Here is a 70,385-nt window from a genome sequence, read left to right as displayed (position 1 = left end):
AATATAACAAACTTATAATAGAGATGAGGCCGCATAACCCCCATCTGAAGATGGCAAATTGATGCATCTAGAGTACTGAAATGCATTGCATTTCAAAACTGGACAACCATGAACTGATACATTAGTTATTCTTTACTCATGGGAAAAGCAATTGGAGTATGTCCAAGTGCAAGTTCATCTGCAGTGAAGGGAGGCACGAGAATAGAATTGAAATGACAGAAAAGCTTGGTTTTGGTGTCTTTACAGGATGGTTCTATCAATAAAGAATCTCATGGAACAGGGCATAATCTTGACCTTTCCATGCAATTAAGTGTCAATAGTAAAAATAGAGTGGAAGAAAGAACTAACAGAATTTCCGAGCACTCAGGTGCATCCACTTGACATAATTTTTCTGGTCCAACCCAGGAATTTTTTTGACCTAAAGGGCTCACAAATCAACAGCTTACCTTATCATCTTCCAAATGAAGTTGTCGCAAATGTTTCTGGTAACAAAATTCATAAGACCACCAACCTTCATGCTGCAAAAGACATGATAATGTAAGATTTTTTTTAAAAAAAAAAAGCTCTATCTAAAGAAATGTCAATTGAGCAGTCTAATGAGCCCTCACTCTGTAGAAGCACTTGTCTTTTATCACATCAATCAGCTCATCTGGTGTCTTCAACTTGATCCTCCGGTCACTTTCTAAAAGGATATTACTTGAATTCTGTGGGGAAATGGACCTCACAGTTTTTGTTTCCTCAACCAAAGGCAAGAAACACATGTAACTTTGCCCCTCTTTATTGGACATCATCACTGACTCCAGGTCATTCTCCTGCAAAACAATCTCATCAATATCACCAATTGTGTTATGCACTAACATAAATATGATTCTAGCGAACTTGGTCTTAACAACACGTCAACGTCCCCCCACAAGAGGAGGAAAAATAGGATCTTATAGATATCAAGAGATAAAATTAGGGCAAAATCACAATATCCCCAAAAAGTATGCAGAGAAAGGGGGAAAAAATATTTTTCTGATCAAACAATTTCATTCCATACTCTACATGTCAATAATAAACATGAAATGGCTATTCTGGGATATTTAAATACCAGCTATTCTCTATCAAAAGAACCAGCAAATATTACATAATAACCAGAAGATCATAATATATACAATATCATATAAGATAAAAACCATCTTCTTTCACCTCAACGTCTTCACCTGGAAATTCAGATTGTAGGGTAACGAATCTCTACTTCTCCCACTTCAAATCATCCAAACTGATAAGTTTCAGTTCATTTTTTATCTGTTAATTACTCTAACTCATCCCAAATGGACAATGGAAACTTGCAGCCAAGTTTCAGGTTTCAAGAATGTCAATTGAATTCTCTTACGTTACTTTAATTCACCATTATATATTTGATTCCTATCTGCTGAACTTCTTGATGCATGTGAAATATGAAACAAATATATGACACATGAAAACAAACAGGATGACTTCTGGTCAGCACACATGCCTAAAGGACCAATTGGTATCAAGCTAGAGTTGAGATATGAACATCTTTTCCAACAACTATAGACAGCCCTTCATCAGTTGTAGATGTTCAAATCATGCAAAACACCAAACAGTGAAAGCTACATAAATATACTCACAGGATGAAAAGGTGACTCTGTTGAATGAAATTCAATCTTGTATTTTGGTTCACGAGAACTCCGTCCAAATGTTACACCTAATAGGCAAGAGATAAAAGAGCAATGAATTAATCTCTAAAACATACAGCAAAAAATCTATATTATGGCAGCTGTCATGATGTCCCGCATAAACATGAATATGGTTGTCATGATATATTCCAACTTCTATCTGAAAGACACTAAAATATGTACACATTGTTTGTGTTTGCTTCTACGCAGACAATCAAGCTGGCATGAGAGAGCAGATTTTTTAAACTAAAATCACAAGAAATGTAAATCTAGAACAATATTTTTCAATCTCAAAATTGAGGAAAAATAAACATTAATGACGTGCTCAAGCAGAAACATGGTAAAATCGGCTATACTTAATGCCAACAATAGACATCATTTGTTAGCTCAAAGACTAGGCTGCTTCCATTTGACACTCCAGATATGTGCTTAGCAATAATATTGCAATGTTGTTAACAGCCTGCCAGGCACCTATTTTTGTTGGATGGTCTAGGCCAAGCTCACCAGAACCCTACTTCTTTAAGAGTTCATTTCCCATTTTCTTTCCCTATTTAAGCCCGGTACAGGACATGTAGAAGGACAGCGAAGGCCACCACCAACCTAGTAGCAGCCTTTGGGCTTGTTAACAGCTACAAACAGGAGATGGTAGTTATGAGTGGTAATGGCGGCTGCATTGTCCAGCATTAGCACCAGGAGCGTGTATATTTTTAACCAATCCACCTTTTCTTATTCTTCTCCTTCATCTGATTTTCCCCCTCTTTTTCTTGTACACCTACCTTTAGCCATTCTTCTACTCCTTTTTCTTCTTTCATTTTTCTTGCTAGCCTCTATTCTGCTTGCCTTGCCCTCCTTTATGATTGTTGTTTGTTGTGGCCCTGCAGCTTACTTGTTCCTGATTCCTATCCTCATCCTCCTCCTTTTTCTTCTTGCTAGGTGTTGGCTGCATGGCTGTCTTGTGACCCGTTGGCTGCTGCAATGGCAGCAGGGCTGTTGCTACTCTCCTTGTGAATTTTAATATTTAGAATTTTCATTTTAAAAAATAGGTTTCATAGCATGATATATGACAAAAAAAGACTGTACATATGATATATGCACATGCTTATTTATGCATATGATTAAAGGTATGCATATTAAAAACTTGGAGGTGTATCCTCCCAAGGTGGCTGTCTAAAAATCTAGGCACCTACCTAGGCCATATAGGCGGTCCATCATTTGGCCTTGCTGAGGCAGTTGAACAACCTTGATATCTTGACAATTCTTTCAATATTATTTTCAAATAATCTGCATAAACTAACTCAGAGTATTTGTTAATATGCATATCTGGACATAAAAGCCACCAGGATGACATGAATGGTCATATATTATATAATTAACATGGAGGCTCAGCTTGTGCTGAGCTTTCCATTCACCTCGTGGACACCTGTATCAATGAGTTAATTAATTATGGTTCTTCACTTTGATAATAAGTAGGAATTTTATATCTATGCTAATTTATTATATATCTAAAATGGAGCCTTAGCTTGTACTGAGCTCTCCATTCGCTATGTGAATGCCTGCATTAATAATATCATTAATAAAATTATAGAGAATAAGTAAGGCTATTACAACCAATACAAGAGGAAGATAGGCCAACCATGATCACTTATTAGCAAATATCTATTAAAGTGAGTATTATATTATCTAATCCTTTAACAATAAGTTAGCATAAATGATAGATAATAGAGCATCTTACTATTATTAATATTAAGTACAATTATATAATTGATACTTGAGAATATTATCTAGATAGATAAGTATTATATTATCTAAATTGATGCTAAGCAGCAAGGGCTATGCTTGGGCAGCCGCCTAAGCACCTAGATTCTAAGCAGCCCCTTAGCCACATGCCTCACACCTTTTATCTTTTAAAACCATGATTCTTTTAAGATCACAACCATCCTTTCAATACCTACTTCATCTAACAAACAACAACCATGCGTCAATGCTGGAATTTTTTTTTTTCCATAGATTCACTTAAACACATCCATTGTGTGATGAGAGAAATGGGTTAACGTAAGGAAAGATGCCAGGTGGTGAGAGGAGATGTTGGATGATGACAAGCTTTGTCCCATCTTTTTGTCTCCCCATCTGCCTTTTTTTCCTTATGAACCTCTTTTTTTTTTTTTGGCTTTTTTATTATTCACCAATCCCTCATGCTCAGTTTTGTCCCCTAAAGTCATTGCACTACATGTAAATAACAATCGACTAGCATGTCAGCAATCACCTCCAATTGTGCACCATCTTCTTCTTTTATTTATTTTTTCGTCATCTCCCTTTGTTCCTTCTCTATGTATCTACATATAAAAACATACTAATTTTCCTTTTAAAAAAAACCTTTTTTGTTGATTTTTATGGATTTTTTTACTCTACTAGCCAGCCTAGTTGCTGAGGTATTGAACCTAGGCCTATAAGGGTGTCAACTCCTCGGACAACCTAGCCAGTTTGACTACTACTTATCTTGAAAGTTGCTGTTTGCTTCCTTCTTTGGCATCAAGTATAGCTTCCATGCCTGCATCCCAGGCAAAATGGCTATTGACTTTCATGTTGTCTGTGATTTTATATAAATCTTAGAACAAATAATAAGTAAGCACTTCTTTATTGTTTCATCTGAAACAAAATTTGCTTGGATGTAAGATATACCTAAAAGGCAACTTAATAAAGTTCTAACTGCATATCTTCTGATCAAGGCCAAGTTTAAAACCTGCAACACCTACAGTTGCAAAAACATTTTAAGGCAGGTGAAGAGAGATGGTATCTTTAGATAAGTTCTGCATAGTTTGGACCATAATTAACAGCACTATTACAACAGAACTCATCTATAATCTGGATTAATATGTTGATCATAATTCCCAAGAGTAAGGTCCTCCATTGTCATAATTTTGAATTTGGCACTGTGTCAGAAGCACCATTGACAGCCTTCCAATTATTCAACACAGCGATGACTTGGAGTTCAACTAGTTTACAACAGTCCTATATATAGTGTTAATCAGTCAACAAAGAAGTTCAGCACATGGCAAAACATTCTCCAACTAGATTTTAGTAGTTAATACAAAAGTGACCCTTCTTCTATTTAAATTAGTAAAGGCTAGATAATCTACTAGCACAGAAATTATATATAAAAATCAGGAGACTTTGTAGAAGATTTTTCAGTAAATTGGTTGACATAATGTTGCCTCAGCCTATTAGGACACAATGTGCCAAGGCCTTATTCGTAGTGATTTAGGTGCGTTTAAGTAGATCCATGGTAACAATATAATTTTATATGCTTATAATATATAACTAATCGTTCAGCTTTTTTGCTCCATGCCATTGATTCAAGCGGCAACCAGGGTAATAAAATGCATTACTTTGAGGTATTTTCAACGAGAGTGAATTCTAGAAATATTAAACCTAGAAATAGGAATCTGATGGAGTTATTGCCCTAAATTCTGCGTTTATTGATTCGTAACCCCTAATCATAAACATGGAGGAATATAATTCCTATGCCAAGAAACATGAGTCCTCAAGATCGTGTAAACCGGCAACTATTTTGATTACAATTTCCAGTTGTGATTAGAATTCCCAACCAAAGAGAGGCTTCCGTTCTAAATCGAACCTTTAAAATCTAAATCAAAGCTACCACTAAATAGACGCCCCCATAGCACATCAAAAGCCAAAGAAAATCCACAATTTTGCAAAAACCAGTTCGGTTCTTCCGCGGCAAAACATTATCTCTTACGAAATGAAATCAGGCTGTCCAAAGTATATATAATTTAGGGGTAAAGGAAGACATGAAAACGGTTGAGCGAATACCGGATGTCGATGTGAAGATCTCATCGGCTGAAACGGCGTTATGGAAGCGATCGTGGGGCAAGAGAAGAAGAAAGAAGAGGAAGCCGGCGCAGAATCTCGCGGTTCCCATCGAAGGGAGAAGAGGATTTCCGGCCTCCGGCTTTTTTGGGATCTCTTGTCGACCGGGCGCCGGGGCCGCGGGTTGGCGTGCAGGCGATGGTGGTGGCGGAAGCAGTGGCGGTGTAGGTAGAGTCGATCAACGGCGGAGGTGGAGGCGGAGCAGAGGCCTCGCGGACAGAGAGAGAACCGTATGGGGTCCGGGCTAAATCTGCACGCCCTGCCGACTTATTTTATGAAGTTTGAGATTTTGGGACTTGAGGATCATACCAGGTTCATTCTTGGACGTATGAATAATTTTCTATGCAGGGGTGACAGTGATATGGATATTATCCGTTTAAATTTATTTTTTTATTTAATTAATTTAAATATAATAAAAATTTAAAAGTTTAATTAATATTTATTTTTATATTTATATTTATAAAAAAATAAATATAATTTTTTTATTTAAATAATATCTGTATTCGTATTTATATTCATTAGATGAAATAAATATAGATACAGATATATTAGTATCCCATCCAATCTTAATCATATTTAATATTTTGAAACTCATATGTGATTGATTTATGAGTAGGGACTACGATTTAATTTTTCTCGGCTACCCTATCTGTTGGTTTCAACTTTCATGTGAAGTCTTTAAGAGTTAAAGCTTTTGGATAAGATCAAGAAAAGTCATACATAACTTAATATCTAACAGTGACCTAAAAGTGGGTTTTTCAAAAAAAAAAAAAAACTATTTTGGTACTAATTTTGCAAGGAAAGGATAGATTTTTATTTTAGGACTGGCCCACATTTTATCATTGCCATACTAAATTGCCTTTGCATAATCAGTGGTTCTCTATTGTATTATAGGGCCGTGTAAACATCGAGGGCAAGCGGGCAAGATTATGGGAGGAGAGGAAGAATGGCATCCAAGATGGTAGCAGAGAAAAATAAAGCCGATCAAATATAGGACCAAGCCAAATTTGGGTCGGGCTCCATGGTATAAATTAGATTCGATGTTTATGCCCATACTCACTCCAAACCAGACATCGGGCCTCCCAATGGGCCCAATATTAATATCTCAATTAATATATAGTATAAGATTTTATTATTATAATATATAATTAGTTAATATAATTAATTTATATTATATATATTATTATCTTAGGCTTAGTCGGGTCAATTTTTATTTTCTCCAAGCCTGAGCTAATTTTTGGATCGGACTTTTTTTTTTTTTTGTGCCCAAGCCCATATTAGAGCCTATTTTTAGTATTCAAGCCCACCAAATTTTTGGCTAGGCTACGTAATATGTCAAACCCATGATTAGCTCTAGAGAAGAAAGAGATAAGGTTGATGACGAGGAATAGAATGCCAACAAAATAGGTAAAGTCATCAAAAATAAGGCAGCCATACTGGTGGGCATAGGGGAGGGTAGAAAGGGCATTGTAGAGGAGGTGATGGTGTACATAAAGGGGCAAAATGGTGAGAGTGTGATGATTGAAGATGAGTTGTTCTTGTAGATTAAAGAAAAGCTGATCTCGAAGAAGAGAAAGGAGAGGAGCAAAAGGTGGATGGCAAGTGCAAGGTCGAGGAGGGGCTGTTGGTGGGCTAGTGATAAAAGTGGAATGGAAGTTGCAACCAATGAAGAGGGCACTAATGCCAATGAGGGGATGCATGGGTAGGGAAAGAAGACATAGGCATTGCAGTGAGTTTTGGAGGATATTCTATTTGTATTGATGCATATATATGGATTGATATGTATATACTATTTTATTGATATACATCTTTTAACAAAAGAGACACAAAACATATAGCAAAGCGCATGTCTTTTTCAAAAATGTATCTTTTTATTTCATTCACTATCCACCTACTACGAGGTCAATATAAACACCCATAGCCTTGTTTCTGGGTGATATACATATTATCTAGTCAAAATATTTGTTGCATATGTTTATTTGTCATATAACATGTAAGTCATTCTGATGCACATATATGTAATATTCAATATATAGTATGCGACTTGATATATACTTATATTTTTGGTTGCTTTGTGTATGATCTCGATGCATGCTTTTACTTGATACACCTATATCCTTTCTTGATACTCATTTATGTTAAATATCTAGTCTCCAATGTATATGACTAGTATGGGATGTGCAGATAATTACAAATATATATTCTTGATAGACATTTATTATATATGGCACTTATATTTTACTATCAATATTATAAATCTTCCTTTGAATTCCTAAGTAATATTTGACAAAGGTCAAACTAGTATCTGTTCTAAAATTCATGTGTAGTTCCTCCATTGAGACAATTAGCACCTCCATATATTCTTCTTTCCCTACTCAAATCATAGCCCCTTATAATATTGTCTCTCTTCATCAGCCATGGTGCTTGTTTTATCTTTTTTTTCACTATCTTCCATTCGATCTCTTTTCCCTTTTCGCTCTCTTTCTCCTTTATCCTCTCTCTCTACTGATCTTTCTCCCCTCTCCTCTCTCTCCCATCTGATCTATCTCTCCTCCATTCAATCTCTTTCCCCTTGTCACTCTCTCTCTTTTATCCTCTCTCTCCCTATTGATCTTTTTTTCCCTCTTCTCTTTTCCATCTGATCTCTCTCTCCACTCTCCATTTTCTCTCCTCTCTTTCCTTTCCCCATCCTGGTCTCTCTCCCCTCTCCTCTCTCTCTCTCCTTCTCGATATCTCTCTTCCCTCTCTTCGATCTCTCTCCTCTCCTATCTCTCCCCTCTCTTGTTTCTCTCTCCATTTGATCTCACATCCTCTCTCCTCTCTCCTACTCTATCTTTCTCCCCTCCTGCTCTTTCTCCTTTTGGACTTGTTTGGGCTAGGATTTTGAAAAAAAAAAAATGGTTCTCATTTCTGTGCTAGGCCTAGCTGTATAGAAACCTAAATAGGTTCTAGCTCTACTTGCCAAATGCTCTCCCTCCTTTGCCTTGGCCTCACCCACCATGATGTTCTCCCTCCTCCTCTATGAGATCAACCCTCTCTTGAAATTACAAGAATACGGCTTCCCTCCCTTGCTTTTGCTCCCACCACTTCGAGTCATCCATAAATACTAGTACCCTCGTCTGCAAACTCCTCACCATCCTCCTTCACATCCATTGCTCCAGTTGCCTCACTTTTGTCTACATTTGCACCTGAACTGCTAACTATGATTACTTCAGTAGTATCTTATGTCTCATTTTCAACTTCTTTGCTGTTCTCTAGGATACTATCCTTATCCATGAACTCTACCAACTCTATTGTAACTTCTCCAATAATAACATCGCTCCTTTCTTTGGTGGCCTCCTATACCACATTAAGCTAATTTTGAATGTTATATCTATTAGTACACAAAGGACCAAATATAAGATAGGATGAAAAATACTCGAGCTTTTATTGCAAAATCAATATGAAGCAATTTTTTTAACAAAATTCATAGCTTAAAAATTAACTTTTTTTATTGCTGACTTTATATGATGTTTGTAATTGAGGGACTTTGAATTGATTTAAAATATTTGATTTGAGACAATTCAATAGTCTTTTCAACGATGAAAAATAGAGCTCTCACTCTACTCTCTACTCATGCTTTTCCTCCATCTTCTTCTTGAATTCATTATAATCATCCTTAATTTCTCCTCTTTTTTCAAATGAATCTATTATTAATGGATACCAACAGTGGTTGCAGTAGACACCCCCATGATGCGTGTCTTGACACCAACTTTAATCGCTTCTGAATCTAAGATAGTTTTCTTCTCATAGAACATCATAGCATGTGCCACACATCTCATTGCTTTTGATTTAACTATATTACGATTCTTATATATAAGTAAGATTCTCTTAAACTTTCAACTTTTTATATCAAAGAAGATTGTAAAGTATCTAAATATGTATTTTATTAATTTAATAATTTTTTAACTAATTTACAATATTGAGGAACTATTTGGTTATATTGAAAATGTTAAGAAAAAATAAAAAAATAAAAATAAATAAATTTTCTAACTATTCCAATGGAAACATGGCATATATAAAAATTTATTTTCAAAATTTTGATTATATTTTTTTATTTTTTTTTAGAACAATGAAATATATCTTTGACTGCAACTGTTAATTTTTTTTTATTTTTTTTAAAATTATTTATATATATATATATATATAATCTCTAATAGAAAAAAAAGCTATATCTAACTACATTATTATTATTTTTGGGAACAATTTAGCTGCGTTGTTTAGCAGTTAGTTTGCTAATTAATGGATATATTGATTTGCCCCTTCCACGCGGCGGTAAGTGTACGGGCAAAGCATGCCAGTATTCTTCCAATTAAAAAACTTCTCCTCCGAGGTCTTCTCCTTCCATTGTCCCCCAAAAAAAATCTACCAACAAAAAGCGGAAAAGTATATTTTTGGATCTTTCTATCATCAAATTGCAGACTTTTCTCTATCTCCCCCCCAAATCTTTGTTCGTCGATCCAAATTTCCCAACAAAAACACCAGAACGGATCAAGATCTGTGGCCAAACCAAAAAAAAAAAGAAGATCCAAATCGCCTTTCCCAAATCCCAACAGCCTTTCATCTAAATTTATTCCCCGATAGCCCAATGCGTCATCCCCTCATGATCCCCTGACCTATGGCTTCCACTTACTCCCCCCTCCCCATCGCTTCTTCCACCATCGAACTCCAATCCCACCAAACCCCGACCCCCGAAAGGATTCCCACCGTAGACTTCTTCATCGAAGAAGAAGACGGCGATGACTTCGACGAATTCGACGACCTCCCCCTCATTCTCGACACCGGCTCCGGCGCCGCCTCCGCCGGGTCCGGCATCCCCAGCGCTGTCTTCAATCTCGCCACGTCGATCATCGGCGCCGGGATCATGGCCCTCCCGGCCACCATGAAGGTCCTCGGCGTCGCGGTCGGCTTTGCTTCTATAATCTTGATGGGGATCCTGTCAGAGATCAGCATCGAGCTTCTCGTCCGCTTCTCGGCCTGCTGCAAGGCCGCCTCCTATGGCGAAGCCGTCCAAGCTGCCCTCGGCCGCCCCTCCCGGATTGCCTCCGAGATCTGCATAATTGTCAACAATGCTGGGATTCTTGTCGTCTATCTGATCATCATAGGGGATGTGATGTCGGGCTTCTCCGACCATGTCGGCGTCTTCGACCAATTTCTCGGGAATGGACCCTGGGATCACCGGAAGCTCGTGATCCTTGTAGTGTTGGTAATCTTTTTAGCTCCTCTCTGTGCTCTTGAGAAGATTGATTCTTTGAGCTTGTCCTCGGCCGCCTCTGTTGCTCTTGCCATCGTCTTTGTCGCCGTATCGTGTATAATTGCCATCGTTAAGCTTGCCGAAGGCCGTATCGAGACGCCGAGGATGGGGCCGGATCTCGGGTCGAAAGCTGCGATCTTGGACTTGCTGGTGGTAATTCCGATCATGACAAATGCCTACGCTTGCCACTTCAATGTGCAGCCCATCTACAATGAGCTCAAGGGAGGACGCCTCACAAGATGAATAGGGTGGGGAGAATCACTATGGTTTTGTGTGTTGCTGTCTATGCTTCGACAGCCATTTCAGGCTATCTCCTGTTCGGAGACGATACCGAATCAGATGTGCTGACGAATTTCGACAAGGATCTCGGGATCAAGTTCAGTTCAGTTCTGAACTTTGTGGTGAGGATTGGGTATGTTCTTCACCTGGTGCTTGTTTTCCCTGTCATTCATTTTTCTCTGAGGCAAACAGTGGATGCATTGGTCTTCTCGGGATCGGCTACTGAAAGTAGGAAGAAGATGCTGACTTTGACTGCAGTGTTGTTGGGGATTATATATCTTGGTTCCACCACTATACCCAATATCTGGGTGGCCTTCAAGTTTACAGGTGCAACAACCGGGCTCTCGCTGGGGTTTATATTCCCCTCTCTGATTGCCTTAAGATTAGGTAAGCAAGGGAAGAATTTGAGATTGGGAGAAAAGTTCTTATCATGGATGATGTTAGTCTGGGCAGTAGTTTTTAGCATTGTTGGAGTAATTGGCAATATCTATAGCCTTAGAAGCAGATCAGAATAGTCTTCATGTATATATGCTTTGGCTTTACGAGTGGGTACATGATATGGAAATTCATTCAAGTTGTTTGGATGTGCTGTGACTAGTGACCATTTTTTCTGGTCCTTAAGTACGTGAAACAACAATTTTGGTTATTATATCTGAACATAATATACTCATTACTTTGAGTGGTGTTTCTTCATGCATCTACCATGAGAGGCAAAGTATGACAACTACCATTGACTTGGATGTAAGGGAATAGCTTGAAGAGACATGCAGTATTAAATTTAGGTGATATTAGCTTTCAAACTGATGAATTCATACACATTCGAAACTTCTTTTAATGTTCTTGAGTTCAATGTTCATCACTGAAGATTTGGAGAAGCAGCTGAAAGTGGTGTTGCCCTGTTGTTGAGCAGACATGCTTCTAGAGTGGATTGGGGCATGTGCATGTCCAATGGAGGAATGGAGGAATCTAGACACTGATCTATTGGTTAAGCATTATATTTTTCTGCATCTTGGTCATCACAGTAAGTCACAGGCTTCTGTAACTTTTTTTTGTATTGTATTGATACAAATGCTTTTGCTGAATAAGAACTTTCCACATCTCTCAGCTGATTGCATCATTCAGTCTTTATGAGTTTTCTCTTTCTTGTTTTTTAAGCTTTTTTTTTTTCCAGAAAATTGTGTTGTAAGCTATTGAGCCAATCTCAGCATTGTAGCTGTTGTTGCATTGTTAGTGCATGCTTCAGATCCAACCATGAACTTTTATACAACTTATTAATGCAAAAGCTCCATATGTTCCTCATGAAAATCATTGCAACAATGTTCATATTGATTCTGGCTGACATCCTTAAGATCATGTATTATGGGGACAGAATGTCATTATGATTTGGAAGAGTAGAGCTTGCATGTCAGTGGAAAGTGCAGAACCATTATGTGTTGTTGCATGTGAACTCCCTGTCTCATCATCGATTTCATTGATCAACCAACTAATCCATCAGGATCTGTGAGACATAGCGCACTTAAAAATTTGTGTTTTTCCATGGATCTAAGTAGCCTATTGTAGGAGGTATGTGATGCTTCGAATCGCTAGACAGAATAGTAGATCAGCTAACCAGGTGTATCTCAGCTGGTTGGCCCCTCTCATTGGCACTTGTATGAGGGAAAAAAGGTTAGGCACTTGTATGAGGGAAAAAATGGTAAAGGGGCAAAAGGAATGCTAAACTAAGATTATCAATGTGCCACCAAAAAAATAGCTGCAACAATAGGTGATCTTTTTGCAATGAAAGGCGATTTGTATTATCGCTTTATTGGGTATAACTTGTTTCCATTATTGATCCCAGTTTCTGATTTGTCACTCTTCTTATTCTCAACTCTTACTAATAACGTTGCTCGCATAATTTTCAGTTGGTCGGTGGATGACATGTAATATCTTGGTGTGGCATGGCAGAGAGTGCATATTGCTCCTATATGCTCGGAGATCTGAGATTCCCAGTGCTATCCTGGAATCAGTAGCATCGCAATTTCATTATTTAGGTGCTATATATCCACAACAACCTGAAATTTAAGTTTACCTCCCCCCTCCCAATCTCTCTTCCCCCAGTTTTGCCCTTCTCTTGTTGTTTCTTAAGCTTTGTCTGTAGCAAGCATGTTCGGATATGTTGTCATCAGATAGCATGCATATCAGTGAAGCATTTGTAAAATATAGGATGATTCAGGATACACCCAGAACTAATAATTTTGGGAGGAGGAATTAATTTATGTACCTCACCTGACAGGTGTCCCCTCCTTTTTGTTAGCCTGCTTATATATATATATGTATTCATTTAGAATGACAATGCTACATTTGATGATCATCCTTGGTGCAAATTTCATGAATAAATGATTTCAATTGCCAGAGATAAAATCTGTTGGTTTCCTAATTCCACTGTTCGATGGTCGCTGGCATATCAGTTGAACATATCACATCTATTCGAGCTGTGGGCAAATTGTTCAATTTCATGTAACTTTTTGCAAGCCTGGTGGTGAATGTAGAATTTTAGTACTCAATATCGACATCATGTTCAGAATTTCATTTGCCTGCATAGCTAGAATTCAGTGCTAACCTTTGCTTATGACACGAAAAGGTTGCACAGTTCAGGCTTAACCTAGGAGGATGAATCTACTAACATCCTCCAGGAGTACCAGTTAATACTTTGTTATGCAAAGAAACCAGGATTTACAGTAAGAATCCAGAATGCAAACACTGCATTGACTGTTTTCTTTAAATCAATGTTTTTGGAACTACTGACCGATATGAGCAATCGTGGTACCACAAATGGGTAACTAATGATTGCAACCAGACTTTCTTAACTAATTTCTTTCAAAAAAAAAAAATGTTAACTAATATAATATCTTAAAAAATCACTGATACAATCCTGTGGAGCAAATACAACACGGCTTGCTCACATCCGTTCCATGGGCCTAATATCTAAGCCCAGGCCCATATTTTTCCATTCGGGCCACGCCTTCTGGTCTCATCTCATTGTTCTTCCCTGCTATTAAGCATCTTGTTATGAATTTAGGATCCTTACCGGGATCAAAATATCATAGAGTACCAATGACGTATGGCATGTAATATCAGAAAAAGAATATTTGATCTATGCAAAGTATGAACTTAGAAGGGAATTTATATTTGTGATGGAAGAAGCACAAAATTCCATATCATTTAAATTTTTAGGTCCAATATGAACATAGAATGAGACAAGGCTGGGTGAGCTCTAACTTCACTATTATCAGATCTGCAGTCCTACAATGTGAACCAACTCGTTCAGAGGGTCAAGTCAAATCATGTCCCTCCTTATGTAGTTCTTAAGGGCTACATCTGGATTTCCAAATCAATTATTGCCTCGCCTACTGGATCCAATTTTGAAAAGATTCACAACCAACCTATTTTGGTCTTAAATAAGGACCCATTCCTAGCCCACAGATCTGACTTGAGGAATGTATGGAGTCCAAATTACATCACCTCAGCCATGGGACGGACCTAGGTCCACTTAATAGTAGACGGCCGTAGGAATGATATCAAGTAATATTTAAAAGGGAAAAAAGCTATCACATGAAGGATTATTGTATGGCCAACCTTGTCACGAGGGTGTGCAATATAAAAAAGAGTTTGCTTTCAGACAAATCTAGGATGAATCTGCCTCAATATCCCATATATATATAATAATTTTTTTTAATGCAGCTCCTATGTCCTTTGTCTCTTTCATCAACCCCACAAATACACTGCATTCTACATGGTGAGGAGACCCACAGTCTCTCCTTTTTCCATGCCGTGATTATAGCTTGGAAGTTACTCTAGTGTTGTCCCATCTCTTTTGGCACCATTTTATTTGTAGCCTGTGCTCTTTCAAAGGAAATAATTCCCCTCCTGTTGTTGAATTACGCTCGTGATCAGTACTCCATCCATGACAAGCGTGGGGTGGGTGTGTACAAGAGTGTGATTTGTGGCCTTGCCATCATGAGAGAAGCCAGAGACTTTGGTTGGTTCTCACTCCATTAGTGCAAGGAGTCCTTAAAAGCAACATCTGCAAGTATAGGTTTAATTCTTTATTTCATGCTATCCAATGTTTTGTACAAATGAGCTCCATTCTATCAGACTTCTAGTTTCAATTACATCAAAAACAGTGTTCTAGTTTCAGAGTTACGATTCCTTCATATTTCAATCGGATTTATATGCAATTCAATAGGATCAAATTTCATGTCATGAGATTTGCATACAAATGACATTTTTTTTTTTTGAAGTACATAAAAAGAAGGTTCAGAAAAAGCACTGATGGTAGGTAATTTGAGCGTTAAAAGACTTGTAGAACTATTAAAATATTCATGCTTTGGTGTTGGTCCGCAAGCTCAACTTGAAGGGTCAGAAAAAGAGAGAGGAAACCACAGATGCATTAAAAGAAGTGCAATAATATACTCAAAGGCACATCCTTACTAGAGCCCCATCTTCTTTTTTTTTTTAATTTTTTTATTTTTTTTATGATGATAACCTCAGTAGGGCTCCATCAAAACTTTTCATTTACAGGACATCCTTGCTAGTCTCCTCACTGTGAGATCTAACAACAAATTTGTCACTTACCGTTTCATTTCAAGACAAAAAAGGGCCACATGAAGAGATTCCCCATTCTCATGATTTTTAAGTGCATAAGACATCACATAGAAGGCAGCCTCTCGTGAAAGCAAGGCTAGGTGGGTCCACTCTCATCACCTCTCTCTATTTTCTAAAGCACAAGAAACCAAGAGAAATGAGTGCAATGAACCCACTTAGCTTCATTGAGATCCTCCTTCGCTCCCTCTCCATCCTCCCCTTCCTATAAATCCTATATCACCAAACCAGCCCAAGCAAGAGCTTGAAGCCATGGACTGGCACTCATGGCTATCCAAATCCAGCCTCGAGCCATCCATCATCTATGAGTACGGCCTCGTCTTCTCCAGCAATGAGCTTGAGGAGGAGGACATAGCCCACTTCGATCATGAGTTCCTCATGAGCATGGGAATCTCCATAGCCAAGCACAGGCTGGAGATCCTCAAGCTAGCCAAGAAAGAGAAGAAGAAGAAGAAGAAGAAGAAGTCCCCTCGGCCCATGGCCAAGCTTGTCGACGTAATGAACAAGACCAAGAAGTCCCTTGCAAGGTATGCAGGCACATTGATTCATCCTAAGAACTCGGAGATCATGGTGGTGCCAAAAGGTTGGCATGACGACCAGTGGAAGGGGAGTATGCTGAAGAGGAATAAGAGGGTGGTAGTTGTGAAGCAGAACAGGTTGATGATTACGGATGGTGAAGCGAAATTTGCCGGCTTTCCTTCTCGCTCGCACAGTGCAAGCCCCATGGTTCAGAACTGCTATGAGAGCAGCACTGGGGATGATGATGCTTACTGGGGGAGCGATGCCGAGGCCATAAGGTGGGACTCTATGTTTCAAAACCTGAAGCCAACTTGAGATGCTTATTGTTTGCTTCAGCATATACTTGTCCTATGTATTATATTTTGGAAGGGTCTGTGCTCTTCCACTCTTTGCAGCTGAACTTCCAGTAGGCGCCTTGAGATATCCTACTTAATTGGCACATCTGGAGTTTGCTTTGATCATGAGATTTGCCCGGTTTGCTTTTGCTTAATTTCCACTTTTTTGTTGATAATGTGATTGTAAGAATGGTAGATGTAAGATATTGAAATATATATATATATATATATATATATAAAGCTCAAGTTGTGGTTGAATGATTAGAAGTTGGTACCAAAATTTAGATATTAAATTAAGGCAATCAAGCATTGGACCAATCATTTGTTGTTCTCCTACTATGGTATAGGAAGCTATCCATTTGTTGGAACCAAGGGGTTTAGAAACCCGGCTGCAACTAAAAATTAACATTAGGTCTCTGTTGGTCCTGTCATGGTTGGTATATAGGTATATCTTTGGACTCTACAAAGAAAATTAAAACGAAAAGTTAATAACAATTTGGCTCACTAGTCATTTGATTTTTTTAGATTCAGCTTAGATATTCCCATATAAATTAATATAGATTTCAAATTCTTTGCAGACTCTACAAGGAATCTGAGAAACAAAATAATTAATAACCAATTCACTGATAAGTAGGCCTTTATATGTTTTGTTCCACCTTGCTGCAGTAGACGGTTAGTTATTTCTACATGGAAATTTTGTCCAATAAAATTTTATGTGGAGTTCCACCAGTTATATATGCCTGCATATACATTGGATTATTTTTATACCCACGGACTCAGCTTACTCTTATAACCATGCTATCTAAAAATATTAATTTCATGGACTTTGCCAAACATTTAACCGTATCATTTGTCCAAATATTATTTCCAACTTTGAAACTATCCTATTCCTTATTTTATCCTAAACCATAAGGATTATATGGATCAGCACACAAGTATATATATTACCTATGTGCCATATAGATTCCATGGTAAATGATTTACATGTCATATATAATATTTTTAATAATGATATGTACATGCTTCTCAAATTAATGGGAAAAAAAAGGTATTTGTAGTAACTAAAATTAGATACTGGCAGATAGTTTTCTCTGTAGTAAATAGAGCTGGCTTAGCATCCAATAGAGAATTCAAAATTATCCAAACTTGCCAGAACTATGGGCTACAAAATGATTGGTTCTTCTTGAAATCCAACCTGTTATCCAGCTAAAAAAAAAAAAAAAAAACTAAATGCAAACTTATGTTTAATTAATTTTTGCCTACCAATTGACACCTTATGGAAGTAATTGAAATTGAATTACATTTTTTAAACGAGATGTCCAAATTAAACTAGAACAGCAGCACACGCGCTGTTTTCTAGATTTGTTTTGCCATCAACAAGCTACTGCAGAAATATTAAGTTGGCAAGCTGAGTGTCTTTAAACTGCAGAAAGAAAATTTGTTAATGCTAGAAAATAAATCAAGACATTCGAGACATTATATATTGAATTTGAGGTTCCATTCAGAAAATTCTCAGTAAAGTCTCGATTGCTAGAAACAAATGTTTAGAACTGACTCCAAAACACATATATTGATACTTCTGCTGCAATTTCGAAATAGCAAGCGCCTGAACTCCTTGTTCCCCATATCACAATTATATATTGGAATTATATAAAGTTTTCATCTATTTTTCCAAGGGAACTAGTGGGCTAGGCCGTTTAGCCCAAGAAACCAGCCCCATATTAAACCGAAAAGATATCAGTTAGTGAGCTGGGAAATAGAATTTTAAAATCAAAGTATGCAAGTCCATTGAGATAGAATTTTTCTGGGAATACTCGTACTCCCAAAAGTCAGTCGGACCTCTGGTTTGAAGGTTAGTCTGGGCTTTTGCTTTGTGTGAGCTACCCAAGTCCGCAGCTGGCTTTCGGTTAATGGGCCGTTGGGAGCCCAGGATGCGGCGGCCTCGGTTAAGCCCAAACTTTCCACAATGTTGCATGGCCCAGTCTTAATTTGTTGAAATAGTCGAGTAAATGTATTTATTCCAGCCCTTACCCCAATATTGGCTGGGCTATCTCCTATTATAGTTCTCAAAAAAGTGTACGAGTATTAATCATAAATAAGAAATATGTATATTTCACAACATATAATGGAATGAGTTTGAGACCTAGAAGTTTTTGTAGTTGGTCCAGCTGGCTAGTGAAGTTATTCAGCGAAGCCCAGACCCAACACCCACAGTTTGATCAGAGTCCAATTGAAAACTTATGGCTTGTTTCAATCGCCTTAGACTTCGATTTTTTGAATGCGATTGAACTCCACTGCATGATCTTTGCCTATCTAAATTTAAATCCACAGTGAAAGTAACCAGTCCGACACCAAAGGAAACAGAGATCTAGTTTCGTTGACATGCTTCGTAGCAAGATCTAGTTTGGCATGTTTGATCAACATCTCTTTGCAAGCTCAGAGGGGACTCCTCAATAGGTAGATTTATTCGTGCAACAGAGAAGGTATAGGTTATGGCCTCCATTCAAATACTGCAATGTAACGCGTTGAAATCGGGAAGAAAAAAAGGCCTACAATTTTAGAATTATGAAACTGCATTTGGTTTGTGATATTGATTGGGGTGGAAGTGATTCGTTTGTGTATTCGAATCAATCTGAACGTGGATAGAAATTTAAGAATTTGACTAATATCCGTATCCGTCAAAGAAAAATAGATATGAATATGCATGACAACTATCCGATCCATATCCATATGTAACCCTATATAATTTTATATGACATTTATTATTTTTTTAAAAAAATATATAATAATATAAATATGTCATTAATTTGATTTATCATCTATTTAGTAACATCTGTGATTTTATAGCCATAAAGTTTAAAATCTAAATTATATCTATAATTATATTCATATTTTCGATATCCAAATTGTATCTATATTTGTTTAAAATAAATATAGATATAAATTTTTATATCCGAAAAACATCCATACCTCTGTTTGTTTTTGTCAAATAAAATAAATATGAATATGAATATGCTGGTATCCGATTTATATTTAATTAGGTTTCAACCCTAGATCTCTAGAAGCCACTTTAGTCTACCAGGTCCTTGGCCTTAAGCCGAAGATTTGGTCCTGTTTAGATGGTTGGCATTTATTTTTATGTTATAGAATCAAATTACTACCATTATTAGTATTATCTATCGGAGCATCAGTAAATGTAATCCAAAGGAAAACCAATGTGCCATGCCTTCTGTTTTGCTCTTCGCAGGACCCTCTAGCCGTCCTTTTTGGGTATGAAACCATGAAAAACCTAGCTGGCACGGCATGGTCGGTACGAGTTTGCGGCTGCGACGTTGACAGGGACCTAAAGAAAATTCCCAAACCGTGTATGATTGGTAAGACCGCACGAGACCCTCATCCACGACTCTTGCACCGTTTCAATGCCACATGGTTGGTTGCACATTTATTTAGTTAGTTTCATGTCCATGAATTCTTGATCAGCGTTCAACGGTCAAATGCCGACCCTCCATTACGGAGAGACCAGGAAAAAATTATTAGATCAGACTTAGTCTATAATAAATATTGTAGAATAAGTCAATCAAAAAATATAAATATTTTGAAGTTGTTAAACAGCTGTGTTGAGAACGTTGCAGCAGCTGTCGTGGCATTTTTTCATTGACTTCATATACAGTATTGATCGTAGACTAAATTTATCTAATAATTTCTTGAGGTCAGCAATGCAAGTGATTTGTGGTGTGTGATGCTGAGTACTGCTGTAAAAGCCCCTAATAAACTTGCATTTATTAGTTAACACCCTCTCCTTTTAATTTTATATAAATATAGCCAAAAGATTCCAAGTTGTGTTCCATGTTTACAGTATATACAATCTATTATTAATGCTCTTTCTTATGATTTATTATTCAAGCTTTGGCGATTCATACATCTGCTGTGCTTGTAGGTAAATATGGGCTTGCATAGCAAAACTAGTACAGGAACTTGCAATCTATTTGACGACTAAGTTCAGTGAGAATCTTTTTTCCAAGTTGATCTGGATAAAGAAAGCTAAAACGTAGTGTTTTACTCAAATTCAATGCTAAAAAGTTTAATCCTAATGGGACAAGGACTTCTCATTGATAAATAGCGCTCATCCAAGTTGGCTGTAGAGAAGGGATCAGCTTTCCAGCCCACCTTGCATGTTTCTTCTCTCCTTGTTTGCCAAGTGCCAACCATAAGAACTGTTTGATCTTCCATATAAGAAATCCTAGAAGCCACCAGTCTTTCTCCTATTAGGCTTTCAGGGCACTATCTCGCGTTAGTAACGTGACCCAGTAGCCTACCTTGCAACTCTCGGACTCCATCTTCTAAGTTGGCAAACTTTATTATTTGTTTATACCAAAAAAACCTTTATTATTTGATGAGCTCCTTGCTCCAAGCAGGACTCCTAAGTACTTTATAGCTGAGGAACCCATGGGATCCTTTTCTTCGTAGATTTTTCTGATTCCAATGGGCTGTTACCGAACTGCGATAAAGATACACACCTCACTGCAAATCAACTAAAACCCGACATTAGATAGTAAGATTGGGCAGATGTAGATATACATATATCTTTTAAAGAAACAACATAATCAATGCTCATAATTCAACATATAGGTATGTTTGATTGAAAAAAATTAAACTTTGAAATAGAAATGAGAATGAATGATTTTCATTTCTAATTTGATCTCAAAAAAATAATAAAAATATCTCAATCCTCCAAAATTCAATTTCGATTTTTTCTCAATATTCATATCTTATTTTAATTATAATTTCAATTCTGATCATGAACCAAATGCCTCAACGGATGTAACTATTTCAATTTTCATTTCGATCTATTATTAATCATATTTACACCATTTATAATTGTTGCACATTTTTCTAAAAGCTATTTTATTTTCATTTTAGATCTTTCAAAAGACTTATAAAAATGCTGCAGTGAAATTTTGATCGCATACAATTAAACCTATGTTTAATATAGATGGTACCCCCAGCATGAATAGGTTCATATGTGTCACGAGGTTAATTTCATTTAGATCATTTTATTCAAATCAACCATTGCCCTTATATATATATATATATATATATATATATATATATATATGGCTTATATGACGTTGATGGTCCTGAGAGAGAGAGAGAGAGACTATTTCTATTTGGACCTAAATTTGGTATATGGGATATCCAAATTTGTCTCTAAGGTATCGTCACGTTTAAGGGCCCAGAAACAATCATGTCCAGCATTAAGCAGTCGTTCCCATAGCACCTAATGCTAAAAGAAGACCATTTTCATTACATGATCCACCTCCATACAAATACCACTATCCCTCTATCTGTTCTCGAACGTTTGAATCAAATAATAATTTTCCACTTATATCAAAATAATAATAATAAGTATAATTATAATTATAATAATAATACTTTTCCACTCACATAGGCAAGCGGATCCACCCTTCTAATTTCATTCCAAATACAAACATTATCTCGTGGCTTTTTCAATTTAGAGGAGAATGTTTAGGTGCATGAGATTAATAAATTAAATCACGTTATTGATTTAGACCCTTCGAGTCCAAGTATCGCGGCGGGCGCGGTGTTTCCGTTGGACTGGACCGGTCAACCGGAAGTCATAAAGCAACATGGCAAAGGATATTTTTCGTCACCAAAATGGCACCTCGTAAATGCTTACCAATTTCGTGGTGGCACTCCTGTTATTTCTCTGAATTCAAGGGCCGTACAACTTTCTCACGCTCCAACGACCGTTAACCAACGGCCTGGAGACACGCCGTTGTCCTGCGCCCACAGCTTTATTCCCCTGCCTCCCATGGGCCCCGCCTAAAAACCCTAACGCCGGTTTAATCAGCTCTAAATCCAACCGTCGATTTGGTTAAATCTTAGCTCAACCCGGCCAAAGTCCACTGCATTAAGGGTCATCATTATTCGCTTTATTTACCGTCCCTGCCCCCAGATCCTTCGTCCAAAACTAGCTATAAATCCGGGGGCGCAAGGGAGCTCGGTTTGCCCAGATTAAGAGTCCATCAATGGCGGCGGCGAATTCGAGAAGATCCAATGGCTCGGTCTACTCCAGCTCCGCCGCCTTCCGGCGGTCGATCTCTCCGACCGGGGGGCGATGCTCCTCTGTGTCCTCCTCTGCCTCCGCCTTCGCCTCCTCTTCCGCCTCCAGCTTCTCTTCCAGGTCTCCCAGCTTCTTCCACCGTTCGTCCTCTCCAACCCGCGTTAACTTCGTCGGATCCGCCCCGCCGACTTCCTCCGTCCGCTTCTCCATCGACCGCTCCCTCGCCTTCTCTGCCCCGCGCGAGCGCCACAACCCCCAGCGGCGGCCGATTCCAGCAGCTCCAGCCGCCGGCCAGAGGAAGACTTGCATGTGCTCGCCAACGACCCATCCCGGCTCCTTCCGCTGCAATCTCCACAAGGGCTTCGCCGCCCACGGCGGCGGTGCCCGCCTCCACCACCAGTCGGTATCCTCGCCGTCGAACCGGCTGAACGCGCGGCGCTCGGCGATGACGAACTCGCTGGTGCGGATTGGTACGGTCGAGGGGGAGTGGGTGAGGAGGGCGCTCGCCGCCCTCATCCGCCCTTCCTCCCACCAGCAGAGGCGGAGGGCCGCCTTCCAGCCCCGGCCCAGCCGCCTCTCCATCATGTCCAAGGCCGACGATCTATGATCTCCGATCGATCGTAGATCTCGACGCAGGTTCGTAGAAAAAGAAACAAAATTTAAATCTAAGCCCTCCGTTCTCTATACCCTTTCCATAGATCCACTGCACCGACGGCGACTCGCGACTCCAATCAGAGAGGATTCCGATCTCGGCGAACGAGAGGAGAAAATACTTGGAAAAAAGAGGAATTTTTGCCCCAATTTTTTCCTTTCTTTTTTTGTATCAAGGGATCGGAGATGGAATCCCAAAGGGTTGATCATATCAAATCCGTCCAATTGTACATACTTTTTGGGACAGCCGTTGATGGCCATCGAACGACAACTGCTAAATAGATCTAATACTAACGCTAACATGTTAATCAACTAATTAATTTGAAGTGGTTGTGTTAATGGTTCATTTTTAAGTCCTTGGTCACCCAATTAATTCGTTGCCTCGTATTCCTTTGCAGCGGGAAACGCCGCTACCCGTTTCGTTACCGTCGGTGGCGTACGTATTCCGTATGAGCCGACGTTTGGGATGTATCGTAGCGTGGTTGGTGTACGGTTGTTTTCCGTGTGCAGGTAATTGAGTTCTTTTTTTCTTTTTGTTATCTCTGTATATATTTTTAATTTTGTTTATTTAATTTTTAATAGCATCGTTAATATTTGTAGATCTGGTTGCTGCTTTCGTTGCAGGATCGTTTGGGTGCTCTTACCAGGGACTTTCCACAAACATAGGCAGAGCGGACTGGAAATCTGAGAGACCACTAAATAATAAATACCATTCTTATCACAAAAAATGGCAATAAATACTAAAAGGGGGATTGGTTGAACTATAACTATTATTTGACTAAAGTGGTGAAAAAGACAATTGTTTGGACAAAGAATTGATATATAGAAAACTGCAAGATATGGCGGAAGAAGAATATAAAAAAATGGTCATGGTTTCACACCAATTCCGGCAGCTTGGAAGCGGTTTACCGAGAAGGAACAGTTCTGAGTAAACTGATAAGTGGCCAGTACCGGAGATCAAAATAAAAGAAAGAAGGGCAGAGCAGGCAAGCTTGCGCCCGGAGGGCTGGGAATCCACTTGCTCCATGTACCGTAACAAGTGCTCAGGAATTATATTTTTATCACTCCTTTTTAAACTTTAGCCGGATGATGAGAATAACATCTTGATTTTATCAACGCAACTAATGATTGCCTTTTCATAATATTAAATTATTATTATTAAAAAAATATTATGATCTATTTTATTAATCCAAAATACTGAAAAAAGATTTACTAATGAATTTTGTATAAGTTGAGAGCGAGAAACCTACGAGAACCTGGTTAGCTTACTAGAGATGATGCACTTTAGCACTGCATCTTAATTCTTTTTCCCTCTTAGTATGTATATATAAAGAGAACGTGTTGGTTCAAGAGCTTCTTCTTAAATATTTAGATAGAGAGACAGTGTGTATTTGACAAGAGCAAAAGAAGAACGGGAAGAAGATTTTTATTTAGATTGTGTGTCATGCTGACGATAGTTTCACGCTGCTCAACATGATAACACTGCCATGCGGTGCGCCGACAGAGCTTTGGACATTGGGTTCAGGACTCGCCCATGTTTGGGGCGGCGTGCAAGCTTCATTCATTCATCAAATTTTGGTTTCCGTCCTTTGGGAGGGGGTGATGGAGGATGTTTTTAATTAACAGTGCCTCTTGTGATGACTTAATCCTGGATGAAGGAATGTTCCACTGAGTCTTCGTCTTTTAATCTTTACTTAGTGTTCAGATTAGTTCTTAACTTTTGTATATTTTTTACAAGTCTTTTGGTTTTATATTTTTTTTGTTTTTTTTTCCCTATTATATATGATTCTTTGTATTTTTTTTTAATTTACAATAAAGTTCAGTGAGTCATGGAAAACTCCCATTACTCTTCTCCTCATTCCAAAGAAAAAAAAAAAAAAAAAAAGGTGGTTGGATTGTCGTCCCTCTCCCCTCGTCTTGGTGCACTGATATTTCTACGGTGACGGTAGAATCGAGTGGCAATGAAAGGAACCTTCCCAATAGATATAAACCTGGCATCCCATTACTGCTACTTAGTCTATATCTTGGCTAATTTACTAAGAGTGAGGAGAACGCCAAGTACTGCATCTTAATTAACTTATCATGTCAAAATATACTCGCACAAAAATTTCTACACTGATAAATTCCAATTCTTCTATTCTTTATTTGTCAAGTTCATTACAACAAGCCATCGTCGTCGTCGTCACAGCCACCAGTGGCCTTTATTCCTGTTGGGGGATACCCACCGACCGACCGACCGACTATCGGAGGGCCCGACCGGCTGGCGGCCCGACCGACTAAGCCCGACCGACTAACCAACGGCCCGACGGACGACTCTGACTGGCCGATCGTCGGTCGGGCGACAGGCCGACGGACGCCATCAGCAGCTGACTACGGCCATTCCACGGTCCATTCCCGACCGACTAAGCCCGACCGACTAACCAACGGCCCGACGGACGACTCTGACTGGCCGATCGTCGGTCGGGCGACAGGCCGACGGACGCCATCGGCGGCTAACTACGGCCATTCCACGGTCCATTCCCGACCAACTAAACCCAGAGGTCTGGTAGCCGACCCACATGAAGCTCGCCGACCGACGGAGGAGTCCGACGCCACTCTGCTGGCCACCGACCTGGGGTCGGCTGACTCCACCAACCACCGTACGGTCGCCAGACGTTGTCAGCCCTGACACGGACATGCGGCACAATTACCTAGGGGCATTGTCCCGCCCGGGGCCGGGTCAACCCTGGCGATTAGACGGCTACACGGCGACATGACGTTTTCACGGCGGCTCTGACAGTCTACAGTGAGTTGACAGTTCCTCACTTGTCCGCACCATTAATGATGGCGCCATACCGTGCTCCACTATATATACCGGGGAAGGCAACAGTGCAAGGGGTCGATCCGCCCGTCTCTCCCACATACGCAGGCTCGCTCCTCTCTCTCTCTCTCCCTCTCTCTTTCTCAGAGCTCTCTGTCTGCATTTCACTGTTGCCCAGTCACCTCTCTGACTTGACCGTCGGAGGGTCCCCGCCGGAGCCGCCTCCGGTCAGTGCGGACTTCCTTTTGCAGGTGCACGCTTCCCGGCGATCGGGCGACGAGGCGATTGGCCGCAACAGATTGGCGCGCCAGGAAGGGGTACAGCATGACAAAGACAAGAGCTCAACGATCAAGAGTCACTGGGTCGGCCAGGCGCTCTTCCCGCCGGGAAGAAGCCTCCCCGCCCCCACCGGCGGCGGAGCCTAGCTCTCCGCGCCCTGCAGTGACCACGGAGGCCCAGGTTGCGGCCATCGTACGGCAGATGACCGTATTGACCGACGCAGTCAAAAGCCTCCAGCAACAACCGGCGGCCCGACCTATGCCTTCCAGGAGCAGCCGCCGACGGCCGCGCCGACCCCTGTCGCCTCCATGCGAGCGCTCCCAACAGCGCTCCCACGGAGAGGAGGGGCGACCACGGCGCGACGACCGACGGTCCCAGCGGCCCTCTCCTTCCCCGTTGGAACGGGCGAGGAAGGAAAAGCGGCCGCGCACACCGTCGGCCTCTCTTTCAGAATCCTCCGGAGGCTCCACCCCTGGGGTCTCCCAGCATCGACGAGCGGACGACTACGAGCGACGGTTCGAGGAGATCGACCGCCGACTCGCCCAACTGCAGATGGACGGCCAGAAGTCTTCGAACGACGCCGACTTCCAGACCGCCCAGCCTCTCTCTCGACTGGTCCTCGATGAGCCGATTCCCAGTCGGTTCAAAATGCCGAACGTGGAGCCATACGACGGCTCCACCGACCCAGTCGACCACCTCGAGAGCTATAAAGCTCTCATGATGATTCAAGGGGCAACCGACGCTCTTTTTTGCATCGGCTTCCCCGCCACACTTCGCAAGGCTGCCAGGGCTTGGTACTCCGGTCTTCGATCGGGCAGTATCCATTCCTTCGCGCAGCTCGAGCACTCGTTCGTGGCCCATTTCAGCACCAGCCGAAAGCCGCCGCGAACGTCGGATAGCCTTTTCTCCCTCAAGCAGGGGGAAAACGAGATGCTCCGATACTTCGTGGCGCGATTCAACGCGGCCACGCTCGAGGTCCGGGACCTCAACGAAGACATGGCGGTTTCAGCCATGAAGCGGGGCCTGAGGTCGTCCCGATTTACTTATTCTCTGGACAAGACCCTCCCCCGAACATACGCCGAGCTACTGGAGCGCGCATACAAGTATATACGCGCGGACGAAGGAGCGTCCGACCGACGCTTGGTCGAGCCCAGAGGTCCGAAGGAGAAGCGAAGAAAAGGTCGGGAGCCCGCCGAACCAAGCAGGCCCCCGGCCAATAGTCGGCTTTCTCCACCCCGACAGATCCAAAAATCACCCCGCCGACAGACTCCGAGGCCGGTGCGTCCCAGGTATGACTCCTACACTCCTCTCTCCGCTCCCTGTGCGCAGATCTTGATGGAGATCGAAGGGGAAGAATACCTGCGACGGCCTCCGCCTCTGAAGGCAAAGGGCCTCGACCATCGGAAGTACTGCCGGTTCCATCGGAGCCACGGCCACGACACCAAGCGATGCATCCAGTTGAAGGATGAGATCGAAAATCTCATCCGCCGGGGGTATCTCGGCAAATTTCGAAAGGGTCCGCCGACCCGACCGACTGTCGATCGATGCCCCCAGCCGACTGAAGAGGCGCCGACTAACCAGCCGACGGCTGGAGTCATCAACATGATCTCCAAGCGGCTGGGATCGGGGACGTCTACAGGGGGGAGCCGACGAAAAAGCCGCGCCCGGATGACGTGATTACCTTCTCAGAAGACGACGTTCGGGGCATCCAGACTCCCCACAACGACGCTGTTGTTGTGTCAGCGACAATAGCCAATTATGATGTAAAACGAATTTTTGTTGATAATGAAAGTTCGACAAATGTTTTGTTTTACTCGACCTTCTCCCGAATGCGACTACCGACTGATCGACTTAGTAGGGTCTCCACGCCCTTGATCGGCTTTGCCGGAGACACCGTCACGACAGAAGGAGAAATCACCCTGCCCGTGACGGTCGGTACCAAACCACGGCAAAGCACAGTCTCCCTTATTTTCGCGGTCGTCCAAGTTCCTTCGGCCTACAACGCCATACTTGGGCGACCCGGATTGAACGCCCTCAGGGCGATCGTCTCGACGTACCATCTCCTTGTTCGATTCCTGACCAAAAATGGAGTCGGGGAGATGCGCGGAGATCAACAGCTCGCCCGACGATGCTTCCAAATCTCCGTCCAAAGCGACGAGGCAAAGGATCCCCTGACAATCGACAAACTGGATCAACGGGAGGAGGAAGAGCGGGGTTCGCCGGCCGAGCAGCTCGAGGCGATCCCGATAGGAGAAAGTCCCGACAGAAAAGTTTGGGTCGGGTCTCAATTGCCCGACACCGAACGCCACCGACTGGCGGAACTGCTGACGGCCAACGCCGACATATTCGCATGGTCGGCAGCAGATATGTCGGGCATCCCTCCAGAAACAATTACTCACCGACTCAACATCGACCCGACAATGAAGCCGGTGAGGCAGAAGAAAAGGTCCTTCGCCCCAGAAAGGCAGAAGGCCATTGATGAAGAAGTGGACAAGCTGCTCGAAGCAGGCTTCATTCGGGAATCCACGTATCCCGATTGGCTCGCCAATGTCGTCATGGTCAAGAAAGCCAACGGAAAATGGAGGATCTGCATCGACTATACCGACCTCAACCGAGCATGCCCGAAGGATAGCTTTCCACTCCCGAAGATCGACCAGCTGGTGGATGCGACGTCCGGATTTCGACTGCTCAGCTTCATGGATGCCTTCGCCGGGTACAATCAGATCCGGATGGCGCCTGAAGACGAGGAGCACACCGCGTTCGTGACCCCCAAGGGCCTCTACTGTTATCGGGTGATGCCCTTTGGATTGAAGAATGCCGGCGCCACCTACCAGCGACTCGTCAATAAGGTCTTCAAAGACCAGATCGGGCGTAACATGGAGGTATACGTGGACGACATGCTGGTAAAGAGCACGCAGCTCCCGGACCATGTTCAAGATCTCGAGGAGACCTTCCGCACCCTTCGACGACACCGGATGAAGCTCAACCCGACCAAATGCGCTTTCGGGGTGACCTCAGGGAAGTTCTTCGGATTCCTCGTTTCTCAGAGAGGGATCGAGGCCAACCCTGAGAAGATAAAGGCAATCCTCGACATGCGTCATCCGAACGCCAAGAAGGAGGTCCAACAGCTGAACGGAAGAATCGTCGCTCTTAGCCGATTCATTTCCCGATCAGCTGAAAGGTGCCTCCCGTTCTTCAAGACCCTGCGCCAGGCGAACGGTTTCTCTTGGTCGGATGAGTGCGAACAGGCCTTTGAAGACCTGAAAAGGTACTTGGCTTCCCCGCCGCTGCTCGTGAAGCCGCAGGTCGGGGAGACCTTGTATCTCTATTTGGCCACGTCTCTCAAGGCGATTAGTTCGGTGCTCGTTCGGGAAAATGAGTGCCGAACCCATCAGCCCATCTACTACACCAGCAAAGTGCTCCACGGCGCCGAAGCCAGATACTCGGAGACGGAAAAGATGGTTTTCGCCCTGACCGTCTCCGCGCAACGGCTCCGACCATACTTCCAGGCCCACGCCATCGTGGTACTCACCAACCAGCCCCTGAGGGCCGTACTGCGCCGACCCGACACATCCGGACGACTCGCTAAGTGGGCGATGAAGCTTAGCGAGTTCGACATTCAGTACCGACCGAGGCCTGCCTTGAAGGCTCAGGTCTTGGCCGACTTCATCGCTGAATGCCCGACGACCGACCGAAGGTCGGGAGCTGAAGGCCCGGGACGAGATTCGGTCTCTGAGCCAGACCCGATCTCCACCTGGGTACTCCACATCGACGGAGCCTCCAACGCTCAGGGAAGCGGGGCCGGGCTCCTGCTCACGAATTCGGATGGGGTAGTCACCGAATACGCCCTCCGGTTCGACTTCAAGGCCTCCAACAATCAAGCCGAATACGAGGCACTCCTCGCGGGCTTGAGGATGGCGAAGGAACTGGGCGTCGACAGCCTCCGGGCATTCTCCGACTCTCAGCTGATCGTGGGGCAGGTCAAGGGCAACTTCGAGGCGCGAGATCCGACCATGATCAAGTATCTTCAGAAGGTAAAGGATCTCGTGGCCCGCCTCGAGCATTTCGAGATCTCCCACATCCCTAAGACGGAGAACGCCCGTGCCGATGCTCTCTCCAGATTGGCAACGTCGGCCTATGATTCTTTGGGTCGGACGTTTGTCGAAAACCTCCAACAGCCGAGCATCGATCGGGTCGAAGAAGTACAGCAGCTAACATCTGAACCAAGTTGGATGGACCCGATCGTCCGGTACCTGTCCGACGGGACCAGTCCCGAAGATCCCGCGGAGGCCAAGCGACTCCGATGGTCGGCGTCGCAATATGTGATCATGGACGGCCGACTCTACAAGAGGTCGTTCTCCCTCCCTCTGCTCAGGTGCTTGGGACCGACCGACGCTGACTACGCCCTCCGAGAGGTTCACGAAGGAATTTGTGGGAATCACTTGGGGGGCAAGTCCTTAGCCTTCAAGGTCTTGCGACAGGGCTACTACTGGCCGACCATGAGGAAGGATGCGGCAGAGTTGGTCCGAAGGTGCGAGCCATGCCAGAAGTATGCCAATATTCAGCACCAACCGGCCAGCCAAATCACTCCCATTGTCGCTCCATGGCCCTTCGCTCAGTGGGGAGTCGATATTCTCGGCCCCTTCCCACCGGCGTCAGGCCAGAGGAAGTTCATCGTTGTCGCCATCGACTACTTCACGAAGTGGGTCGAGGCCGAGCCCTTGGCGCAGATCACCGAGCGGAAGATGGAGGACTTCATCCAAAAGTCCATCATCTTCAGGTTCGGATTGCCGTGCACCATCATCACCGACAACGGACGGCAATTCGACAACCAAGACTTCAAAGACTTCTGCGCCAGGTTCCACATCCGTCATCGACTAACTTCAGTCGGGCACCCACAGTCCAACGGTGAGGTTGAGGTGACGAACCGAACCCTGCTCCATGGACTCAAGACCCGACTGAACGAAGCCAAAGGTCTCTGGGTCGACGAGCTGGGCTCCGTCCTATGGGCTTACCGAACGACCCCCCGTGTCCCGACCGGGGAGTCGCCGTTCAGTTTGGCCTACGGGACAGAGGCTATGATCCCGCTCGAGATTGGCCTGCCGTCTTCAAGGGTCGAGCAGTACCACGAGCCGGACAACTCCGAAAGCCGGAGGGCCGACCTAGACCTTCTCCCCGAACTGCGAAATAAGGCTCAAATCCGAATGGCCTCATACCGACAGAGGGTCGCCCGGTACTACAATGCTAAGGTCAAACCAAAGCTCTTCAGGCCTGGCGACCTAGTCTTGAGGAAGGCGGAAGTGTCGAAGCCCTTGGACCAAGGGAAGTTGGCTCCCAACTGGGAAGGACCCTACAAGGTTGCTGACACCTTCGGGCCGAGGGCCTACCGGCTGGAGACCCTTGAGGGGAAGCCCATTCCCCGGACTTGGAACGCCGACAACTTGAAGCTGTATTACCAGTGAATTTTGTGGTTGGAATACAAGTTCAGTTTTAAATTTCGGAGTCCTGATCCTTCGACGTTCAACGATCCATCGGCCCCTTACCAGGACCGATGCATCTACGAGAGTCGATACTCCTTCGACGTTCAACGATCCATCGGCCCCTTACCAGGACCGATGCATCTACGAGAGTCGATACTCCTTCGACGTTCAACGATCCATCGGCCCCTTACCAGGACCGATGCACCTACGGGAGTCGATACTCCTTCGACGTTCAACGATCCATCGGCCCCTTACCAGGACCGATGCACCTACGGGAGTCGACAGCCCACGCGATTGTTGTCGCGACTTCCGACCAGGCTGCGGCCGGTCGAGGGATATTCGGCTTACCACCGTTTTCACACAACGCGACCTTAGTCGCACCCACAGCTTCCCGACCGATTGACGGTCGGTCGAACGACATCCGGCTTGCTACCATATGTCGGACGACACAGAACCCGATGCAAGAGCTTGGGGATCCGACTTACTATCGCTCCCCCGACACTGCGCCGGTCGATGTTCGACTGGACGCATCTACGGAAGTCCGACTACCGAACCTTTACCAGGTTCGGTCGGCTCCCGACTTAACAGATGCGCCCGACCGGCGACTTCAACTATTGGAAGCCGACCTAAAGTCGGGACACAAGCTACTTCGGAGCTGTGCAAGTCGGTTAAGTCCTACCGACTTACCCGAGTTGGCGACTTCTCTAAGTTGGTAACTAGGGTTCGACATTACAGCAATAAGAGACATTTCAAACAAAAGACACAAGAAAAGACAATTTCATTCATTGATCGAAGAAAATTACAAAGTCGGGCCGAAGCCCGATTACACGTATTTTCAAAAAGAAACAAAAAGAAGACGGTCGGCTGGACCGGTCATTCGTCCTGGTTGATCTCTTCGACCGACGGAGGATCGGGAAGGATCGGCGTCTCGACCGTGAGCGGCGCTGGGACAACGGCAGAAGGATGTCCTTCAGTCGGCAAGGGACCTTCGGTCGGCTCCTGCTCCGGGACGGCTTCCTCCGCTGGGATGACGCCTCCCGACAGCTGGTCGGCCTCCTCTTCGGCTCCCTCCTCTTCGGCGAGTAGCGGGGCGACTCGGCTGACGTCCACCTCCGGGTACAAGGCATGGACGGCGTCCCGACCGTCCTCGAACCCGACCCGGTAGGAGGCGAAGCCCGACTCGAGCATCTCCTCCTTGTACCGGTCGTAGGCCCGGAAGTCCTCAACCGCACGATCGGCCGACTCCCTCGCCGACCGTGCCTCGTCCTCAGTGTGGGCCAGCTCCTCCCTCGCCAACTCCGCCTCGGCCCTAGCAATTTCGGCGTCGATCTGGGCGATGGACAACTCCTCTTCGGCTTCCGCGAGCTTCCCCAGGCTGACCCGAAGTTGCTCGCGTTCCCCTTGGAGTTCGGAGGTGGCACCGTCCCGTTCGCGTCGAAGACGACGCACGGCCCGACCTTTGTGCTTGGCCTCCTTCTTGGCCGACTTCAGTTCGGCCATAAGCCGGGAGACCTCGTCCGTCAACTTGGCCTCCCGGTCGGCCGACTCCTGCAGTTGGTCGACCAGCCTCGCTCTTTCGGCCTCGGCCGCCGCCGACCTTTCTTTAAAGGCTGCCCGAACGTCGCCGAACCTTCGGTATCCGGCCTCCAACTCGGACATGGTGAAGATCAGCTGCCGACGGAAAAAAGCTTCGTCAGAATTATGTGGCAAGCAAAAATTCTTCTAAGGAAAAAGGTGACGCGAAGCTTACCTCCACCATTGTCGGGTAGAACCGCGACAGCATCTCGGTCACCTGTCGAGACCGCAACGACTGCACGTCGGTAGGGAGGAGGATCCCCTGGCACAACCTCCTCGCAAGGTTGTGGTCGGCCAAGGCCGATGCACCCTCAGGGTAGTATGCGCTGGGGGGCATTGATCTCTCCTCCTCCGAGGGCTCCATCGGGGCTTTCCCCCGATCAGCTGCCCCGACCGATGGGGCTGGCAGCGATGGGACGCTGGAGTTCGACCCGGCGCCCCCCGTTGCGCCAGCGGACGCCTCCGGACGATGTTCGGCTTCCCGAACGTCATCCGGCTCCACCCGCGGCGGCGAAGCCGCCGACACTCCTTCGGCCACTTCCTCGGTCGGCCTCTCTTCGACTTGGACAGTCAGAGCCGCGAGGGCTATGATCGGCTCCGACCCCTCGGTCGCCGACGCTTCCACGATCGGCGGGACTGGGGTTGGTCTCTTGGAAGGGCGCGAAGGGCCAGCCCCCGACGCTGGCCTCTTCCTCGCGGCGGCAAACTGACAAATCTCGGCATCGGTCGGCCTCATCCTCGGCGGTGTCCCTGCAAAACCGACCAGTGTCAAAGGCCGGACCAGAACTACCCTAAAGCCGAACAAAAAGAAAAGCTGGGGGATCGGGCGATACCTATTCGGGGGACCAGACTCAGGCCGGCATCATAGAGAGCTTGCTCGGTAACAAGCTCCCTCTGCTTCGGGACCGACATGTCTTTGAGTCGGTGGAAGTCCTCCCGATCGTCCGCGTCGACCCGACTGTTGTCGTTGGCCTCAGTTCGGGGTACACCCCAGCGGGAAGGAAAGCCCCAAGAAGAAGAAGAAGAAACGAAAAAGAACTGGTTCTTCCATCCATGAATGGACGATGGAAGACCGGTTATGAAAGCAAGACCCTTCCGGGGGTTGAAGAGCCACCACCCTCGGGCCTTAGGGTGGGGTCGGAGCACAAAAAATGCCCGGAAGAGGGAAACGCGAGGGTTGGTCGGCAAAAGCTGACACAACAACGCGAAGGAGATTATCAGACGAACAGAGTTCGACGCCAGCTGCGCCGGACAGAGTCCGTAGTAATCAAGCAGATTCCGGACGAACTCTGGAATCGGGAGCCGAAGACCCGCGCGAAGGTCTTCGACATATAGCGCCAGGTCGCCAGGCGGAGGGTTGTTGACCCGACCGCCGGCCCCTGGAGCGGAGAGCCGAAACTGCTCCGGGATGCGATAGTGCTCCCGAAGCTGATCGACATTCGGCCCCGAAAGCGAGGAAGCCTCATCTTCCAGAGCCGATCGAGAGTCGTCGGTCGGGTTCCCCGACCGAGCTCCCTGGGTCGGTTTCCTGGTCATTATGCAGGAACCAAAAGAGCAGAAAGGGAAGAAGAAGGAGAAGAGGGGACCACGAACCCGATGGACCCTCCGGAAGTGGAGAAGAGCTCTGCCCGCGACGACCGAGAAATCGCCCGGACAGAGTTTCCCCCAGCAAATGGCGAGTGTGGGTCCTGGGTCCGGGAGGTCCTATATATATAGGGCCAACCGACGGCCGAGATGCTCCCGCGCCGACCAAAGACCTCCAGATGCGCGACGCGTGGCGCCCGCCGGTTGGCTAAGGATTCGGCGCGCTTCGTCCCGGGACGCCCGCACCGCCCTCATTAAATGCCGGAACGGACGCCGGCCAACCACCATGACATGCGGCGCGCGGGGGTTGGCTCCGCAGTCGGCCGCCCGCGCCGGTCCGCGTTCCCGATGGGACGCCTCACCCGCGATCGGCGCCGAATATCCGATCGACTGACGCCGTATCGTCCGGCGCCCGATCTTCTGACACCGACGTGACGACTGACGACGACAAGACGTGGCGTCTGACACCTGACGCCGGCGCGACTTCTGGCATCGACTAGACGTTCGGATCACTTGGGATTCGTGAGGTGTCTGACAACGGATCAGCCGGCGGTACGGTCGGATCTGCACATGCGACAAATCCACTCCCAGTCGTCCGGTCTTGCTACCCGAATGAAGGCATCGGCCAGCTCTCCACCCGACTTAGGAGTGGAGGGGGGCAACTGTTGGGGGATACCCACCGACCGACCGACCGACTATCGGAGGGCCCGACCGGCTGGCGGCCCGACCGACTAAGCCCGACCGACTAACCAATGGCCCGACGGACGACTCTGACTGGCCGATCGTCGGTCGGGCGACAGGCCGACGGACGCCATCAGCGGCTGACTACGGCCATTCCACGGTCCATTCCCGACCGACTAAGCCCGACCGACTAACCAACGGCCCGACGGACGACTCTGACTGGCCGATCGTCGGTCGGGCGACAGGCCGACGGACGCCATCGGCGGCTAACTACGGCCATTCCACGGTCCATTCCCGACCGACTAAACCCAGAGGTCTGGTAGCCGACCCACATGAAGCTCGCCGACCGACGGAGGAGTCCGACGCCACTCTGCTGGCCACCGACCTGGGGTCGGCCGACTCCACCAACCACCGTACGGTCGCCAGATGTTGTCAGCCCTGACACGGACATGCGGCACAATTACCTAGGGGCATTGTCCCGCCCGGGGCCGGGTCAACCCTGGCGATTAGACGGCTACACGGCGACATGACGTTTTCATGGCGGCTCTGACAGTCTACAGTGAGTTGACAGTTCCTCACTTGTCCGCGCCATTAATGATGGCGCCATACCGTGCTCCACTATATATACCGGGGAAGGCAACAGTGCAAGGGGTCGATCCGCCCGTCTCTCCCACATACGCAGGCTCGCTTCTCTCTCTCTCCCTCTCTCTTTCTCAGAGCTCTCTGTCTGCATTTCACTGTTGCCCAGTCATCTCTCTGACTTGACCGTCGGAGGGTCCCCGCTGGAGCCGCCTCCGATCAGTGCGGACTTCCTTTTGCAGGTGCACGCTTTCCGGCGATCGGGCGACGAGGCGATTGGCCGCAACAATTCCTTTCACATGATTCGTTTTCTTTATTGATTTCTCCAAAAGAGAAGTCGTCTGGAGCCGGTTTGATCAGCATAGCATCCAAACCACTTGTAACAGTTCCATTTAAAAATCAACAGTAAAAAGTAAACTCCAGCCGGAGCTTCAAAGTTTACCGTGGATTGGCCACCACAGTGCACCTGTCCCTTATTTAAATTTACTAGCACTGCCCATATGAGTTGTGACCGTCCAAAATGGCTTTAGCTATCACACGTCCTTTTATCCTTGTCAATACTTTTTTCTTTTTTGCAAAAAAGAAAGAGCTGATAACCATATTACAAAAGAAAGACTGTTACAGAGGATACAGATTACAGCACAGCACCATCATACAGTTTAACATCATTATAACATATTTAATACAAGAAGACGTAGATAAAGCACCAAGAAATAAGATCCACTATAGCCAGAAAGGCAACCTTGTCGATCCTTGTTAAGCCGACTTTAAATAAGAAAGCACGGAAAAAGAAGAGGAGGAAAGGAAAAGATAAAAGCTACGCAAGAGTGTAGACTAGTCCATGAATTTGCTTTAGTGTTGACAAAGGAGGAAGTCTGGCAATGCTAAACTGGAGCATTAACTTTTTGTGGCCAAAAGTTGTGAGATTATTATTAGATTAGTTAACAATTTATAGAAATACTTATTAACAAAGGTATGCCTTTTTTTTTTGGGAACAAAGTTAATGAATGGAACATAGAATGGCATGCATATATCACTGTTGGTTATTACCGTATGTTTATATATATATATATATATATATATATATATATATATATATATATATATATATATATATATATATATATATATATATATAAAAGATTCTTTGATATGATCAAAAATTGGGTCAAATTATAAAAAATCAAAACAGCCTGCTTGTTTTTTGTAAATTTATTCATGCTTATATTGTCAAAAACCTGAGATATTATCTCTTAGTATTTGGCATGTATACCCTCACGATGCACCATGGGTCCATGGTACCAGTCCGTGCCATTTTTTCCCTGTTGGCTATGATATGATATTTTTCCTTCTTAACTTTCGCATTTGGTGCCATGGTGCAAGGTGCTGAGTTGGATGCTTGTCATGCACTACTTTTTTTTGCCTGCTTAGTGTTTACATTTGAAGATTGAAAGATATTAAACTTGCGTGGTCCACAAAAAAATTCGAGTATATCACTTCATGCCAACTTGTTTCCATTAGGAGATGGGTCTTTTGGAAGGAAAGGCAAGGTCAGTATCTGTGGATCATATTTTCATCAACTGTCCATTTTGCAAGGCTCGCCCTCCAAAGTCCCATCCTTTTTTTTTTTCTTTTTTGAAATTAATTGATGTCCTTCATCAATATTGAGCATAAAACAAATGATATTTCTCTATAAACATCAATAAACTTTATTAGATCTAAATAATCAACATCATCCCATAAATATTTTCAGAATATAAGAACAACCCAGAGAACATCAGAAGAAACATCAGGTAAAATCTATCATCTTCATCATCTAAACAGCTGAGCATAAAGATCATGATCTTGGACTACTTAAGAGTGCTTTCTCTTGAAGAGGTGTAGGAGCCGATCGAACAATGAATTGCTTGTTATACTTGCGATGCCTCCTCTCCCGAGCATAGATGACCCAGAAGATCAAAGACAGCATCACAGCAGCTGAGACCATCATCAAGCCTACATAGATGTGCTTGCTGTTTCGTCCGAGGCCAGGGCAGTTGTTTTGACTTATCGATCTAAATGTCTGCCGAACAAAGGAGCAATCTGCTAGTTGAGCAAGGAATGGTCCATAATGATACATGCCATAGCTCACATTCACTGCCCCTGTCATCCGGGCATACATGCTCGGAGTAATGCGACCCACAGTAGTACATATCTCAGACCCAGATGCATTAGAGACATTGCATACATAGCCCTGCCAAACCTGCACACAAAAGAAAAAAAATTTCTTTCCCTTGTTCGACAAATATCAAAGCAAATCGCTGATCAGTTGGAAAATAATGTATCATCACAAAAAATTTTGCCATGCAGAAGGAATGCCACATTTGTAATTTATTTATAAAGATGGTTTGTAGGGTATTTTGTTTCACTTCAACTATGTCTTAATCTGGACTCCAAGATATATGAAATTCCTCATACCAAACCTTGTCATTGTTCCTTGTTACTTAAACTCTATCATGGTAGAAAATATAAGCTTTGCTACCTGGCAGCTATACTATATCAAGCAAGGTTCGCAATACCGGTTTAGTACCAGTATGGGATGGTATGCCCGATACAGTACAGTACCGACCAGTACAGCAAACCTTGATATTTAGTTTTAATGAAAGACCCCTCTTTTGGATAAAATTCTGCTTGTTATGAATTGTGGACCAATTATTAGAGGGTTAACATTAGATTCGCTGCCAATTCTTGCTTTCGTTTTCTAAAAAAAAAAGGCTCCTCAAAGAACTTCTGTGAACCCTTTTTACTTGTGCTCATTGCCAACCCTATGTTTATCATGGTAAAAGAATTGGATGATGATGATAATGATGGATTTATAAGAACGATCTGTGCCGATACCTGCGATGCATCTTCCAGTCTGACTTCTCCAGTGATGCATGTGCGGCTGCTAAAGTCCGATCTGTATGGATTGCAGAGTATGGGCATCAAGGGTCCAGACTGGTTATAATATACAGGCCCGACACTACTGGGGTAGTTCACATTGGAGATGTTCATGATGACCTGATTGACAACAGTCACCACCTGGTAAGTAACTTCCTTGCTTTGATACAGAGATTCATTGGTAGTGGCACCATCCACACAGGGAAGGATATCATCCAAAGCTGTATGCTCCTGAGGGTGAAGGACCCATTCATCCATCGCAACGCATGTGTCTGTGACCACACTGATGCATTGGAAAGAACATCAAGAGATTTAAGTAATGATAGCACTCCAAACAATGTGAGGAAAGCTGTAAACTCTTATCTGTTTGCCATCAGCCAGCATTGCAAGGATGTATAATGATATGACAAGAACTCATTAATGAGAGCTTCATATAATGCAAGAACTGCAAAGACATGCTCCCATTGTGCTATAGCATAGCAGTTCTAAAAGGCCTAGATTATATGAACTATGTACATTAAATAAATGGGAACAAATAAACCTTTCGGTAAAACATAATGTCATGGAACCAGATATAAAAACAGAAGACACCTTTAAGTTCTTTCAGCCCCAAAAAATGCAGAACAGAATTGTCAAAGATTCCAGAATTTATGAATGCAATATGTAGCTAACAATAGCCTTCATACAACCAATATTATACACAAGCTAGTAGTTAGAGTAACTTGTCTAAAGATCAGCATCCAACATCACAGCACTAGATATGGTGACCAAAAATTTGGAATCAACAGATAGATTGATTCTCTGTTTCAAACTTCAACAGCATACCAGCAGGTCATGACCTACTATCTCTTCCCAAACATTTAGAATGACACCAAAAGAACCGATAGGTCACAAAGATTAGGATACAATAAAACCTAATAATAGTAGGATTCTAATTTTGAATCATGTAATAACGAGCCTACATGTCCATGCTCCACAAAGACTTGATCAAATAGCACCCAACCAACTTCAATGTTACTCTTTGCTTTTACATTCTGTATCTCGGTATTTCTTCCTTTTTAAATTGAGGTGGTCATACATGTCCATGCTCCACTAAGACTTGATCAAATAGCACCCAACCAACTTCAATGCAAGTCTTTGATTGTACATTCTATATCTCAGTATTCCTTCCTTTTTAAATTTAGGTGGTCAAATTGAGTAATTTGAACACGTCTAACATGGTATATTGCAATTTAACTCTGTCCCTATACTTCATGTTACCAATAGCATCATATATTGCCTAGCAAACTGTACCATCTGATTAGCGGCTAACATCATAGATATTGTTGAGATATACCGACCGACCCCTTTACGCCGACTCACCCTCGGATCTGTCCGACCGACGCCCGACTCTACCGACCGCACCGACCGACAACTGCCGACAGTAGCTGCCGACATTATCCGACCGAAGGTGTGTCGGTCGGGCAGACCCATTCTGTTTCCGACCAGCCGAGCGGCGGAGCCCAAATTACCAACTCACTGTCTGGGGTGGCAGCCGACGTCCGACTTCAACGAGGCATTAAACCGGCCGACGGTGTCTCCGGGTCATCACCCGACGTCCCGACAGCCGAATACCGACGTATAGTCGGTCAGCCCGCCCAAGGGCCGTACGACCGCTATGGACTGTTGTCTTGTCAAGGACATGCTGTGCAACCACCCTGGGGCTTTGTCCCGCCGAGGACATGGGTTAATTCTGACAGCCCACGGTGATTTGACAGCTCACGGTGATTTGACAACTCCTCAGTTGTCTGCACCATTAATGGCGGAACCACGCCGCATTCTACTATAAAAAGGGGTAAGGCAACAGTCTTGGTAAGCTCTCTGATGCTCCCTCCAGCTCCCAAGCTTTTCCTAGCCCTCTCGAGCTGAGCCTCTGATTTTCCACTGTTGCCTAATCTCTCTGACTTGACCGTCGGAGGGTCCCCGCCGGAGGCATCTCCGGTCTGTGAGGACTGGACTTCTCTTGCAGGTGAGCGACCTCGACGATCGGACGACGGGGGATTGGCCGCAACAGATTTGGCGTGCCAGGTAGGGGGGCTCAACAGAGGTAAGACAGCAAGCTCCCTAGAGCTTCAGAGACCTCTCGAGATGACGAAAATCAGAGCTCAGCGATCGAGAGCTACCGGGTCGGCGAGGCACTCTTCCCGCCGGGAAAAGCCCTCTCCTTCACCCTCCATGGCGGAGCCCAGCTCCCTGCACCCGACGGTGACCACGGAGGCACAGATCGCGGCGATCGTACGGCAAATGACCGTTCTGACGGATGCGGTTAAAAACCTCCAGCAGCAACGACTCGGTTGCCGCGATCGTCGGCAGAACAACCGATGGCGCATCCCATGCTGTCCAGGAGCAGCCACCGACGCCCGCATCCACTTCCATCTCCTCCTCAAGAGCAGCCGTCTCACCACTTCCATCAAGAAGGGGGAAGGCGGCCACAGCATGACGCCTGTCGGTCTCGACGACCCTCTCCTTCCCAGCTAGAGCGAGCGAGGAAGGAGAAGCGGCCGCGGACACCGTCCGTCTTACTCTCAAATTCATCGGGAAGATCGACTCCTGGAGTTTCTCAACACCGACGGTTAGACGACTACGAGCGCAAGTTCGAAAAAATTGACCGTCGGCTTATCCAGCTCCAAACGGATGGACAGAAGTCATCGAACGACGTCGACTTTCGGACCACCCAACCTCTCTCTTGATTCATCCTCGACGAACCGATCCTAGTCGGTTCAAGATGCCTCACATGGAGCCTTACAATGGCTCCACCGACCCAATTGACCATCTGGAGAGCTACAAGGCTCTCATGACAATCCAAGGGGCAACCGATGCCCTCCTTTGCATCGGCTTCCCCACCACACTCCGCAAAGCTGCCAGGGCCTAGTACTCTGGCCTCCATTCGAAAAGTATCCACTCCTTCGGGCAGCTCGAACATTCTTTCGTGGCCCATTTCAGCACCAGCCGGAAGCCGCCGTGAACCTCAGACAATCTTTTCTCCCTCAAGCAGGGAGAAAATGAGACTCTACGATACTTTATGGCCCAATTCAATGCGGCCACACTTGAGGTCCGAGACCTCAACGAAGACATGACTATTTCGACCATGAAGAGGGGGCTAAGGGGGTCCCATTTTCCATACTCTCTGGACAAGATCCTCCCTTGGACGTACGCCGAATTGCTGGAGCGCGCAGACAAAGGAGCTTCCGACCGGTGCCTGACCGAGAGCACGGGCCAAAAGGAGAAGCACAAGAAAGGTCGGGCTCCTGCTGAATCCAGCAGGCCCCCGACCGACAAATGGGTCTCACCCCGATGATGGAGTCTGAGATCGCCCCGACGACGAAGTTCGAAGTCGGTGCATCGCAGGTATGACTCCTACACTCCCCTCTCTGCTCCTCGTGCGTAGATCTTGATGGAGATTGAAGGGGCAGAATATCTGCGACAGCCTTCGCCTCTGAAGGCAAAAGGCCTCGACCGGAGAAGGTACTATCGGTTCCATCGGAGCCGCGGTCATACTACCGAGCAATGCATCCAACTCAAGGATGAGATAGAGGACCTCATCCGATGAGGCTATCTCGGAAAGTATCGAAGGGACCCGCCGGCTCGGCCCCTTAACGACCGACAACCCCAACCGACTGAAGAGGCAGTGAATAATCAGCCTACGGCTGGGGTCATCAACATGATCTCCAGATGACTGGATCGAGGGATGACTGCTGGAGAAGAGTCGACGAAGAGGCCGCGCCAGGACAATGTAATCATCTTCACAGATGAGGATGCTCGGAGAATCCAAACTCCCCATGACGATGCTGTTGTTGTCTCAGCAACAATAGCGAATTATGATGTAAAAAAGATTCTTGTCGACAATGGAAGCTCAACTAATATTTTGTTTTACTCGACTTTTTTTCGAATGCGACTGTCGACCGACCGACTCAGGAGGGTCTCTATGCCCCTCGTGGGTTTCGCCGGGGAAGCCGTCACGGTGGAAGGAAAAATTATTCTTCCCGTGACAGCTGGGACCGAACCACGACAAAGCACCGTGCATATGACATTCACGATCGTCCAAGTACCTTCGGCCTACAACGCCATACTTGGAAGGCCCGGGCTAAATGCCCTCAGAGCGATAGTCTCGACGTACCATCTGCTGGTTCGGTTTCCGACTAAAAATGGAGTCGGAGAGATGTGCGGGGATCAACAACTCGCTCGGCGGTGCTTCCAAATCTCTACTCAAAGCACTGAGCTGAAGGACTCCCTGACGGTCGACAAGCTGGACCAACGGGAAGAGGAGGAGCAGGGTGAACCAGCTGAACAGCTGATTTTCATCCCGATGACAAGGAACCTTGAGCAGGTCGTCTGGGTCGGGTCGTAGTTGACCGATCCGGAGCGACGACAGCTGATAGAACTGTTGGAGGATAACGCCGACGTATTCGCTTGGTCTGCAGCGGATATGTCTGGCATACCTCCAGAGATGATGACTCACCGACTTAACATCGCCCCTGACACGAAGCCGGTGAGACAGAAGAAATGGGCATTCGCCTCCAAAAGACAGAGGGCCATCGACGAGGAAGTGGACAAGCTGCTCGAGGTCAGCTTCATCAGAGAAACCACCTATCCCGATTGGCTCACGAATGTCGTCATGGTGAAGAAAGCCAACGGAAAGTAGAGGATTTGTATTGACTACACCGACTTGAATCGGGCCTGCCCGAAGGACAGCTTCCCACTGCCGAAGATCGACCAACTGGTGGATGCAATGTTCGGACATCGACTGCTCAGCTTCATGGACGCCTTCACCGGATATAACCAGATCCGGATGGCGCCCGAGGATGAAGAGCATACGGCCTTTGTGACCACCAAGGGCATTTACTGCTACAGGGTGATGCCCTTCGGTCTGAAGAATGTCGGAGCCACCTACCAACTCCTCGTCAACAAAATCTTCAAGAATCAAATCGAGCGCAATATGGAGGTCTACGTGGACGACATGCTGGTGAAGAGCGCACAGGCTTCAGACCATATCCAAGACTTGGAAGAAACCTTCCGCACTCTTCGACAACATCGGATGAAGTTAAATCCGACCAAGTGCACCTTCGGGGTAGCTTCGGAGAAGTTCCTCGGGTTCCTCATTTCTCAACGTGGAATCGAGACCAACCCCGAGAAGATAAGGGCGATCATCGACATACGGCATCTGAACAGCAAAAAAGAGGTGCAGCAGCTCAATGGGAAGGTCATCGCGCTCAGTCGATTCATCTCTCGATCGGCTGAGAGGTGCCTCCCGTTCTTCAAAATCCTGAGGCAGACGAAGGACTTCTCCTAGCCGAATGAGTGTCCGTAAGCCTTTGAAGACTTGAAGAAGTACCTGGCCTCTCCGCCCCTACTTGTGAAGCCAGAGGTCAGAGAAATATTGTATCTTTATTTGGCTACCTCCTCAGAGGCTGTTAGTTCGATACTCGTCCGGGAGAGCGAGAGCGGAATTCATCAGCCCATATACTATACCAGCAAAGTGCTCCACGGGGCCGAAACTCGGTACTCGAGGGCGGAGAAGATGATATATGCCTTGGTCATATCCGCGCAACGACTTCGTCCGTATTTCCAAGCACACGCCATCATGGTCCTGACCGACCAGTCCCTGAGGGCGATCCTCCATCGCCCCGACACATCAGGACGACTGGCGAAATGGGCGGTGAAGTTGAGCGAGTTCGACATCTAGTACCGACCGTGTCCTGCTTTGAAAGTCCAAATCCTGGCCGACTTTGTTGCGGAATGCCCGACAGCCGACCAAATATCAGAAGACGGGAGCTCCAGAGAAACTGTGACCTCCGAACGTGACCCCGGGTCAACCTGGGTGTTACACATAGATGGAGCTTCCAACGCCCAAGGGAGCGACGCCGGGTTCCTGCTCACCAACTCAGAGGGGGTGGTCACTGAGTACGCCCTCCGATTCGACTTCAAAGCTTCCAATAATCAAGCCGAGTACGAAGCTCTTCTCGCTAGCTTGAGAGTGGTGCAGGAGCTCGGGATTGATAGCCTCAGAGTCTTCTCCGACTCCCAACTGATTGTGGGGCAAGTCAAAGGCAAATTCGAGATGCGGGACCCGACCATGACAAAATATTTTCGGAAGGTAAGAGATCTTGTGGCACACCTCAAGAATTTCAAGATCTCCCACATTCTCAGATCGGAGAACGCTCGGGCCGACGCACTCTCCAGGCTCGCGACGTCCGCCTATGGCACCCTGGGCCGGACACTCATGGAGAGTCTCGAGCAACCGAGCATCGATAGGGCTGAGGAGGTCCTGCAACTGACGATTGAGCCAAGATGGATGGACCCGATCGTCCGGTACCTGACCGACGAGACCTGCCCCGAAGACCCTGCGGAAGCCAAGCGACTCCGGTGGACAGCCTCCCAATATGTAATGATGGATGGATGGCTCTACAAAAGGTCGTTCTCCCTTCCCTTGTTACGGTGCCTCGGACCGACAGATGCGGACTACGCGCTCAGAGAGGTCCACGAAGGGATCTGCGGGAGTCATCTGGGGGGCAAATCCTTGGCCTACAAAGTTCTACGACAGGGTTATTACTGGCCCACCATGAAGAGGAGAAAGGAAGAGTAGGAGCTCACCTGGATCATAGTCGGGTAAAAGGAAGAAAGCATGTCAGACACTGGCCGACTCTTCATGATCTTCCAGTCGGTCGGGAGAATGGTTGCTTGGCACAACCTCCTGGCCAAATCATGATTGGCCAGGGCCGACGCTCCTTCGGGAAGCTGGACGCCGGATGACGCGGCTCGGCCGGCCGACCTTGTGTCGTCACCCGGTGCCATCGGAGCCTTCCCTCGTCCGGCTACCCAGGCCCGAAAATCAGAGAGGGACGGGAAGCTCGAGCTCGATTGGATCCCTCCCGAGGCCGCGACGGCGGCCGCTGCAGATCATTCGGGCTCACGTACTTTGGCCCGAACCTCTTCCATTGGTGGGAGAGACGACGCTCCTTCGGCTGCCCCCTCGGTCGCCCCTTCCTCGGATGGCGCCTCAGGTGGCACCGCCGGCACCGACAGAGCAATGACCGGCTCGTAGCCCGACGCACGTTCGGCGTCGGGCTGCGCTCCCGTCGCCGTAAGGTCGGTCGATGATGCTATCTGAAGCCTCTTGGGAGGCCGCGATGGTTCGGCCCCATGCACCGGCCTCTTTCTCGCCGCATGTTACCGAATATCGACGTCGGTCAGCCTCACTCTCGGCGGCATCCCTACAATTTCAACGAAGGGTCAGCGCAAGTCCAAAGATAGATAGAAAAGATAAAGGACGATCGACAGACCGAGATGTACCTAAACGAGGAACCGAACTTAGGCCGACGTCGTACAGAGCTTGCTCGGTGACAAGCTCCCTCTGCTTCAGCACCGACACATCCTTCAGTCGGTGAAAATCCTCTCGACCTCCATCCTCCACCCGACTGTTCTCATTTGGCTGAGTCCGAAGGTCCCCCCAGCGGGAAGGAAACCCCCAAGAAAGCGGAGAGGAAGCAAAGAAAAATTGGTTCTTCCACCCATGAATCAACGATGGAAGACCGGTGATGAACGAAAGACCCTTCCGGAGATTGAAGAACCACCACCCTCGGGCCTTCGGGTGGGGTCGGAGGACGAAGAATGCCCGAAAGAGAGAGATACGAGGATAGGTCGGCAAAAACCGATACAACAACGCAAAGCTGATTATCAGTCGGACTAAGTTCGGCGCCAGTTGAGCTGGACAAAGTCCGTAATAATCCAAAACATTCCGAACAAACTCCAGAATCGGAAAGCGAAGACCTGCCCGAAGATCCTCGACATAGAAGGCTACCTGGCTCGGAGGTGGGTTGTTAACCCGACCCTCAGCCCCAGGGGCGAAGAGATCGAACTGCTCTGGGATACTGTATTTCTCCCTGAGCCGTTCGACGTTTACCCCCGAAAGTGAAGAAACCTCCACCTCCGGGGTCAACCGTGAGTCGTCGGTCGGGTTCTCCGACTGACTTTCTCGTTGAGAGGTTCTAGCCATGACGCTAGCCCCAGAAAGGAGAACAAAAGAGAATGGCGAAGAGGGAAGGGAGCAAGAAGACAAAGACAGACAAAGCTCTAAGAAGAACTTTCGAAGGGAGAGCACCAAGACAGCTACCTGGAACTGGGGGACAACTCGACAAAGCCTCAATGCCAGGAGCAGATTTGCAGCAAAAGTAAAATTTTGGATGCAAGTGGCCGCATATATATAAGGCCTATCAACGATCGAGATGAAAGCACGTCGGACGAGGGCTTCCCGGATGCCGATACGTGGCGATGCCTGGGCCCTTCCTCGATCCGACGATTCGATGCACCCACCACCAGATCAAGCCACGTCGTCTCCATCCGCGTGAACGGGTTCGGCCCAATGGCCCCCTGCCACGTGGCGAAAAAATCGCTTCTCGGGATTCACTAACCGACGGCGGTTTGTGTTCCCGAGGAGACGGCGGTTCAAGTTCCCAAGGAGACGGCGGAGACGGCGGTTCCTGTTCCCAATGGGATGGCAGTTCACGTTCCCAATGGGGCGTCTGATACCGGACCGTCCGTTGGTACGGTCGTCAGAGTCGGAGCGCGACATGATGGAACGCCAGAATCAGAGCATGACGTGATGCCAGAGTAGGAGCATGGCGTGATGGATATCCACTCCTTTCGTCCGAAGCCGTTGCCCACGCGGAGACGCTGGCCAGCACGACGTCCGACTCAGGAGTGGGGGGGATAACTGTTGGGATATACCGACCGACCCCTTTACGCCGACTCACCTTCGGACCTGTCCGACCGACGCTCGCTTTACCGACCGCACCGACCAACGACTGTCGACAGTAGCTGCCGACATTATCCGACCGAAGGTGTGTCGGTCGGGCAGACCCATTCTGTTCCCAACCAGCCGAGCGGCGAAGCCCAAATTACCGACTCACTGTCGGGGGTGGCAGCCGACGTCCGACTTCAGCGAGGCATTAAACCGGCCGACGGTGTCTCCAGATCATCACCCGACGTCCCGACAGCCGAATACCGATGTATAGTTGGCCAGCCCGTCCAAGGACCGTACGACCGCTATGGGCTGTTGTCTTGTCAAGGACATGCTGTGCAACCGCCCTGGGGCTTTGTCCCACCGAGGACATGGGTTAATTCTGACAATCCACAGTGATTTGACAGTCTTTGGCGATTTGACAACTCCCCAATTATCTGCACCATTAATGGCGGGACCACGCCGCATTCTACTATAAAAAGGGGTAAGACAATAATCTTGGTAAGCTCTCTGACGCTTCCTCCAGCTCCCAAGCTTTCCCTAGTCCTCTCGAGCTGAGCTTCTAATTTTTCACTGATGCCTAGTCTCTCTGATTTGACCGTCGGAGGGTCCCCGCCGGAGGCATCTTCGGTCTGTGAGGACTTCTCTTGCAAGTGCACGACCTCGGCGATCGGACGATGGGAGATTGGCCACAATAGATATACGGACAAAATTCACTACGACAGATATTTCAAGAGACAATTGGACAACCGAAGTGAACAACAATCTTTAGAAATTTTTATCAACCGCATAATTACAATCAATCATTTTCCACCTATGAGTTCAACCAGACCTGGATTCAACAGAACTACAGAAGGTGGGATTGCTGAATAAAAGTTAACGTTGGGTTCCATTCTAATGCTCACCCAGCTTTCTGATAAGTAAATGGGTGTCAACCTAGTACCAGCCCGTCATAATAAAATGGTATTGTAACAACCAACACCCTTTTCAATGTAAAAGTTTCCATTATCATGCCTGCTTTTATCCGCTAACATGGAGCACATTCCCATCATTGCTGTGATCCTAGTGGTTCCATTCTGTTTTAATTGACCAAAATTATCCAGTCAGCATGCTTAGGTCAATTCTGCAATAGCTAACAGTGTTAATCGGCAATCACCCAGTGTTTTACTCTCCTTTCAACCATTCTTGCCTTGCTTAATGGCTTAGACTCTGTTTATAATGTCGAACCATCATGTTGTTCCCAGAACATCCAGTTGGCTGTTTTAGTTGTGGATAGAGTGACCTGACTATTTTACATACATCTCTTCAGTCCTCATAAATGCACTGCATACCTGAACCATGCATATAAGCTACTAACAAATTTTTGTTTCAGCATTTACAAATATACCTGAACTCTCATCTCATCACTTTGTACCTGTGTTCAGTCAACTTGTTCCTTGAGGACCTATTGATGATCACAAACCCATACAAATTAAATTCTTGTGTTAATTTAGTTTTCAGTTATTCCTATAAGGCTGTTATATTTCTTCTTTTAGTCCTCTCATAAGAGAAATCTAAAGTAATTGAAGTAGATAACAAGGTATCTTGTTGCAACAGATTGGTCACAAAAATCATGAAGATCACTAGGGAAACCATCCTGCCATCACATGAGCTGCTATGTATGTCTCTGTGCTTCTTTATGCATTGAAGCATATCCATCAACTTATTGGCTTCCATGATAGCAGCATTAGTTTTACAGTTGTGAAACCACAAAAAGCTGATAAGATGGTTTTACAACGATAAAAAGATCAACACGAGCCAGTATCACCATTCTTAGCCAAGGAAAAAATAATCTTAGCCAATGTTCCACAGCATAATGTAACTCAAATTAACTGCAAAAAGTTCAAAAGCCACCAATCAATAGAAAGACTAACATGAGCCACTATCACCATTCTAAGCCAACAAAAAAAAAATTTTAGCCAATGGTTCCATGGTATTATGTAACTCTAATTAGCTACCAAAAGTTTCAGAGCCACCAATCAGCCCTCTCAAAGCTGTCAACTGCAACAAAAGAGTAGTTTGCTCTCACCATCTCCTTAGAAGTCACTGCATCTATACTCTAGATTAGTAAAACTTCAACGTTCACCAACAAATACCATCAATTTTCAATAGCATTTTTGGTAGCTACAAACAAGCCTGAAAATAAAAATTTGGCCTGCTAGAAGTAGTTACTTTTTTGAGTTAAATCCTTCTATGCTCTCCCCCGTATGAAGCAGAACAGGCTTTTGGGAATGCTTTGTTAGTATAAAGAACTGTCAGCAATGGAAATGGACTTGCTAGGGGTTTGTCTGGCCATCTATGATAAAATCATATCATTTCTGAATTGTCACAGAATCTCCAACATGCAATAAGAAGGATACCAAAGGCTTCCTTAGGACAATCTTTCAAAACAAACTAATTTTCTATTGCTCGCAAAATTGTTGGCACGCTGATTGTAAATTATAATCTATCACTGCGTACATGTAAATTTTCTAACAAAGCATCAAATCTATGATCTACAAGCTAGAAAACCATCATATTCATCAAAATTATGCAGCAGAAATCAACCATAATGAAACAGTGGTGGGACTTACTTATGCAAGAGAAGGAATACACCACACAGGATAAAGGTTCCAGCAATGAGAATCCATCCAACAGGCACTAAGCTGCAAATGTGATAATGTCAAATTAAATAAGCAAGTATAAAATATAGACTAAGATAGTGCAGAAAAAGTCCATCATGAACCAAAAAGTGGCTAATGGGAAGTCATCTCACTTACAAATAGACAAGGAATTGCATGCCAAGTACAGAGAACACTGTAACAAATATCTCAAAACAACATCATCAAGTTAGCCAACCAATCAAACACTGCCAAGTAGAAAAATTTTAAACATTATGATATTTGATAAATATGCTTACAGAATCCAAGAAATGCCAATAGGAGCATTGCAGCTGCAACTATGATTAAAAACAACCGCCTGCATAAATTAACAACAGACAAACTCAGTCATGAGAGACGCACACATGCTTTACTACGAAGCATTCTCTCAACTTCACTGGAAACCCAGATAGAATATGAACACGCTTCAGGAAAAAGTGGGGAAGTACAACAAGTGAAGAGTCATTCATACACAGAGTCCACCGCATCTTGAATCTTCTTGGAATTGTCAGATGTATGAGAAACAAGGTAATTCATGGACGTGTTAAGCTTCACCATGAGCCCATCAATCTTATCCAGGACAGGAGGAGGAAGAGCAATCTGACCCACCCCAATCTTCTTAGCATCAGCCAAATTATCTGAGAAATTCCGAAGATTGGCCACCGTGATATTTGCTTGGCCCACAACAAAATCCAATGTAGTCGAAGTGCTACTGTGAAATTTCCCTTGTCCCTTGTATAAAAGAAAGCATCCAATGCTAGAGACATTTTTTAAAATAGAAAAAAATTATATCACTATAAATTGATCAAGAGGAACCATAAAAATCCATCCTCGTACAAAAATGGTAGCCAAATGAAACTTACATTGCGACACAGGTGAAGAGAATGAGCAATACAAGAGAAAGAGCATAAGCTATGCGTGAATATGAGTAACTACGGCGTGGGCAGCAGCAGTAACAGCAACAGATGAAAACCATGACCAACCCAAAGCCCAAGAACCATACAGCAGCAATCGAAAAGAAAGGAGCAGCAGTCAAACCAACAGACTGCAATTAAATCAAGGAGGCAAATATTTATCAATTAAAACAACAAGAAGTAGCCCAGGAATCGAATTGTGGAAGAGAACTCACAGCCCAATAATGCCGATTACTGATATTCCAACCCCCGTTGTAACTTTTGAAGCCGTTCAAAGGGTCTCTCCTTTGTGTCCTCTCTGCCGCCAAGACAAAAGAGTTGTTCTCCACCAAAAGCCTGGCAGGTGATTGCCCCTCGACAACGGACCTTCTGAATGGAACCAAAACATCTTCTCTCCCTCCACCTACAATATCACATCCCAAGAATTACATAAAAATCGCATCTTTCCAATAAAATCACGCTCTTCCGATCAAAACGCACCCACGTTCAATAACCCAGCCTCCATTAACCAAAAACAGGACAAGAGAAGAGGTGATGATACCTGATACGGGTGCCGAATGAGTCGCTGAAATAGCGAAAAGGAAGGAGAGAGAGAGGAAGAGGAGAACAGATGGCGCAGTATAGAATGCCATGCCTTCCTCGCGACGACTTCCCCTGTTTCCGTGATCTCCCTCCAAAATGGCGTTAACTCTGTTCAAAAAGCCTTCTTTTCGGGTACCGTTCGCAGATTTCTTCTCAGAGGTGCGGTGCCATGGGTGTTCACGATGCCTTCGGTCTCTGGTCTTCCATGGCCGAATCCCGAACTTATCTACTATTTAAAAAGATTTGGAAACTGCCGTCGTCTCAATGAACAGATTCATAAAATTTTTATTTTTGGTAAGAACGGATACGCTCATCTAATCGCCGGGTATAGCGGCACCAGCTGTCAGGGGACGCCGGTCGACGAGGAACGTGGTTGTATCCTTCGCGCGAAAGAACACGCCTTCCTTCTTCCCCTCCCCACGCCCAGGAGGCCGTTGGATCGTCCGCTGCACAGGTCGCGAAGCGATCCGGACTCCATCATCCGTCCTTCTGCTCAGATCTCAAAGGAAGCAGTGGACGGTTCAGGTTGAAGCATGGGAAATCTAGGAATTTCCAATGGTCAGCATTCGTTTTTTGAAGTATATTAATGGAGAAGAAGCAAGTAAGACTCAAACAAATGCTATTTTATTGCTGGCATGAGAGCAGGTGAGCGCTGCCAGGAGCTATCAACCGAGTCAACCACGAACATGTTCCGGTGGATGTCCACCACCTGTAGTTTAGTGTTGTAAGGGTTACTAACAAGCTCGTATAAAAATTGACAAAAGTATTCCACTGCATCGTAGGCGCATTGTCAAATATGGGAATCTTGTGCAAGATTGCTTGTCTACCGATGGCTGGTGCAATTAGGTTCATGTATTGTACAAAATTCTTAGAGTTCCCATACTTTGTGGGTAAATATGGATGTGCTAGTGAATGCCTAGCTGTTGATGGTGCTACTTCATGTTTGATCCTTTCGAAAACAGCCTACTTTTTGCCATTAAGAAAAGAAAAAGGACTTCTATTCTAATGGTAAAGATGGGCATGATGCATAAATATGTACATGGAATTGTTTTTGGGGAAAATGCTGATGAAAAATTTGGATTCTCTATGCAATTTTAGTTCTAAACATATGAAATTTTTCGATTGATGATGGAAGTTTATTAATGACAATTAGTTATCGATTTAATTATATCCAATAGGAGTAAAATATGAGTGGAGATACGTAATTTAAAGTGCATATAAGTGAGCTCCGTCAACATGAGGGTACATATGGGTATATCTTATCACAGTATGTGAATGTTCTTTTAGCAAAGCGATAATGTAAAATTTCATGAAATTTGAACTTAAAGAGTGAAGTGATCACTTTGATCATCATTGAAATATTAACATTTGGATGGTACAGGATCATAGATGTTGAGTTGATACTGCATTCCTATCATAAATTCTGATATGGATCATATGGTATATCCAAAGAAGCAGTTGACTTGGGGTGTGCTTGTATGTATGGTTTTAGAGGAGAAGGGTAAATTGGGGTGTGATTTTAGGAGAGGAGCAGGATCATGGATGTTGAGCTGATGTTGCATCTCTGTCATGAATTCTTATATGGATCATGTGGCATATTCAAGAGAGCGGTTGATTTGGAGTGTGCTTGTATGTGTGGTTTTAGAGGAAGAGGGTGCATTAGGGTGTGATTTTAGGAGGTGAGGGATAAGCTGTCAACTATTACATACCTAAAATGAAAATTTAACTACCAATATATAATATTTTTTTATCAAAAAAAACTACCAATATATAATATTTTTTATCAAAAAATATCAATATATAATATAAGATAAAAAATACTTTAGGTAATAGATAGACCATCCTAAATCAATATTATTCTCACAAATCACCTAAAGATCTTGCCTATGCAACAACTAGCCCTTCAATTAATGTGAGCAATAATGATGAAGGTGATGTCATGCAAGATAGTCCATATGAGTTAGAAAATGTTGGGGAGGGGGGGGGGGGGGGTGGGGGGGTGGGGTTGGGTTGTGGTAAGTAGGCAAGAGTTTATTATATTAAAAAATTTAGACTAAACTAGATATAATATATTATAAGTGATGGTGGGAATACCTAGGTTAGAACTTTTCAAAATAACTCTTAAGAGAGATTGCATCCACCTCTCAAAATACTTAGGTTAGAATTTAATCTATTTGTCTTTTCTTCAATTGGAAAGGTGCATAATCTAATATTCATATAGATCAAGTTTTAATTAGGAGTAATGTTCTTATGGATTAGTATTATTATATATCGCGTGTGCACTTGTGCGCTATAAATATTTATGAAAAGATTATTGTTATTTATTTATTCTGCAATAAATATGACAAAAAACCACAAACCGGCTAGAAAGCGTTTTGCAAAGCTAGTATATGGCGGAGGATAACTGAACTAGTGTCTCTTCTTATTGGAATGAGATTTTACCCTGTGGGAGAAACTTAAAAGAAAATTACGTGTTCCACTTTCATATGCTTTATCCACTGCTTTGAACAAAAATAATTTAGATGCACCATAAATATACCGTTCTTTTGGAGTGGAAAATGTACGTTATAAGACTTTCCAAACCTTATGGTTGGTTTTTTGAGGTAAACTTATGGTTGGTTGATAGATCATCTCACTTATCACACATAATCTCAAACAAACCAGCATGTATATTTTGTTCCTTAAATTTAGGAAATCTTAGGTGTTAAGTAATCTTATTTAGGAACTCTAAGCGATCAGTAATCTTTTTGACAAGAACGAAATCTCTTGAACACCAGCATGAGTTCCCAAAAACTCCATCCCAACGGCTGTGCCAAATTGCCAACTGGGATACCTCTCAGGAAGTCTGTGCATATATATTTGAAGAAGAAAGGCAGGTAGGTGTATGATCCTATCAACAATATAGTGTTCCAAAATATACTCCCTTTGTAGGGATGGTAACGAATTGGATAGACTATTATTTATATATGTTCTGTACTTGTTTTGGGGGTTGGGGGGGGGAGGGGGGGGGGGGGGGACGGGGCACATAGTCTCGAAGAAGGGTTATTTGGGTAGACTAAAATGATGCAGATTGGATGGGACAGGCTGCATAAAGTTTAAATTTTTTTGAACTTTATATATGTGTGTATATATATATATATATATATATATATATATATATATATTGAGACGAGAATTCGTGAGGAGAAGTGTGTATCCGGATTGAAGTCTGAGTGGTCTTTATCCTTGCCCACATCTCTTCTGGGTGGGTCCATGTGGAATAAAACCGATTCCATGGACCGTATCGCTCTGCTGCATCTGGCATCAAAAGGGCCATGCGCGTGCATGATAGCCGGCAAGGACGGACGTGATTATGAGCGTCAGATTATCTAAACGAGCGGCAGATCTTATGCACGCGTAAAAGGCTCTCTATGCGCGAGTTGAGCCAGCGCCTCACGAATCCGTTGGCAAATGGCATCCCGCGTCGCCGCATCGGTATGAACGACATCCGATCATTCTCCAAGACCCACTGGGCGACGCCTCGAGCAAGGAAGCCGGGACGCTCCCGGGGCTTCGCTCTCCGGCGACGCACCCCTCCCTGGCGAGGCGCGAGATCGACGCCATCCGTTTCTTTAGATTCGGTGTTCTCGTCGCCCATCTCGGGTCCATCGTCGCCTCTGCCCCTCATCAACCCCTTGAGGCGCTCCCCTGCTTCGATCTCCTCTCCGAGCTCATCGCTGCCAAGAAGACGAGCCCAAGGTCAGTTCTCCCCTTCCCTCCTTCTAGTCGGTTCTTGATCTCTTGTCGATCCTTTATTTCCTTCAAAAGTTGTGAAAGATGGCGTGGATTCTCCGAACATTGATTTCAGATGCTAGGTTTTCGCATCCCCACTCACTAGTTCACCATGTAGATTTCCAACATTTCTTTCATCGGTGCAGCGATTGGGTTTAGAAGATAGCAACTGCCGGTGGTTTCTCCACTCCAGTTTTACAGTTCTTGATGTGGAAGATGGCGTAAATCCTCCAATCTTGGATTTCGGGTGCAATGTGGAGTTCTCGCTGGTTCTTGCATGAATAAATTCGGAAACTCCAATATGGAAGTTCTTGATCTTCGACTGGAATTCGAGCTTTATCGTTTTCAAATCTCGGCCACCGATCCGATAAAGATCTCAGATATATAGTAATCTAGAGCCATTCAAATTCACAAATTTGGCTAATCGACTCGTCTAGGATTGGGGCCTGCAATGCAAGAGTTGGGGTTAGAGAGTACAAGGGTCCATCACTACTTCGTTGCCCTTCTAGAACAGCATTACTGATGACCAGAAACTTTTCTTTGTGCGTATGCATATATTTTATTCTTGACCTTTATGACTATGTTGCATTGCAGGGTACTGATATGAAATTGCACTTTGCCTTCACCTGTATGATTTTTACCTTCGTTACCTGCTCTTGCATTGCGGGAATCTGTACAACAGTGGCAAAGGAAGTGTGAGGATTCTCTTTTCTCTTTACTTATTCTTGCGGCTTGACACCCTGGCTGGTGCTTGGCATCGTCAGCAATGAGGAGAGTTATTGCTAGAGGGGATGGTATTTCTATATTCTCCTCCAAGGTTGGCTTGCTGATGGTAAAAGAAGTGAGTGAAGATAGATATCCACATATGGGTGCATGTCTCTTCATTCCTTATTTCCCCACCAAAGGCAGCCCTAGTAGCCAGAGTACTCCAAGTAAGATGTCACTTTCTTCAAAATCTCACTCCAGTCATAGTCGCTTAATGCTTTCAGCCATCCTAAATTTGGTATCTTTTAATCAAAAATATATGTTTTTCAACGCAAATGGACGTTAATTGATTATTGTTTTTCTAAATGGTGGATCATACATTTATGCAAAATGCAATATCAAATGCTTACTTCTAATTATTTTATAGTATTCGAATTTATTTCATTTAGAGCATGGTTTGAAGTACCTTTGCATACCGGTCCATGCTGGCTATACCATGGCATATCAGTAAAAGAAATTAATGCTGCTAGTATGCCTCTATCGTACGGGATCTATCATGCGTTGGTACTGTTGCATACCAGGCTGTATTGTACCGGTAAATTACTGATACTGGTGCTATAAGCCTTGGTTTAAGATACTGCTTAGACATTCTGTACCCTACATTGGCACTTCTTCTCCAATACTGCTGTGAAGTCCATTGTCCAAACTCAGGTAACTAAGACAACAATTTAGGGGACAACAATTTAGGGCATCATGACCCCTTGATCACTGAAAGTTGTCTTGGCCAAGACTCAACTCGCGCCCTAAATATTTGGTTGCAAGTGCTAAGATTGGAAACTTCACTGATACCCTGATTAATTTTTTTCTGATCCGTAGCTCCTGCACCATCAAGATGGAAAAGGGCTTGTTGCTTGTTTCTCGAGGCATAATTGCATAATTGCTGGTCTGTAATAATTTAATTATGATTAGTGGCTTTTTCCTGTGATTCAGTTTATGTAATTTATTTAGATTCATTTCTAAATTTGTTTTCTGTATGTACTTGCAAAGTATTGATTTGTAACTTATGGTGTTTCTAGAATTAACTTTGTAACTTATGGTATTTCTAGAATTAAACTTTGTTGTTTCTATGCCTTTGGAAGGTCATGCATATTGGACTAATCATGTTGACATCAGTTATATAGCCACCTCAGACCCGTTGAGGGCTGTATAGCTATAATATCATTCATTTCTCTATGGTACAGGAAGAGTCATGAATGATCATGCCAGCTACCTTGTATCATTATAACTTTCATATACATATATCAATTAAATTTAGCTTGCTTGATTGACAATATACTCTATTTATACTTTAAACTTTGTTCCAATATTGTTTAGAGTCAGGTTATCAGATGTATTCTCTGGACATGTATGCTCTGCACATGTTGCACCCTTGGTCTTTTTTAGCCTTTCTATCGGCACTTATGCAATCATTATACTAGCCTGAAGTCCTTTGTTGTAGCACTTCTTTTTGTGCCAAGTTATTTACATAACTGCTTTATTTTTGTTAATTGCATTCTGAATATTGTATTATGACATAAAATTTAGGTGTTCTGAGCTGTCTACCAACTGCTGTTGGAAACGACCCTGCACATTTTGACCTTTCTTTGACAAAAAGTCAGCCAGTTAAGGGGCATAATTTCTCTGGTGGCTGGCTAGTGCAGCACTTACAAGAACTTTGTCTCACTTTCTTATCAGGTCCGAGTCTTTTATTGATGTATATGTGCGAACAACAGCTCCTCTTCTAAAAACCTGAACAATCCTGGTGTGAATAGTTGAGCGGCCCATAGGTGTGAGACTTCTAAGCATCATAATGGACACGATATTGCAAAACAGATGTATAAAGTTTGAGATGTCCATTTTATGCATTGAGTTGGTAAAATTAGTTTCTTATTTTTAGTTTACCACATAGTGATTGGGCTGTCTTTGTACGTACATTGTGTATTGGTTATGTAAGGGATTTTCATCTCTCTCCATTTATAGAAATTGTGTAGATTGTGAACCTATGTAAATGCATCATTAGCTTTATAATTCAGAATTTCTTCTTAAGCCATTTTTTGATTTTGCTTGGTGGACTTATGAAGAATCTCAACTTGGTGGCTTATGATGAATTTTACTTGGTGCACGTATGATGTGTCTGCAGCCCATAGTTTTTGCAAGAATAATTGACTCTTTATTTCTAGAGCACATTACATCTTCCCTCTCTAAAGAGCAGTCCAACCCACTGAAATATAGAAAAAGGAATCTAAATCTGATAAGAGAGAGAATTGTAGGGCATGACATAATCCTAATATGAGTCTATTTGATAGGAATGCATGCAAATCTCCTTTTTTTAATAATTATTGAGCTAGACCTGCAAGTATCCTTTCCTCTTGTTGGATGATTTTCTTGGCAATTGCCTTTGCAGGAGTTTTGAATACTCATTTATCTTTATTGTTACAAGCCCCAACTTATTGTACTATCATGTACTCTGTCCTATTAGGCCAAATTGCATGCGTTTAACAGATAAGGACCAAACCCCTACATTCCACATTTGCCTTTTCCCCAAAATTCAGCAAGTCAGTGAATAATTAATTGAGGTATCATGGGCTTATCTCAAGTCTGTTATTATCAAGCATTGAAAATCATATTTGAGGAACTTTGCACTTTGGTGGTTCATCAAGCTCCTTCTGCTTCTAGTTTCGAGATTGTGCAAGCTGCTGCCTTAGTTATTGAAAGGTTTGCCATCTCGGTATTGGACTCTATACCAGTACCATCTTATTATAATGTTCGTATATAGTTCGGTATGGTACTATATGCCATACCGATATGATATGTATTGTAAGGAAAAGCTCAAAAGGAATTCAATTCATTAATAAGATTCAATCTCTTTAAATAGATGAAAAACAAGTATATAAGGAAAGAAGTACATATTTGGAAAGCAAGTACATACTATGTTTAGAGACATACTAAATATGTCCTTCTTTATTTTTATACTAAATATATCATTCCTATATAAGAACGTATTAAATTAGCATAATTCTAATTCTATCCCTCAAGCTGGAGCATATATATCAAACATGCCCAGCTCATTACACATAGAGTTGAAAATACCAAAAGACAGAGACTTAGTCAAATTTTCAGCTAACTGCTTAGATGACGGAGTGAATGGTGTTATGATAGTCTTGTTCATCACAACATCTCTTTGAGGATGTCTTAGATTTGTTTAGCCATTTTCAGGAATATGACACCAGCATTAACCTTTCCTCCATGCTATTCAACAATCATGACATAACACAATGGTCACTAGCCAGCTAGTCATCATAAGTAGGATCTTTAGAATTTGAAGGATCTTCAGTTAGGTGTCGCATTTTTCGTTGGGCATCAATAAACAGTTTGAATTATTAGGTCCACAAAAGATAGTAAGTGCCATTGAGCTTTACTATAGTTCCTGATAGATTTCTTATCGTAGTGTCAGAATCGAAAGTCAGAAGCATCAAGAGTTGTTTGTTGTCGTTATTTGAGGATACGCCATAGCAGCCAGATAGGAGAACAGAAACAATTAGATAGCCAGATAGTGAAAGAGGGAAGAAAGGATACCTTTACACAGCAGTCAAAGAAATCACGAGCAGTGTACCACTTTCGTGATTAGTAAATAGCCAGAAAGATAGCCAAAAGACTTTTGCATGGCATAAGAAAGGAACCTATGTTGATTTATCCAAGAATAGATTGCTCCTCGAGATGCACAAAAGATCTTTTAGCTAATCTTGCAAAATCACAAGCAGATTTTAGCAGACAGCATGCAGAAACATTAATCATATCTCCAAGATGGCAAAGGGTTGCGGCAACGGTGGTTTAAAAGACTTTGAGAAGAGAGGAGGTAGCTAGGATTTTGAGAAAGAAGTTGGAACTCTAGTGCGGCTAGGGCTTAGAAGAGTGGAGGAGGCGGCGGCTAGGGCTTTGAAGGTTGCCAATTGCCGACGAAGAGGAGGGGCTGCGACATGGAAAGGTTGCTGGCGAAGAGAAGCTGCGACGTGGAAGAGGAGGGGCTGTGAAGAAGAGGAGGGAGGAAGGAGGACCAAGGGGTTGCTGCAGCTAGGAAGGGCTGTTGCAGCCTGTTGTGGAAGAAGAAGGGGCAGCGGAGGGCTAGGGCTGTGGAGAGGGTACGGCCGCCGCTCTGATATCATGTTGAAAAGAAAAGCTCAAAAGAATTTAATTCATTAATAAGATCCCATTTCTTTAAACAGATAAGAAACAAGTGTATAAGGAACATACTTAAAAAACAAGTACATACCATGTTTAGAGGCATACTAAATATGTCCTTCCTTATTTTTATACTAAATATGTCATTCCTATATAAGAATTTATTAAATAAACATATTTCTAACAGTACGGTATGTCCTGTATAGAGTGGTATAGGATGGTACGGCAAACCTTGATTGATCTGGTGTTTCAGCTTTTGAATGGTATCCTATAGTTCTTTTGCTCCTTACCTTGTGCAACTTTCTACTATATTACCAATCAAGTTCAACCCATGCAACAAGTTGTCCAGCATTTGCTAGTGATTCAAGTAGTGCTCTCTTTGTTGCTCAACTTGCTCAGTTTATGTTACTCTCTTTATTCTTTTTGTTGCTTTGAATTGCTTATTGTACATAAAGTTGACCCACCCATTTGTCTCCTTGTGTAGCCTTCTTCATGGTATCTGACCAACACTGGTATTGGATGGTTTTGGGCAATTTTCTTGTATATTTAACCAACACGCTTTTTAGTCCTTAGGTAGCATCTTATTGTATATAGTTAGGTTTTTTTATGAATGATGGGGGGAGTTATGGATGCTACTGGCTAACTTTAAAACTGTGCCTCGTCATAATGGAGTGCCATCTGTTTGATAGTTGAATCTGTTCTTTGAAACTTAATGGCAGCAAAAACAAAAAAATCTCTCTTTGCTAGTATCTGATTTTTTATGAATTATTTAATGGTTCAGGGTTGTGACCTTTATGTTTGCTCTTTCAATTTGGTAAGACTTTAGATCCGGAACTACCTGGACATCCCTTGTTAGAACAGTATTGGATCGGTTTACAAATCTTTCTTCTCTTCTTTTCAGATATCCAGTTAGAAAATGGCCAGTTTCTTTTGTGAACTTGACATGTATCTTCAATGGTCTGTCAAGATTTAAATTTTCCACGTTTCTATAGTTAAGTTTTATAATAATTAGTTGTAGAAGACAAGGAAAAGAAACAATAGAGGGTAACTCCAGGAATTTTCTTCAGATATTGATGTTTACTCCTCTTTTTTATGCAGGCTTGACATGTTTCTGCTGTTTGATATGCCATAAGCACCTCTTCTGGCTCTCTTCTCTTGGAGGCTGGCCTGCGGTTGGCTACAACGGTCCTAGACACATTTCTTCTTAATTCACAGTTCTCTAATTTTTTTTTTAGAGGATAATGAAGCCCAGATTATTTTTATTTGCTTATTTCAGATTTTGACAAGCAACGTTGTTCATTGGGATCTGAGCCGCATGTTTTCTTTGATTTTATGCCCACTCAATGACATTAAAGACATGTATTATCCATCTTTTGCCGAATGGGTTGCATGCAAGGTATAAATTTTTTTCTGGTCTAAAAGAAATTTCTGGAATTTTGAATTTCAGAAACTTTTTTTTTAATCTTAACCAATTTACAACTCATGTGCAAGTTGGTATTCTTTGTGAAGATTTATGTTATTGTGATAGATCAAAATAAGACTTTTGGCTGCCCATGCATCCATTAAGTGTTATGTGTATCAGTTCTTGAGGAACTGAAAAGTGTTCCAGATGAGTATCTGCAGTTGGTGCCTTTATTTCCTACTAGCTCGATAATTTTGGGAGAGTACTGGATCAGCATCCTCAAGGACATAGTTATATGTGCTTCGGCTTGCATTCAGAATCTATTGTAAGAACTATTCCTTATGTAACAGAATATATGTGCTTGTTTCTCCAGGAAGGTGTTATGTTATCTCCTTTATTTTGAGAAAATTTTTCAGAAAATTAGTAATTGTTATGCTATCTCCTTATATTTTGAGAGGATATGATTTCTTAAACATTAAAATGGCCACAACCATAAATCTAAAGTATAAGGCTCTTCATCATTATACAAACTCCAGAATTAGCTCAAAGATACAAAATCATATGACTACCCACTAACTTTGATACCTTCATCCTTAAAGTGCTTAGAACAACAAAAGCCACTTCTAACATTGTTATCACAGCATTTATCTGAAAATACTATACCATGAATCTGGAATCCATATGTTTATTGGCTATAATTTAGATCCATGTAGGTGTATTCAAATCTGGTTCATTGCCATCCTTAATTTGAATATGAGCCTTCAAGTTACCAATGCCAATTTTTTCTTTAAGCAACTTGCTTATGCCTGCCTTCTTGCCAGGCAGCACTTAGATTCTATTTCCTCTTAACTGTCCTAAGGACATGTTCCTGAAAATGTGCATGGTAGCTTGGATTAAGCGGGTTTAAGAAGGATCAGGTCTCAAACCAATCACTTGCCCATGTGCAAGAGAGAGAGGTTCTGTTCCTCAATCCAAAATACAACTACAGAGTTAGAGAGGTAAAAGCTTTTAGGCAAATCCCAAGTGATCAACAAGAAGCAACCATGTAGGCCCTGCAAACAACTTTCTAGACACTCATTGACTACAAACTTGGCCAAATAAATCCAATACCCCAATGCTGCTTTTAAGTACCACGGCACAAAACAAATATCCACTAGACTAAAATGATATAGTCATAGGTTTCATTCAACAAATTAGTTATAAATAGTAAGTAAATAAAGAAAGAAAGAAATATATGCATGCATGACACAGCTGCCAGTACAAACACTGTGTGCCATCCAGTGGTTTCTCCTCCCACTGTCAACCCCCTTAACACACTCTATAATTGTTAACTTTGTATGTTATCACTGTTAACTTGTATATAACCTTATGAGGTGTGAAGTTTGAGGGCATTCAACTTAATGAATCTATGTAGACTGTATTACAATCTTCTGGTTAAAGCTGTGGATTGTTGAATGCCTATATGAGCACAATCTTAATAGTCCTGTAATTCCTGGAAAGCGAACAAATTACTGTTTATGAATTATGAGGTCAGGAGATTAGATGTTCAAAGAACATCCATTATTGTGGTAGTTGCAGTTCTCAAAATGTGCTTCAAGGCCTTTGTTAGTTGTCATATATATAGTCCTCTGCTGTCTCTCTTTTGGTTTGCTGTCAGCTCTATATCGAGCCTGCTATTTGGCAATTTTCCATGCTTTTTATCAATTAAGTTCTAGTTTGCTTCTGTCGATCAAAAAGATCTTCGAGTTGGCCCAAACTTCACTCCTTCCGTTCCATATGGAAGATTTAAAAGCTATTTGTATACATGGAATGAATAAGGTTTCCAGCAGCAAAGTTCTGAAGAAAAAAAAAGGCATTTGTATTTTGTTCTGCAGATGAAGCTGAACTTCAACTTGATGATTATAACCATCTAATGACAGTCTTGGGAGCTTGGGCTAGCATGCTTGCTTTTTTGTCTCAAGACTGCAGTTGAGAAAAATTAAAAGAGTGACTCATGCAAATTTTTGGTGTAGGTACTTGTTTTTTGTTTAGAAGAAGCTGTAGCTCTTGCCAGACTAGTTCATGAAAGTCATCACCTGCAATGAAACAAAGCAAATAATCACATGCTCCTGTTTTCCGTATTCAAACATTGCGCAAAGTGCATTTGCGGTACTTTTTATGTCAAAAATATACAGGTAGGTACATGGTTAATATGTGACATATAACCCCAAAATCTGATAATTATGAGATCAGAAAACTAAATTTTTGGAAGCTGTGTGAGCACGTTCAGACGTTAGGACTTCATGTGGTAAAAAGTGTTGCTCAAAGAGAACTTGCTGAAGGTTCGCAAGTGGAGAATCGTTCTTTTTTGCTACTTTTCTCCGGCGAGCTCCTTGGAGATGCTTTTCTTCTAATCCAACATGGACTAAAGGTACTTAGTTTAAATTCTTGCGTAAATAAACATGCAAAAAATAACAGATTTATTCTATATGGCAGGAACACAGTAGGGAAGTTATAGCTATCACTGATGAATCTCTGAGGCGACTTTTCCTCTTCAAAACACTCGCAAAAGGTAGTGAATGTCAGCAGTCCGTCACTACGTTGCTTTTGGAAGCCTTGTTCATGTTTTCTCTATCAAGTGAAAGCCTTTAACAGGCAGTTTAATGTTGAATATTTCAATTGATAAATCTAACCATGATATTATAAATTTCCCAGCTGTTCATCTACATGTCAAGTTTTACTTCATCTTTTTCAGATTCCTTCAGGTGCAATTCAGATATAGATGCATTGTTACCAAGACAGCATAGTCAGGTGCTGTGCTAGAAGCTGAAAATAACTAACTTCTTGCATGAGAATTTGAATTAAAATAACTCACATCTTGGAAGGAAATTCTATGCCAGTGATGAACGTGATACACACTTCAAAATCTTGCGGCAGCAAGGTGGAAACGGTTTGGGCCCAGTGGCTGTGGTGTACAGGGGTAAGCCGGATTATTAATTTTAAATTAATCAGGTCAGGTCTTGTTGGGACTGAGCCAACTGTCTGTAGCATCCTGAACCCAACCATAAACACATTATTTATGTAGCATTTTGGCTTCAGTCAAATGAAGCCAAGGTAAGATAATGTTTAGTTCAAATCAGTCAGTAAAATAAATGAAATGTGTTGATCTTTGCACTATTCACTAAAAACTTTTAATCACCACAATTTCATTTCAATGCTACTAGATAATTGTACACTGAGAGTGTGGGGAGGGAGTGAGGGTATGGGATGGAGGACCCCCCACCATTCTCATAATGTTTTTTTATTTTATTTTACCACCATCTTGATCATCTTTTTCAGAAAAGGGAGAAGAAAAACTTCATCCACTTCGTCAAGAAAATGAAGAGAACAAAGTTTAACATTAAAGTTTGGAGTACAAATAAGGAGAAAAGCGGAAAAACTATTGAGAGTGTCCGCAAGTTAGGATTTTATAAATGATTGCGAGTAAGAATAATAAGTACAAAAGCAACCGTGGAATTGAAATAAATGCAGAAAGTTAAGAGTTATAAAATCATAAAGTTCAAATCAATGCAAAAAGTTAAGAATTATAAATAAAATAAAATATTATAAAAGATGCAGAATGTATGAATGTGGAAGTGCATTCAAAGACACCTGATTGCGGGTACTGTGTACTATTTCTCGATGGGAGAATCTCTGCACCCTTTTTTTCTTTCTTTGTTTTTGTGGGATATTGATGAATGAGTTCCACAAGCTACTACATCTGTTTCAGGTATGTGCTCATTAACAAAACTGCAAGTGGTTTGGCTATTTCTTTATCTCATGACATTATTCATAAGTTGCCACTCTCCCGCTGCCTAAACTAATCCGGACTTTGTATTTTAGCATCACTTTTTTGAAAGATAACTACGAGAGGAGTGAAATATGAGAGTGCTGCATCCATGAAGTTCATTTCTATATATTTCCTAGTATTGTAAGTCCACCCATTTTAACATCTCTTTTGGATTATATTCTAGCTTGTTCATAAAAAGTATAGGTATATTTGTGATCTTTAGTTTCAAATTTGCGCTAATAAATGAATCAAATACACTCCTTTTTCTCAAAAAAGTGATGCATACGTCCAACTGCAAATAATATTATAGTTACATGTGGGGTTTCAAAAACTCTCTTCTACTATTGTTTGCTAGTTTTGTGCAATGCAATGCAATTTCTTTTCCTAGATGGATAACGAGAAACATGAGAACGAATATGAAGGCAGAGGCAGCAAATAGAAATATAATTTTTAAAATATTTTTAGTTTCTTATTTAATGAATATGAGAATATACATTTATATTTTCAGAAAAATGGCAGAAAATTCATTTTTACAATAAATATGTAAGTTTAAATTTTTAGAGATGCACTATCTAGGAACCAAATTCAGAATCTAAGCGGAATAGGTGCGATGATGACCAAGAAAAACCTGAATTCATTTCTATTTTCTTATTTTTATTGTATAGTTTGTGAAAAATAGAACCTGTAGAGTTTGGGGGCCGATCGTTCATGACTGAACCATGTTCTACTATAAATGATAAGATCAAGAAGCTTTTCTTTACCAGAAAAAAAAAAAAGGAAGAAGCTTTTAATTCTGCGTGACAACATGTTGGATTCCAGTTAGCGTGTAATTGACGATATCATGCATCAAGGATGTAAACAAACTAGGACGCATCTTAACTACTGGTGACACGTCATTGGAGAGTGTGTACACCGAGTGAGAACAAGATGGGGACATATTATTTTTCTCTGAACCCCAGGAACGCTGACCGGCCCTTCGATCCCCTGCACGTGAGGCACTGGCAATGTCAGTGCCATCCTCACGTGCTGGGCATCCAATGCGTCTTGTCTCTCACTTGCAATTGTACCCCCTCAAAAAAAAAGAATCTACCAACGCTTGCAACGCCGCTTCCTTTCTCAATCATAATAGGTCCACTTGCACACGTGTGAAGCTGCACTGCACATGGGGGAAGAGGAAAAGGAGGGTTTAGCAGTGGGCAAAAAGGAAAAGAAAGGGGGATGGGATTCTGTGGGCATAAGAAAGGGAGGATGCCAAGAAAGCTGTTGGAGGCAAAAGGATATATATTTGACTCCGTACATGTTGGTCAAGACCTACAAATTTAGTGGTGGCACGAGACATTATTTTAGTTGGAAACAGTTTGGATCCACCACTTATTGCTGCAAAAGGTATGATCCTGTCTGTTCGTTATTTGGTCGATCATTTTCTCTTCTTGTTCTAAAGTTCAGCATGAGGCTCAAACCAACTATGCGAAGGTTGTGTGCCGAGGGCGGAGATATCATAATTTGCCATCTTTAATCGATCACAAGGACACTAACGTAACGTGCATGCATGCATTTCTTGGCCCTCACCTCCCGGACCCAAGAAGGGCACATATATGGTGGTTTGTTTGCAAATTGCAAGACCATACAAAAACAAGCGTTTCACTCAATCAGTCTATGAATAACAATAGGATTCAATGTTCTGGTGCTCACCATATATACAGGCCTAGAGGAGTTGGATTGTGACCTAGTTTCGAGTGGTGGCAAAGAGAAGATAATGAGACCTAGTTTCATGAAGGGTATTGTTTCTAGTGTGTCTATGTCGTAGTAGTTTTAATTAATTGCTTGTTTTGATTAGTGTGCATTGTAGACTTTTAGATCTTTTTCAGTAAAACAAATCACAAAGGGTACGTATGGCTCAAGGTGTTGGGTACGGCCAAGTCAAAGCCCAAGGCAGTGTCAAGAACCATGCTCTTTACCCCACCCCCCACATATGGCTACAAAGAAGGAACCAGAACTCCTCGGTCTCAGCCCCTCCCCTTGAGTTAATCTAGAACGGTGGTGTTTTCGAGCCCGGCAAAATTTGGGCTTGGTTAAAGGAAGGGAGTGGGATGGGAAACACCAAAAACAGCACCCACGTTCCCCTCACCTCTTTCTTTTTCTTTATGCCTCCCCTCACCCCGAGCCCTCCCCTCAAACGTAGCTCTCCATGAAATAAATATATACCCACCCTCCTCCTCCAGATCCTCCCTAAATACTATCCATCTCCAAACTCTTCTCCCTCTCCCTTTCACTCATTCTCTCATCTAGCTTTCCATATTCCTTCTCTCGTTGTATCACAGTTTATGCTGGTCGATCTGAACATGGTGGTGGGTGTCTCTCTTATCCTCTCAACTCCAAAAATTTGTTTTACCTTGCTTACGAGCCTTTCTTTCTCTTGCTTTTGATAGGGACTGTGGAAGCCAGCATGGTTGGAGGCTCTCGACACGCAGAAGTTCTTCGTGGCTTGTTCTCTTCACGAGAACGCGAAGAAGAACGAGAAGAACATTTGTTGTTTGGATTGCTGCACTAGTATCTGCCCCCATTGCGTGCCATCGCACCGCTTCCATAGGTTGGTGCAGGTCCGGCGTTATGTTTACCATGATGTGGTGAGACTGGAGGACATCGAGAAGCTTATAGACAGTTCTAATGTGCAGGTTGGTTAACTAATTAGGATCATATGATGATAGAGAGTTCTCTTTGCTTGATAGGCTCGAAATCTCTTATGGTTTCACCTCTTTTGTAGTCATATACTATTAATAGCTCCAAGGTAGTGTTCCTTAAGAAGAGGCCTCAGAGCAGGCAGTTTAAGGGATCAGGAAACATCTGTACCTCCTGTGACAGGAGCCTTCAAGAGCCTTATATCCATTGTTCTCTGGGCTGCAAGGTAATCAACAAATTCCATATTGCATGTTACTTGCTTGTTCAGTCAGTATTCTCCATGATATCTCCAGCAAAACTTTAGCTTTCTATATCTTAATTTTTTCCTAATGTTAATTTAACAAGGCTTACTCGAATTGAAGTACAGGATATATATTCTTTTTTTCTTTTTTTTCTTTTTTTGAAGTGGGAAATTCAAATTTATTAACGGAGAAATATACGTACAGTACAGGATATATATTCATCAACCCCTCGTATGTAATGAACACCAATTCTATGGTAGCTTTGATGGTGAACAAATTTAATTATGAGCAGAAAATTTTAGATCAAAGAAGTGGACATGATGACCTCTCAACAAGACAATAACACCCAATGAATTGGTGCCAAGTTTCTGGCTCAAGCAACTTGGGTAAGTCACTATACAAAGGATAATGATTCATGGAAGGGAAGCCAACTGAGTTGAATTCATGCAATCAACAAACAGTCCTTTGAGAACAGCTTTTGTTTCTCGATGGTTAGATAATGGGATTTGACACAAGAAACAGCAATCTTCAAGGCGCAAACCAAAAGCCAACATGAATGCAACTCAAAAGCTAAAACACAAAGTTTCAACTTTACCTTTATCGGTCTAGAACTTTTATGGCATGTAATCAGAGCTCAATAATATGATCTAGATCAAGACTGCCAATTTGAGTGATTTAAATTTACTTCTCTGTAGGTGGACTACATATTAAGGCAAAAAAAGGATCTTTCCCCATACTTGAGGACATGTGAGACACTTCAACTGAGTCCAGACTTCTTCATCCCCCATGATGCCGATGATGAGGCCAATGAGACCACCCACTCCACCGTCATGGAAGGTGAGGAACCCATGGGCTCATCAGACTCGGAAAATTTGAATGCGCCATGCACTGAGTTTGTCCGCAAGAAGAGAAGTGGGCTCTATGCTTGTGCAAGGTCAGCAAGCAGAGTTTCTGATGAGGACATGTCCACGAACATGAGCAGAAGAAAAGGCATTCCACACAGATCCCCTCTGTGCTAAGAGCTGATACTCTTGACTGCTCCTTTCTCTCTTCCTATTAAACTAAGCAGTTTTTCCTTTTCTTTTTTCTTCCTTTCTTCTTCTTCTTCTTCTTCTGGTATTAATCGCCTCATATGAGTCCTATTCCAAGCTTTCAATGTAAATTTGCCAAAGGCTATTTTAAATCAATTGTTCTACTTAGTCATGAAATGGTGCTCTTATTAATTAAGCTGTCTCTTGTACATTTCCAGCAATTTTGCACTTATTTATAAAATATGTGGTTTCAATAGAACCCTCTGCAAGCTCTTGAGAACCCTCTGCAAGCTCTTGAGCATGGGGTAT

The 70,385-nt window shown here is 43.7% G+C and overlaps 6 protein-coding genes and 1 pseudogene across 24 annotated transcripts in view; 5 read left to right on the top strand and 2 right to left on the bottom strand.

The window, feature by feature from the left end:
* The window catches only part of LOC140859764 (protein OS-9 homolog), a 6,992-nt gene extending 1,143 nt beyond the window's left edge, over positions 1-5,849 (bottom strand). Inside the window, exons 1-5 of one of the 2 annotated variants that reach the window (XM_073262286.1) lie at positions 5,514-5,849; positions 2,870-2,963; positions 1,635-1,711; positions 609-812; positions 447-518 (exon numbers count right to left, since the gene is read on the bottom strand). In XM_073262286.1, coding sequence (XP_073118387.1) covers positions 447-518; positions 609-812; positions 1,635-1,711; positions 2,870-2,894 — 378 coding nt within the window. In that variant the 5' untranslated portion in view covers positions 2,895-2,963; positions 5,514-5,849. The remainder of the gene's footprint in view (positions 1-446; positions 519-608; positions 813-1,634; positions 1,712-2,869; positions 2,964-5,513) is intronic. The other variant, XM_073262285.1, reaches the window with a different exon arrangement.
* Positions 5,850-9,886: 4,037 nt separating this feature from the next.
* Positions 9,887-13,505, top strand: LOC105050102 (amino acid transporter AVT6E-like; annotated as a pseudogene).
* Positions 13,506-15,901: 2,396 nt separating this feature from the next.
* LOC140859712 (uncharacterized) lies at positions 15,902-16,792 on the top strand. The gene has a single exon (XM_073262052.1). It carries the CDS (start codon positions 16,036-16,038, stop codon positions 16,615-16,617), a length of 582 nt encoding a protein of 193 aa, XP_073118153.1. The 5' UTR covers positions 15,902-16,035; the 3' UTR covers positions 16,618-16,792.
* A 5,880-nt stretch (positions 16,793-22,672) lies between these two features.
* On the top strand, positions 22,673-25,205 carry LOC140851108 (uncharacterized). Of its 2 annotated transcripts, XR_012133914.1 has the most exons (3): positions 22,673-23,358; positions 23,772-23,883; positions 23,998-25,205. XR_012133914.1 is itself a non-coding variant. In XM_073242614.1 (1 exon), exon 1 carries the CDS (start codon positions 22,688-22,690, stop codon positions 23,327-23,329), a length of 642 nt encoding a protein of 213 aa, XP_073098715.1. In that variant the 5' UTR covers positions 22,673-22,687; the 3' UTR covers positions 23,330-23,673. The 2 variants fall into 2 exon arrangements, 1 of the variants encoding a protein (XP_073098715.1); XM_073242614.1 differs by lacking the exons at positions 23,772-23,883; positions 23,998-25,205 and having other exon boundaries at positions 22,673-23,673.
* Positions 25,206-38,015: 12,810 nt separating this feature from the next.
* Positions 38,016-52,626, bottom strand: LOC105050099 (uncharacterized). Its single transcript, XM_010929970.4, has 9 exons — positions 52,180-52,626; positions 51,854-52,041; positions 51,588-51,769; positions 51,197-51,481; positions 50,985-51,043; positions 50,845-50,881; positions 50,659-50,730; positions 39,229-39,553; positions 38,016-38,593 (listed from the first exon to the last, which is right to left on the bottom strand). The coding sequence occupies exons 1-9, from the start codon at positions 52,268-52,270 to the stop codon at positions 38,189-38,191; spliced, it is 1,644 nt and encodes a 547-aa protein (XP_010928272.2). The 5' UTR covers positions 52,271-52,626; the 3' UTR covers positions 38,016-38,188.
* Positions 52,627-55,615: 2,989 nt separating this feature from the next.
* On the top strand, positions 55,616-65,469 carry LOC105050097 (protein SWEETIE). 17 transcript variants are annotated; one of them, XM_073262144.1, is made up of 9 exons: positions 55,635-55,958; positions 56,138-56,472; positions 56,586-56,923; positions 58,281-58,430; positions 62,013-62,086; positions 62,191-62,310; positions 64,329-64,490; positions 64,586-64,726; positions 64,792-65,021. In XM_073262144.1, exons 3-7 carry the CDS (start codon positions 56,758-56,760, stop codon positions 64,398-64,400), a joined length of 582 nt encoding a protein of 193 aa, XP_073118245.1. In that variant the 5' UTR covers positions 55,635-55,958; positions 56,138-56,472; positions 56,586-56,757; the 3' UTR covers positions 64,401-64,490; positions 64,586-64,726; positions 64,792-65,021. The 17 variants fall into 17 exon arrangements, 14 of the variants coding, with proteins under 14 accessions (XP_073118240.1, XP_073118241.1, XP_073118250.1 ...); XM_073262139.1 differs by lacking the exons at positions 56,138-56,472; positions 56,586-56,923; positions 58,281-58,430 and adding exons at positions 65,051-65,106; positions 65,196-65,469 and having other exon boundaries at positions 55,616-55,958; positions 64,792-64,867; XM_073262145.1 differs by having other exon boundaries at positions 55,628-55,958; positions 56,068-56,923.
* Positions 65,470-68,205: 2,736 nt separating this feature from the next.
* On the top strand, positions 68,206-70,253 carry LOC105050264 (protein RGF1 INDUCIBLE TRANSCRIPTION FACTOR 1). Its single transcript, XM_019852285.3, has 4 exons — positions 68,206-68,472; positions 68,554-68,799; positions 68,889-69,029; positions 69,741-70,253. Exons 1-4 carry the CDS (start codon positions 68,449-68,451, stop codon positions 70,062-70,064), a joined length of 735 nt encoding a protein of 244 aa, XP_019707844.1. The 5' UTR covers positions 68,206-68,448; the 3' UTR covers positions 70,065-70,253.
* The last annotated feature ends 132 nt before the right edge of the window (positions 70,254-70,385 follow it).

The sequence above is a fragment of the Elaeis guineensis genome, chromosome 8, assembly GCF_000442705.2.
Source record: "Elaeis guineensis isolate ETL-2024a chromosome 8, EG11, whole genome shotgun sequence".
Classification (NCBI taxonomy): Eukaryota; Viridiplantae; Streptophyta; class Magnoliopsida; order Arecales; family Arecaceae; genus Elaeis; species Elaeis guineensis.
The sequence above is the reverse complement of the archived record's forward strand: the minus strand, read 5'-3'. Positions and strand labels throughout refer to the sequence as shown.

Excerpts from the sequence above, each read along its gene's own strand:
- LOC140859712 (XM_073262052.1), top strand. The coding sequence starts at position 16,036 with ATGGACTGGCACTCATGGCTATCCAAATCCAGCCTCGAGCCATCCATC.
- LOC140851108 (XM_073242614.1), top strand. The coding sequence starts at position 22,688 with ATGGCGGCGGCGAATTCGAGAAGATCCAATGGCTCGGTCTACTCCAGC.
- LOC105050099 (XM_010929970.4), bottom strand. The coding sequence starts at position 52,270 with ATGGCATTCTATACTGCGCCATCTGTTCTCCTCTTCCTCTCTCTCTCC. Across the intron at positions 50,882-50,984 it reads ATTGGCATTTCTTGGATTCT|TGTTCTCTGTACTTGGCATG; the intron begins GTAAGCATATTT and ends TATTTGTTACAG. Across the intron at positions 50,731-50,844 it reads ATGCAATTCCTTGTCTATTT|CTTAGTGCCTGTTGGATGGA; the intron begins GTAAGTGAGATG and ends TCACATTTGCAG.
- LOC105050097 (XM_073262139.1), top strand. The coding sequence starts at position 55,631 with ATGCGCGAGTTGAGCCAGCGCCTCACGAATCCGTTGGCAAATGGCATC. Across the intron at positions 55,959-62,012 it reads GCCAAGAAGACGAGCCCAAG|GCTTGACATGTTTCTGCTGT; the intron begins GTCAGTTCTCCC and ends TTTTTTATGCAG. Across the intron at positions 62,311-64,328 it reads CCGAATGGGTTGCATGCAAG|GTACTTGTTTTTTGTTTAGA; the intron begins GTATAAATTTTT and ends TTTTTGGTGTAG.
- LOC105050264 (XM_019852285.3), top strand. The coding sequence starts at position 68,449 with ATGCTGGTCGATCTGAACATGGTG. Across the intron at positions 68,473-68,553 it reads TGGTCGATCTGAACATGGTG|GGACTGTGGAAGCCAGCATG; the intron begins GTGGGTGTCTCT and ends TGCTTTTGATAG. Across the intron at positions 69,030-69,740 it reads ATTGTTCTCTGGGCTGCAAG|GTGGACTACATATTAAGGCA; the intron begins GTAATCAACAAA and ends ACTTCTCTGTAG.